The 53,607-nt window shown below is 36.8% G+C and overlaps 1 protein-coding gene across 1 annotated transcript; it reads right to left on the reverse strand.

The window, feature by feature from the left end:
• Window positions 1-23,112: 23,112 nt before the first annotated feature.
• Window positions 23,113-47,978, reverse strand: LOC146002146 (uncharacterized). Its single transcript, XM_083139865.1, has 6 exons — window positions 47,863-47,978; window positions 44,430-44,580; window positions 39,071-39,148; window positions 29,588-29,668; window positions 24,480-24,603; window positions 23,113-23,137 (listed from the first exon to the last, which is right to left on the reverse strand). The coding sequence occupies exons 1-6, from the start codon at window positions 47,881-47,883 to the stop codon at window positions 23,113-23,115; spliced, it is 480 nt and encodes a 159-aa protein (XP_082995991.1). The 5' UTR covers window positions 47,884-47,978.
• Between the last annotated feature and the right edge of the window lie 5,629 nt (window positions 47,979-53,607).

Genomic DNA, 53,607 nt, shown 5'->3' on the forward strand with positions numbered 1-53,607 from the left:
GTTGCTGGCAAGATGATGTCCGATCAAACTGTTCGACGTGCCTTGTGGAAGCATGGCAGAATAGCACGAAAGAGGCCGTATGTAAATAAGGTGAATCGCAGGAATAGACTTTCATTCGCAAGAGAGCACATCCACAAGGACCAGGAATTTTGGGATAGTGTCATATGGTGAGACGAGTCCAAGATTAATATATACGGGTCAGATGGGATAAATATGGTCTGGAGAAAATCAAATAAAGACAATGATCACATTAACACAGTTCTAACAGTTAAACACGGTGGTGGGTCATTAATGATTTGGGGCTGTATGTCATCCAAAGGTGTTGGTACCAACCAGTTTATTGATGGTATCATGGATGCATATATCTATTTGGACATATTGAAAAACAATGTAAAGCAGAGTGCTCAAAAAATGGACATGCCGCCTATTTACAGATTCCAACAAGACAATGATAGTAAGCGTAAGACGCGAGTTAACATGAATTGGCTAATATGGAATATGATCAAACGACTACAAACACTAGCTCGAAGTCCAGACTTAAATCCCATTGAGCATTTATGGGCAATTTTGAAGAGGTGAGTCCATAAAGCAGGGGTCAAGTCCAAACAAGAGTTGAAAACTGTTGTGCAAGCCGAGTGGAATAAAATAAGCTCTGAAACATGTCGGAAACTGGTTAATTCTATGAAGAACAGGTGTCAAGCAGTAATTAAAGCCAAAGGATATGCATCAAAGTATTAGAACTGTCAGTCAATTTGCTCTGAATATACTTTTTCTTTTATATTATTAAGTGTACGAATAGAAAAGTTGTACAAAAATGGCATGTTTCTCTTTCAGTTTCATTTAATTTATTATTGTCATTGGTTATACAGAATTTGGGTAAGATTTTATGTTTCTAATGATATTAGTTATTGAATTGTAAAGAAACAATTTCAAAAGAGTGTATTTCCTTTCAGATATTAAAGCATTTTATTTGAAAATCTGTGTGTACGAATAAGAATGTTACATACTGTATCTGAAAAAAGAGGACATAATTTGAAACCGTAGACCCATCTGTATTGGTCTTTCTGTGCATAACATGACTCAAGGAAAACTCAACAAAACTTGTAATTATTCCAGTTTGTTTAGTAATCGATACATCTGGTGTAATCGATACATAATTATTTACTTCCGTTTACGTGTAGCTAGCTATACATGTTATGAGCGTTTAGATGCGTAGTACAGAAAGATAAAATTGTTAATGGATCGTGGTAACATTTGAGATATTAATCAACTAAGTAAAATTGATCTTCACTTCTCTAAACACATTTTAATTAACTGTTCGGTGCATATGGTTTCTGTTACCATAATGTTTACTCGCAAGAATTTTATGAATATTGTCAAATTGACTTTTAAAACTATTTTCGTTTACACGATTCTAACAATTTTATAGCCTTCAAGGTAAATGCAAGAACAAATTTCGTTCAATTAACTTAATTACCTTCCGTGAAGAAAGATATAAAATTTATTCACTTTACCAGCTCGATTTGCCACTTAACACCGGCGTAACCGCTCGATTAGTCACTCCAACGTTTGATGGAGTAATTAATCGATCTATTGCTCACTTACTAGCCTAACAGTTTAGGAATAAATGGGACAACTTGCCTGTGAACGCATTAAAGACAGTCATTTGTGTATGAGCAAGATAAGAATCGCTCGCTAATGTTCAAGAAACTTACAAACTTGAAAGATTAGCCGAGCCATGAAGAACATACCCAGGCAAATTTATGATCGATTGGAACAGCTGTCAGATATTCTACTCTTCTCACGCTTACATGTTTATCCATTTGCACTAAGGTCTGAGCATAGCTACGTGGGACGTTAGTTTACATTTCATTAAAACTGTATAAACTGCAATGAAATATGACGCTTGTTCCCGAGATGGCAAAATGAAAAATGACACTATTTGTTTCTCCTCCGTTAGCTTGCTTTGTCTGACAAATAAAACACCTACTTCATCAATAATGTTATCTTTGACAGCGTTATATAATAAGAAATCTAAAAATTCCTACAAACTCTGTCACAGTTATCGACCACATTATGCAAACAATACACGGTCTTTACAAATATGTTGTTCTGTATACAATTGGACAATGAAGTTTGCATGCCTTGTTTCCTGGTTTCAATGTACAGTCATGGTAAAAGGTACTTCCCCCATAGAGCTTTAATACCAGTAGTTTTACGGGGGAAGTATTTCTTTCCATGACTGTCCACCTACACTCCCGGAAGCAGCAATGTCTGCGGGGACTCCCCGATGGCGTAGTCGTAAAAATGTCGCCTTGTAATCAAGGTGTCCCCGGGTTCGATACCCGGTGGAGGCACATTGTGGTTCGGATGCCACTTTGAACAATAGGTCCAGGCCCAATACATATCTGCGCATAAACAGCGGGCTTAAAACAAAACTCAAACATAAATATTTCAAGGCTTGTTGTACTATTAAACCCCCAAAATACTAAGAATTGTACGTAGATGTAGGATAGTAGGAAAGCTGGTATAATTAAACCGATTATTACAATAGTTTGAATAATTAATAAATTTTCTATTGATAGTAGGTGATTCAATTGCGTTATCATTAAATGTGTTGTTAATGAGATTATTAGACCGTTTCTGATGTGTGAGTGGCACCATCCCATCTTTGAAAATGTTTAATGATAAAGATATGCATTAGTACGTTTTTATGTCATTCAGGAAAACAATATGAAAGTCAATTTGTAAAATAAAATTATCTATGGTTTGTGCTAAGTATTGGACACTTTAGCCACAATATCTCCACTTCCTGAATTTAACCCCTCTTCGTGATTTTTTGAGACATCTCCTTGTCTTTTTTTTAAATGATTTTTGGCCACTTTTGTCGCTGCTGCCTCTCTATTTTTCTGTAACTCTTGATGAAATTTCTGTTGTTTGCGCAGTAAAATTACTTGATAAATATGGCACACGTTCGCATTCTTTTTCATGTTTGTGAAGACAAAACAGACTGCAGAATACATCACTGTCAGTCCTACAGTTCTTGAAAAGTAGCTTCCGTCAATTTCTCTTCTCTTTCCTAAGAATGCAATGAAAAGACAAGAAAGGAAGTTTACAAAGTGAATAAAGAATAGATAAATATACCTTCTGTAGTACTTGATCAATATTACAGGGTGACCACAAAGTCTCTTAACAACGAGTGAATGATGAACAACTCATTTCCTTAAGGCAAACCATGCTCCACATGTCTGCCACCAGTGAAAACATACTGCTTCGAACGTATCAACATGTTTCCTTGAGGATTCAAAATGGCGGTTGCAGTTATCTTTTTCCACAGATCATACAGATCTCAGATTTTCGCAGCATACGCCTCAGATTTCAAAATTCCTCACATTGGGTTGAGGTCAGGTGAATGTGATGCCCATTTCACAGAGCCCTTTCTCCCAGTTCAGGATCCGGGATACATGTAAAGAGAAATCAATGTTTCCAGGCTTTATCGTGCATCGTGTTGGCCATGAGCGAATCGAGGGTGGCGATAATGTGAGGTAAGAACCTCATTTCCATTTTTGTACTTTTTTCCTGAAGAAACGGGTCAATGTAATATTTCGCTCCATTTATCTATTCTTAATTCTACAGTCACGGACACTTCTGGGTTGTAACAAACTCACTGAATAATTGTAACTCAGAATTGTCCGAGACTGTACTGAAAATGTTTTTCTTTAGTAATTAAACTTCTCCTTAAAATCCGTGGGTTTATCTAGGATAATTATAATAAAAATCTAGCAATCATTCTAGCTTAGTTTTAATATCATCGTTACACAATTGTACACAAGCCATGTTAATATTAGAACACAAACTCATAAGCATAATCGCAATTATTAACAAATTCACTGAATAAACTTGATGGATATATTATTTGAAAATCAGCGAATAACGAATTTATTTTCCGACAATGCCCATGCAACGGCTCTGGGGTTCATTCAGACTGGGGGATTATAAATTGGCGGAGCGTGGTGCTGATCATATTTGCAGTGTAGACGAGATCTGGAATGCTTGGGGCACCCCTTAGGTGCTTTAATACGGTGCAATATACATGGATAGCTTATTGGATTATCACTGGATTACTTAGTGTATAATAACTTGTATGATGTATTAGAATCTACAATTTCAGTGTCCTTACAATAACAATGCTTAGTATCAACTGTCTTGGAATATCATTAGGAACTTCATTCTTCACATTCAGCGTTTCAATAGGGAACCACTGGTGTCCTCACAATCCTCATATTCCTGGTGGTTTTACTGGTTATGTGCTGAAGAAACAAACAACAAGTTAAAAATACATATAGCATGAGTGTGTGCGAGGGGCCTAGGGTTCTAACACTTAAAAATGTTCCACATATCACCTGTGATTACAATATCCAGTAGGTATGCTTAATTTGTTTAGTGATTGATGGTGCAACTGAAAATTATGAAACTTACATTTTGCTGGCCCTATCCGAGATTGGTTCTTTCAGCTATAAGTTTGAAAGTGATACGCTCTGTTTTGTTGTGTTTCTTTCCATAGTTCAATATGTCCCACATGTATTACAGATATTCTACGATCGAATTGTGGGTAATGTGCTGTGCCTGTGTGTTTTTCCATCTATCTTATCAGTTCTTCATCTTTTCTCCTCAACTATACGCTGTATAAACGAGATATTTGGAATTCTAACGTTGCTATAGCAACGAGAATCAATAGTCATTATGTGGTAATGTGTGTGACAAGAAATGGAAATATAGGTAATATTGAACTGCATATTGCTCAGTTATTTCACTAATATATAGACCCATAGAAGTTGTATCTTCACCTTCGCGTTTTTAGTTTCAATTATTTATGAACGAAATGTAATCGTGCTAATGATTGTCTAGTGAACGTCACAGTATAATTGTTGTGACGGTCCTGTGGATCCTCACAATATAATTAATTATATGTTTATTGAATTATTAATTTTATATTAACGGTTCAAAAAAATGTATAATTATTACTTTGTACAACGTTAATTATGTTTTATGTTATTCATTGCACTATACGCTGTATAAACGAGATATTTGGAATTCTAACGTTGCTATAGCAACGAGAATCAATAGCCATTATGTGGTAATGTGTGTGACAAGAAATGGAAATATAGGTAATATTGAACTGCATATTGCTCAGTTATTTCACTAATATATAGACCCATAGAAGTTGTATCTTCACCTTCGCGTTTTTAGTTTCAATTATTTATGAACGAAATGTAATCGTGCTAATGATTGTCTAGTGAACGTCACAGTATAATTGTTGTGACGGTCCTGTGGATCCTCACAATATAATTAATTATATGTTTATTGAATTATTAATTTTATATTAACGGTTCAAAAAAATGTATAATTATTACTTTGTACAACGTTAATTATGTTTTATGTTATTCATTGCACTATACGCTGTATAAACGAGATATTTGGAATTCTAACGTTGCTATAGCAACGAGAATCAATAGCCATTATGTGGTAATGTGTGTGACAAGAAATGGAAACATAGGTAATAGTGAACTGCATATTGCTCAGTTATTTCACTAATATATAGACCCATAGAAGTTGTATCTTCACCTTCGCGTTTTTAGTTTCAAATATTTATGAACGAAATGTAATCGTGCTAATGATTGACTAGTGAACGTCACAGTATAATTGGTGGTCCAGTATTGGGGAACGTTATCAGCACGATCTTGAGTGATGTGTTTTGCGTGTTAACTTACACCATTGTTCTCGTGAATCTAGTTTGTACATAAAGTTATATTATGTACGCATCAAGTAATACTTATAATCTGAGATCCAAAACAAGCCTTACAGCTAGATCTATCAATTGTGGTGATGAACCTGATGAATCACAAAATTAGAATGGTGCCATGAATATGGTGAAGTGCTGCAAAGATCCCGATAAGGAAAGGTTGGTAGCTTGCGAAAATTGTGGCCATTGGTATCATTTACAATGTTTGGGTTTGTCCGATAAGCATTGGAAATTATACCAGTTAAATGAAAATTATTTCTGTTTGATATCATAGTTTGATTCTATGAGGCAAACTCAACAGCTTGAGTTTACAAAAATGAGGCAAACTCAAGATTCTATGAGGCAACCTCAGGAGTCTCAACAGCTTGAGTTTACAAAAATGAGGCAAACTCAAGAGTCTCAACAGCTTGAGTTTACAAAAATGAGGCAAACTCAAGAGTCTCATCAGCTTGAGTTTACAAAAATCAGTGAATCTCAACAGGAAATTCAAAATTCACAGCAACTACTCAAGCTTGACTTCCACGAATTGAGTACATCGTTACGAAAGGAATTAGCTGAAGTTGCCGAGTCCTGCAAATTAGCAACACGTTCATTACATCAGGAAATGGAAAGAGAAGTGCAAGGACTAACAGAGAAAATCGAGGAAGTCAACACTACTTGTACAGAGAATTCTGATAAACTTGCTGGATTGAATGATCAGATTACAGAATGCAGAACAATGTTTCAGGGTTGTCTCGACAAGTTCAAAGACTTGAAGTCGTTGTGAGCAAGGACGAAATAACTAAGCGCGTGGAAGCATGTGAGGAAAATATTACTAAGTTAACATCTAATATATCGACTAATGTTGAATCAAGTAATCCTGTACAAGTTTACAGTTCTCATGTGAATAGTAACTGTCAACATGGTATTCCTGCACGGAACCTAACCTCTCCTAAATCATCTGATTCTTCAGCGTGTGATGTTTCTGATGATGAACACAATCGCATTGCTTCACAAAGACACAAACGTTCTAGAAATAATCGAGTGAGAACTAGTAATACTAACAAGTTATGTCAATCAACCCGTTCTTTATATTCTGATGGTTCTGGTCAGGAAAGAAAGAGGCAAGTAAACCAAAAGTCAACAAATCCGCAGAATCATCGATGTGACTATCCTGACAATTGTATGCGTTCGCTTACTCAAGAACCTCGACGGTTGGTAAGATTGAATGAACTTACTGTTCTTCCTAAATATTCTGGAGATCCTGAAAAATCAAGCCCACGTAAGTTTATTAAAACTTTAACGTCCTACTTAGACTTATTGCAAGTTCCTGACATGCAAAGGCTTGAATGTATTACTAATTGTTTTCAAGGACCTGCAGAAGGTTGGTATAATACTCATGTCGATTCGTTTACATCGTGCAAACAGTTTGTTGACGAATTTCTGAATCACTACACGTCTTATTCGTTAACTCAGGCTCAATTATCTGAACTTAGAAGTCGTAAATATGATCCTAAATCGACGAGTAGTATGGAAGTTTTTGCTATTCGTACGCATTCAGCATATTATAATTTAGTTGATCGTCCGAATGATGCAGACGTTATTGATATTTTAATCAATCAGTTGCCCACATCTATTGCACAAACCGTATTAGCTGCTAGATTAGTTAAAATGGATTATGTAATTGCTTTACTAAAGAGGTTGGATTTAGTGAATTCAAGATCAAACAAGAGTTTTATTGTTTATGATAATGTACGTGGAAAAATTTCCGACATGATGGGAATAATTCTAAAAGTTTTACCGACAATAATAGTGCAAGGGCAAAACTGAGAGTTCAAAGTGTTGCTAAAAGTTCATCGTTTGTGAATGATGATGAACCTAATGGAAATCAAGGTTCAAGACGTAACGTAAGACCTAATGATAGTGTTCATTTTGTTTCTTCTAGCGATGAAAATAAAATAATTAAGATTCCACGTACAGATGTTCCATTTGTTGCTGAAAACCAACAATCAAACTCCAGCCAGAAGACGATGATAATTATTTAGTAGAAATAATAATTTTGGGAAACCTAACCTAACTAACATACCATATAATCGTTACAGACGTAATGGTGCAGGAACTCAAAATTTCCGGCAAAATAGAAGTCCACAAAGCTCACGATACTTCAACAATAATGGTAGATTTATGAGCAACAGTTTCAATGCCAGAAACGATCAAGAACAACAGCAATTTACACTGCGTCCTAACTCTCAGTTCTCTAACAATAATTTCCACTCATTCCAACCATGCAGTGTATGTGCCAATTGCGGATATTCGTCTTCTCAGTTGTCAACGGGAAACAGTTGCAATGCAACTGCAGTGGCGAATACTCCATTAAATGAAACTGCTCCATCTTTCGATCCAAGAGAAACTTCTTGTAAACAGTTCATTTCTTCTGTCCCTGAAGCAACATTAAACGAACGTCGCGGGTGAACGTGGACCAGTTTGCTCGCACTAACATAATGGAGGGTCCGTCTAAATCATATCGTAGTGATAATATAGGCACAACTTGTTAGTATGCTGTATTAAGTAATTCCGTTTTATCTGAAGTTGATCATTGTTATCCACTTTCAATATTTTTTTCAATTAGATTAGTACGAAGATGAACCTACTTGGATTTTAAATGATAATGGTATACCTACTCCTATTACTGATCAACCTTTGATCACAGGAACAGTTTGTGGTATTACCATACAGTGTGTCATCTACAGTGGAAGCCAGTGTAATTTAGTCAGTTATGAATTATGGTGCAGTATAAAATCAATTATTCCGAGTGCCAAACTGGATACAGTGGATCAACTTAAGTTATTGCCGTTTGCAGGATATGAGAAGTTTCGTGTTGCTGGTCGGAAGATTATAAGTATTTCAATTAACTCGGAAGTTTTTTCTTTGGAGATGTTTTTATTGAAGCAACTGCATGCTGAATTAATTCTCGGAATACCATTTTTATGGCAATACAAAGCTGTACTCGATTTTAGAAGAAACGAAATTAGTTTGATGGCGTCTACTGGTTTCGAATTAGTTCAGCTATTTAACTCTAGCAAAATCACAACTGATAGGGATCGCTGCCAGATGCAGGAAGTTACTATAGTCAAAGAAGCAGAAAATTTACTTGTCGTTTCTCTAGATCAGATCACAACGAAGGTGCGGTCGTGTGAATCACTCAACACGAGCAGCAGTCTCAGCTTGAGAATCTAATAATAGAATATCATAGGTTGTTTTCTGATCAACCCCGATCTGCATTCGTAGAACCTTATCAAATTGAACTAGACACAAAGGAACCAATCAAGGCACCTATATATCCGGTACCGTTCGCCAAAAGAGCAGCGTTAGAAAGGGAACTAGAGAAATGGAAGGCCTGGGGAATAATTAAAGAGATGTCTTCGCCTTATTTAAACCCAGTACATATCGTACCAAAATCTAATGGTGAGTGGCGTCCAGTGGTGGATTTTCGTCGCCTAAACCAACATGTAATTTCACCACTTACCCATGTTGAACCTATAAACGAGCTACTTCAATATTTTAAGGGTGCAAGATATTTTTCTTCGATTGTCGAGGACGACAGCACGTGTTTTGTTACTTGCCATTTGGTATAAAATTAGCTGTTTCTGTTTTTGTTGAAAGAATGAATAAGGTGTTTGGACCAGAGACTGATTCATTTCTGATGATATATGTGGATGACATTTTAATATTTAGCCCAACAATAGAGAAACATTTTGAACATCTTGATTATGTTCTACAGACATTGCAGAAGACGAACATGTCCATAAAATTTGCCAAATGCCAATTTTTCCAAACGGAAATTAAGTTTTTGGGTCATGTGGTGTCTGGTTCCGAGATTATGGTCGATCATGACAAAGACTCAGCTATTCTACAGTTTCCTGTTCCTCAAAACAAAAAGTCACTTCGCAATTTTTTAGGACTGGCAAATTGGAGGAATCGTTTTATACAGGGATTTTCAGATATCGCTAATCCATTATATCATCTTTCACGCAAGAATGTGCCATTTTATTCGACACCTCAGTGTCAAGAAGCTTTCTTGTTATTAAAGAATGCTCTAATTTCAGCACCAGCATTGAGTCAACCCGACTTTGAGTTGAGGTTTTGTGTTTCTGTTGATGCAAGCCAGAAAGGATTGGGTTGTGTACTTTGGCAAGTTGATAATGATGAAATTCGTGTCATACAATACGGCAGTCGTGCACTTAGGGGAGCAGAGATTACATATAGTACACACGAATTGGAATGTTTAGCTATATTGTTTGCTCTGGAGAAATTTGCTATATATCTTAAAGAAACTGATTTCAACTTATATTCAGATCATAAGTCGTTGTCTTGGCTTAAAACTGCACAATCACTTAATTCTCGTCTTACGAGATGGGCTCTCAAACTGCAGTGTTTTGATTTCACGTTATATCATGTCCCAGGAGTTTCGAATAATATTGCTGATACGTTGAGCAGATTTCCGCCTTGTACTACTTATTCTGTACTTGATGATAAATTATATATCAATCAAGTAATTGTGGAAGATTCACAAGATGATACTTCTTCTATTTGGTTAAAAGCTCAACGAACAGATGAAAAATGCAATAATATAATTTCTCACCTGGAAGATAGTACAACTGATAAAGACTTTTCAAAGTATCTTCTTCACAACAAAATTATTTTCTATAAACCCAATTCAGATGAAATTTGTAAACTTGTAGTGCCACGTGAGCTTATACCTTTGGTATTGCACAAAGTGCATGATCTAAATGGATATTTTGGTTATCAGAAGGTTTTAGCAGCTTGTAAAAGGTCATATTTTTGGCCGTACATGAGAAAATCAATTAGAAATTACCTGAAAGATTGCTTAGAATGTGCACGAACAAAGATTGTAGGTCGGCCGTTGCGTAGAGATGAATATCACGTCGTTTCTCACCAACCTCACGATTTCCTCTCTATTGATTTAATCGGACAATTACCAAGATCACGTACATATATATATCTCCTCACAATTGTAGACGTTATGTCAAAATTTGTTATGATTTATCCGTTAAGAAAAGCGACTGCCAGGGAAATTATCAATCGTTTTGAAGAACAATATTTTAAACATTTCCCTGTATGTAATGTATTATTATCAGATTGTGGAAGCCAATTTACATCAAATGAGTGCAAAGCCTACATGGATTCAAGGAAAATTAAGCATATTACTACCACTACATACAATCCGAAATCTAATCCTATTGAGAAGTACAGTCATGTTCACAAAATCTGTCGCATGGATTTTTTCTAAGTCCAACGTCTTACGAAATTATGTTGGTAGCTCTGAAACAAGGAAGTGTTGTGAAATATACGATCCTCCAATCAGAGTGCAGTTCGATTCGGAGGAGCAGGAGGCGTGACTCACGGTCTTGTCCACAGGAAGTTCAACCAATGCAGCATTTCCAAATATGAAATAACGTCCCCATTGGTTAAATATTGTTTCAATAATGCGAATCGGCAGAAAGATTGCGCAAAAGTTTACTTTGTCGTTTTAATTGCCTTTAATCGTTTCAAATTAGTATTAAATTGTCCCAATTATAGTTCACGAGCTTAATATAATGTATTCATGTATGTGTTTGACAATCATATATCACTCATTAGAACAATTTTCACATTGTTTTCACTACGTGAGATGACATTTGATTTCCATTTACGATAAAATAGTGGTTTGGGTGTAATAAGAGTTATCATTAATTAATTTAGAGATGCATTTTTATTTGTTGAGTTAATGATTAGGTTAATTCATTATTTCTCTCAAAAAGAGGGAACCACTGCTGAAAGAAAATACACAACTTGTATTATTGAGGTCAAGAGTTCATTTTAACATCACTTTTTGCACACATAGGCTAATCACGACTCGGGATACATTTAAATTGGAATCTGAAACATTATGCGACCTGACTGGAACTCGGAAAAGGACACACTGATTACAAGACGTCGATACATTACCACTTGGTCTGGTGAACGCCAATAGAAATGAGGGGTTGTGGGAGTGGGAGAGGGGTGACGGAAAGTAGAAAATAAGTAGTATTTTTGGGGGTATTTAATGTTATATTTATACACATACAAACCTAATAAAATATTTATTTTGATACATGTGTGTGGGGGGTGGGGAAGGGGGAAAAGAGAGGGACAGAAAGATATTGGGAGAAATGGGACGAAGAGGTGATTGTAAAAAATGTTTTATTTGACGTTCAGTAATAAAAACAATCAAATCAATGATGATTATCTTATAAATACCATCTTTAATGTAAATTTGTTTTTAAAATGGGGGCGGGGAGCTGTTTGTTTTACGTTCAGTGCAGGATAACAAGTGGAGACACATAGTGGTTCGTATCTCACTTTAAACTGTAGGTCCAGGTCCCATTAGCCTATCTGTGTATAACGTGGATTTAGAATTCAGTAGAAAATAACGTCGATCTAGTATTTTGGATTTTAGATGCGTTGAGACCACTAAAATTTCCAATTCTTATAATAAGAAACCTGTCCTCATTTTACCATTTTGAAAGAGAGAGAGTTAATTGTATAATCTTTCGTTGTTAGTTTCAAAGAAGACTAATTCAAATAGTAACAATGGGAACGAATAAAGTTTACGAAAAGTTTTTGCCACCGTGGGGATTTGAACCTACGACCATTAGAGTGACAACCCAGTGCGATAACCACTACCCCACGAGTTCGTTCCTTCTTACAGCATGATTATGAGTTAAGACCAATTCGTTCAATATGGATTAGAAATATAATCCCCACCCGCCTCTTTATAAACAACACACCCAAACGGTCCTTTGTAGCAAATGAAATAAAGGTGGTATGAATGTCACAAACATTTAAGCAAAATCTACTATATTTACGACGCAATCGTTTTACATGGAGAGGCTACAACTTCGAAAATTGAGGTTGTGACGTGGCTTCTTGTAGTGGTAGGGTAGATATTCGTATGGCAAGGTTCCAGCGTGCACTAGCCAGTAATTTCCGAGAAAAAAAACTTATTTTTTTTTTATGATGTTAAATTGGTTCGGTGATAGGCTATCAGTATTACACGCCGAAGATTACAGGTTTGACTTTTGTTCGATTACCCCTATTATTATTATATATAGCAACTAAGTATTGTATTTAATTAATAATGTAAAGAAATAGAAATGTTATATATTTTTTTAAACAAATAACACTCCTTTCTAATGATTTTTCAATGTTATTTTTGAAAATAATTTTTCAGAATATGTTTTTGAATTTCTCATCATTTTACTAGGATTTGCATAAAAATGATCCATGTGTCATATTTGACGAAATGTCATGTACAGCGAAAGTTATACATTTTTATTTTAGGGAAAATTATCAAGAAACAAAACAAATCCTTTTGTGAATAGTATTTATGTTACATTATTTTTTGTTCATCATGCATAGTTGTAATCTTGTAAAAACAATATATTCTCTACATTTCGCAAAGCAAATAATATACGAATTTTCGTAATAAGTAAAATGCAATAAATAATTTTTCGGTTTATTAAGAAATAAAAATCGCAGAGTTAACCGAACGGTGAATCGAACACAGAATTTTACAAGCCATAAAATGCCTTGTATCCTTTGCAATGAAGTGATGTAGATTCAAATAATAACATTTCATGCAAAATCGCACGTTATAAGATTGTTCAAATACATGTATATTAAATCAGTGTGTCCAGAAGTTATTATACTGTCAGCCATTTGGCACATCTGGTTACAAAATCTCAGAATTTCACCATTCACAAGTTAATCGAATTGAATATTGATTCACTTCAGAGTTCAATGTGCAACAATAGTTTCGACTCATAACACGTGAGATGTAAACTCAATTCAATTCTCTCATTGTATGTAACTTGTATGTTGAGCTCATGTAGAAATATCAATTATGAGCTCTAAGCTAAATTTGACGCTACAATCGCTTGATCAACTCTTGCGTCTCGCCGCCAGACATTCTACGTTCCTGTTTGCTCCAGGTCGCTTCTGCATTTCATTATCATTGTTTTTACCTCTTTTTCATTCTCATCGTCGTTATAAACCTACGTAATTTATGCTGTTTACAGTAGACAGAATCTACTGTTATCAATTGTAGTACTCTACTGTGTCTCTCGGAAATCTACTCAAAATCAATGATTTCCTACTGAACGCTTTCAGTAGGCCTAATGTGTAATTACAGTTGAGGCTCTACAAATGAAATATTCTCTTCAGTACTACATGTAATATTGCATGTAGTGTGTTTGAATTTGAATTTGAATTCAAAATTTTGGGTGCGTCAGCACTTAGGTTATTTTGCACCTGTCACTTTATACGGGGTCCAGTCCCTTACCAGAACTAAAATAACATAACTGTAACGTCGTGTTGTAACTAAAATATTAAGATATTCTGAATTCGATTAAAAGCTGAGGCTGTAAAGAGTCACTCAGCACCCACAAGGACCAAACACAGGACAACACAGAAAATTATACTGGCCATGGGGTCAGTCGCCAGAACCTCGTTCGTCTGCAAACTGAAGTCCAGGGTGTACTACGTGGAAGCAACAATTGGGTGTACATACTTCGTGGAAGGTCATTCCTTACACCCTTGTAGTGTGTTTAGCTCAGCATGTTAGCTGTAAATATAACTCTTTATTCCTCCTCACCAACAATTTGTTTTTATATCTATTTAAAATTTAAACCAACCTCACTTCCATATAGTACACCCTGAACTTCATTTTTGCAGACTAACGAAGCTCTGGTGACTGGACCTACTGTTAGCATAATCTTTGTAGGACTGCGTGTGTGTTGTCCTTGTTTATGCTGACTGTCAGTCGCTTTACAGGCTCAGCTTTTAACCCAGGTAAGGATATTTTAGTTTCCAGACACGCTTTTATATTTGTCATGATAAGGGGCTGGACCCCGTATAGCGTGACGCGTGTAAAATACCCTAAGTTTTCAGGCACACAAATTGTAATTCAAATTTAAAAAATCTTAACATAGATGTTTCAAAACACCTATTGATCTACTGAAACCAGTAAAGTAGAGAAACTGCAAGTGAAAATAATTTATTCAGTATAGTGTATAATATGTTAAGTTTAATATTTTGGCTGTAAATATTAATTTCATACCCCCTTCTTATTTTTTTGTATTTATATCTTTTTGAAAATCTGAACACAGTAGATGTTTCAAAACACCTATTGATCTACTGAAAACAGTAGACAAAAGTTTCATTGGAGTAAGTAGAAAAGAGTCATGAAATAATACCCAAAGAAGTCAACCATTATAAATTAATGTTACATACTTTTTTTTATTTCACTTTCCAAAACCTAGGCGCTCGAAATAATACATGGCATGCGATTTACTAGACAGTCTGCTTTTCTGTGATTGATTCGTCGTGCCCAGTCGGGGATTACTTCCGTTCAAGGTAAAAGGGGAAGGGGAAGAAATCCACCACAGTACCATGACGTATGAAGTAACATGTTCACAGACATGCAATACAACTGATAAGGGTTCACATGACCTTGGAAGTGTGGGAAACACGTTTCACGCTGGTTTCCAGAATACTGTGGCTAAATCTGGAACTAACGGTGGAATAAGAAATAGTTTGTAACATTTAACAATGACATTTCGCATTTACAAAATATGAGATATGTAGACTTTGATTTATTTGTTATAGTAGACGGTAGGGAATTACTTACCACGAAAGTAAAGTTCTAAATTGCAGACATCAAAATCTACTCCAGGTTGTAATGTACATTTGTGATAGACAGCAGATAGGTTAATAAGGTTTACAAGTTTGCTAACGACTCTTAAGACAAACGTTCAACGAAGGTTATTGAGAAAATGGGAAATTGTTAAAAATAGCGGCCTAGTTGAGTGAAGATCGAAGGTTCGAATCTCTTATAGAACCGGCTATTTTTTTACACTAATTTTTGGTGCGTAATATATTTAATGTATTGTCGACATTTATAAGAAACGAAATATGAAAACTCTCCTCCTCCGTAACGGTGCGGTCTAAGAGTGTGCGCTATGGACTCCGACTGCAGCGGAACGGCATGGATTCGAGTCGTCCTGGGTTCTCGGCCTGTTATCTGTATAGGACCGGTGGCAACCAACCATCGTGAGGAAATTGGGGAGCTACGAGTGACTGGTGTAACCTGGTTTCAGAAATCTTCTATAACGGCTGAGGGTTCGACGTGCTGACCAACGTCATCTCGTTGCCAGTTGAAGATAACTCTAGGTAGGATTGTGGAAGGGAGACTGACAGTCGGGAGATAGCCCAAGACCCTTCGAGGATTTAAAATATGAAAACTATTCCTTCCGTAAATCTAATTTCTCGTCATCGTCGCGTGAGATTTCTTTTCAGTATGACTCCTGCAATACTAATTAGTTCCTAAGTGAGATAATGAGATGGACAGAGAGATATTAAATTATGAATTCACTGTTTAAAAAATAAGCATTAATACATTTTTATATCCACATACCTCTTTACAAATTCCTGAGCACGTCACTACAAATGAACCAATCTAGTGCACATTAGAGCCTTGGCTTATCGATACCTATGGGGTATCCTACAATTACAGTCAAACCACAACTTCAGTCCTCGAAGCTGTAGCCTCTCCATGTAAAACGATTGCGTCGTAAATATAGTAGATTTTGCTTAAATGTTTGTGACATTCATACCACCTTTATTTCATTTGCTACAAAGGACCGTTTGGGTGTGTTGTTTATAAAGAGGCGGGTGGGGATTATATTTCTAATCCATATTGAACGAATTGGTCTTAACTCATAATCATGCTGTAAGAAGGAACGAACTCGTGGGGTAGTGGTTATCGCACTGGGTTGTCACTCTAATGGTCGTAGGTTCAAATCCCCACGGTGGCAAAAACTTTTCGTAAACTTTATTCGTTCCCATTGTTACTATTTGAATTAGTCTTCTTTGAAACTAACAACGAAAGATTATACAATTAACTCTCTCTCTTTCAAAATGGTAAAATGAGGACAGGTTTCTTATTATAAGAATTGGAAATTTTAGTGGTCTCAACGCATCTAAAATCCAAAATACTAGATCGACGTTATTTTCTACTGAATTCTAAATCCACGTTATACACAGATAGGCTAATGGGACCTGGACCTACAGTTTAAAGTGAGATACGAACCACTATGTGTCTCCACTTGTTATCCTGCACTGAACGTAAAACAAACAGCTCCCCGCCCCCATTTTAAAAACAAATTTACATTAAAGATGGTATTTATAAGATAATCATCATTGATTTGATTGTTTTTATTACTGAACGTCAAATAAAACATTTTCCACAATCACCTCTTCGTCCCATTTCTCCCAATATCTTTCTGTCCCTCTCTTTTCCCCCTTCCCCACCCCCCACATAAATGTATCAAAATAAATATTTTATTAGGTTTGTATGTGTATAAATATAACATTAAATACCCCCAAAAATACTACTTATTTTCTACTTTCCGTCACCCCTCTCCCACTCCCACAACCCCTCATTTCTATTGGCGTTCACCAGACCAAGTGGTAATGTATCGACGTCTTGTAATCAGTGTGTCCTTTTCCGAGTTCCAGTCAGGTCGCATAATGTTTCAGATTCCAATTTAAATGTATCCCGAGTCGTGATTAGCCTATGTGTGCAAAAAGTGATGTTAAAATGAACTCTTGACCTCAATAATACAAGTTGTGTATTTTCTTTCAGCAGTGGTTCCCTCTTTTTGAGAGAAATAACGAATTAACCTAATCATTAACTCAACAAATAAAAATGCATCTCTAAATTAATTAATGAAAACTCTTTTTACACCCAAACCACTATTTTATCGTAAATGGAAATCAAATGTCATCTCACGTAGTGAAAACAATGTAAAAATTGTTCTATTGAGTGATATATGATTGTCAAACACATACATGAATACATTATATTAAGCTCGTGAACTATAATTGGGACAATTTAATACTAATTTGAAACGATTAAAGGCAATTAAAACGACAAAGTAAACTTTTGCGCAATCTTTCTGCCGATTCGCATTATTGAAACAATATTTAACCAATGGGGACGTTATCTCATATTTGGAAATGCTGCATTGGTTGAACTTCCTGTGGACAAGACCGTGAGTCACGCCTCCTGCTCCTCCGAATCGAATTTCACTCTGATTGGAGGATCGTATATTTCACAACACTTCCTTGTTTCAGAGTTACCAACATAATTTCGTAAGACGTTGGACTTAGAAAAAATCCATGCGACAGATTTTTTGAACATGACTGTACAAAAGTTATTTAAATTAACAAAAGGAAAGTGGAATATAGTACTTTAAGCTGTAACTTGAAATACGTGTTTCAAAATGCAATGATAATGAATGAAAAATAAAAAAAATCAGAAGTAGCAGTGGAACAGGATTAGTGAATGAATGCTTATTGTAGTTAATAACGTCCTCTACTCATCGTCAGAACGACAAAGGTTTTGGGGGAGGAGGCACTTTCTGACTCCCCCTACCAAATTCACGTACAAGGACACATTTTATATCTATTTACACATATAAAATATTGTTTATGCCAACCTTGCCTCCCCAAAATTTATCTTAAGTTGGCACCTCCTCCTCCTACTACTACTACTAATAATAATAATACGGTGCATTTATCTTCAACGTTAAGAGCGCGGTTTTATTCACACAGTGGCTACAATTTCAGGGACATAACGTTGAGAAAATAAAACTGTTCGGCAGAAGCAACAACAACAATAATAACAACGCACCCACATACACCTTCAGGCTTTCACAGCATATAGATGAAATGATTCGGACAGTTTTCTTAGTAACGTTTTCTTCGTTGAGGCCTCGCTTCTATATTAAGAGCCCTTGAAAATTACCTTTTCTATCCAGTATGTATGAAACCACGCGGCACAGATTCTTGGATGCCTGCCTTGACGTTTATTCAGAGAGAAATGAAACAACAATACATAAGTATACAGCAACCTTTTTATACACTGTAGTAATTGTATAGGAACAAGGAATACAATGGTTGTACTAACAACCTATTCCTGTTGTTTTATACTAACCTTATCGATTGGACAAAGAGGAAGTGATGAGTAATGTTACTACGTATTAATAACGAAATAACGTTAAATCTATCCTAGAATCTAACGTTCTTTATATATAGGGCTAGCATAAATGATTCATTCGTTTTGAAAATGCTATATTTTCAAAAGTATTACACGTACACACATGAAAGATATATGAAAAGAACCACAAACTCACCAAGTTTATACACCCTCTACTCTACTTGTGGGGGTACGTTAAGAACCTTGTTTACGTACCCCCACTGCCGCAATCCTTAGTCGAGCTCAAAGAACGCATCAGTGCTGCAGTGCAGACCATTGACAGGACTATGCTACAAAATGTATGGAATGAGCTCGAGTATCGTCTGGACGTGTGTCGTGTAACCAAAGGGCCACATATCGAACATTTGTAGAGGGTGTATAAACTTGGTGAGTTTGTGGTTCTTTTTATATATCTTTCATGTGTGTACGTGTAATATTTTTGAAAATATAGCCTTTTCAAAAGGAATGAATCATTTATGCTAGCCCTGTATAACACACATAAATGCGAAAGGGGAAGAGTCAAATGTAAACTTTAAAAGTCCGACAAAATGATAGAACAAACTGTCTGAAGCTGATATTTATATGAGATATCATCTGTTGTTTAGAAAACAAGCTCTTGTGTTCAACCCTACATGCAGGAATCTGCGGCATAGAAACAAATCTAATTAAGGTTTTCATTTGACTCTCCCTCTTCTCATATATATAATATTAGAAATTATATATATATATATATATATAAACTTGCAAATTACAAATAAGTACTCACACAGACATAGCTTTTGACTAGGGACATGATGAATATTATTACTTCGATAAGTGTTATGAGGCTGGCCCCCATGAAGACTCCCATCAAACCTCCAACATCACCTGTAGAAGTTGAAATAATATTATGTAAATGAGAGTTAATATAATATTAACTACAATACTGTGGTTATTTTGAAATTATCTTAATGAAAATTTTAATTTCTAAAGTGTCTATAATTGTAACATTCTTTTTAACCGTAACGAAAGCAGTAATTATTTTTTTTCCGTTATGAAATCATTTCGAGAAGACACTGAAGAAAAGTAACACATTCCTATAGAGTATCATATAGTAGACATTGAAGTGCTTGTACGTACATACATGCCAATTAATATTCATAAAAAGGGTCTCCGCGATGGCGCAGTGGTAGCGTCGTCGCCTTGTAATCAAGGGGTCCCGGGTTCGATACCCGGTGGAGGAACATAGTGGTTCGGATTCCACTTTAACCTGTAGGTCCAGTCCCGATTAGCCTTCCAGTGCATAAAGTGGACTTAAAACACCAAATCAATCAATCATAAAAAGAAAATTAAATAACGAAAGTTAACCCACACAAATATTCGCCTGGATTGTGTAGACACAATTCAAAAGAGATCTAATTATTATGAATTCAGAATGTCACACAAAATGAAATATGTTTTCAAAATGTTCGTTGTTTAGATAGATCCAATAAGCTTTAACTTCGTTTTGTAAACTTCTATACCAGCTAATGTTTTAAGAGAACAATCTTATTATGACTTATAATGACTGTTCATCAACTTCTGAACTCCAACATTAGACTGTGTTTGAGAGCAAGTAATTTCACAAGTTAGTAAGTAAGTAAGTACGCCACATGAAAATTCAGGATATCACACAGACACACACATATTATACTGCTGGCATACTCAAATAAGTTCATCTTGCCGCATAGGGGCATACATTATGAATTAGTAGTAACTAATAATGCCGAAGTAATCGAAATAACTTACTGATCCACTGGCGTATTGTCAAAGGGCGCTGTACGATTACCTTGTAAGGATCTGAGGAGATGTAAAATGTCAAACCAGAAATTGTGCTGAAAGGCAATAGCAAATCTCATGTAATATTATGGACACAACGGTATTATGTTGGTGCTCCTAACAATCAACAAACTCCACTACAGAAAGGATAAAAATAAAGCAAATATTGACACACATTTATCACAAAATTACTATGGTAACACACACAAAAATGTTTCTTGAATGGCAGATGTGAAAGTGTTAAAGACACACAAACAGATCAAAAATTGCAAAAAATTGCATGACATTTTTAAAAATGCAAATATCTATATTGCACAGAGAAGCAGTTTTGTCTGAGTTAGCAAACACGTTTGGTTAAGCCTTAAGCAAGAAGAAACTTGCTTTCTTTACTAAATTGGGTTATTTTTGACAATGTTGTGGTAACTCTAAGCAAATGTGCATGGTCACCAAAATAATTTGATTTTGGCGAAAAATCGTTTGATTGTCGCCCATTTAAATAAATCTTTGGTTACGTAATACTATTTCTTTTAGTTATACACAGTAACAAGTTTATTTTAAATATACTTTCCTCGAAAGTTTCGCTGTTCTGATTTTCCTAAAAAGAATGACTTGAAAATAGAAATACAATATTTGGTACTTCACTTGCTTCTAAAATAACTAACTAACTAACAAATTAACATGATTTGATTGTAGATATTATTATGACAAAATTTAGAGATCACATACGCTATCGTGCTTTCGACACATCTCCTAAACAAGTTGCTAAGTTCGCTACCACATAGTAACAGACATTAACCTCTAGAATTAGTGTGTGTGAAAAAGTCACAACAATTTTAGAATAGCCATTAATTATTTTATTTTACCACGCTTTCTTCACACTTTTGGCTAATCGTGGAGATGAGGATAAATGGTGATCCGATAAAACTGATGAATGGACAATCAGAAACACACGTGAACAGAACACAGGCAATGCAGAGGATTATGCTGGCTGTTGGTCCACACGCCAGAGCGTCGTTATCTGCAAGAATGCAGACCAGGGTGTACTACGTGGATTCGCACATGCGCAGAGCGTTTTGTCGCATCGTGCTCCTCCAAGACCAAATTCCCGGGACCTTCACTGTTTTGTCGCAAGCTGTCGCAACGTGACTCGAGGTGACTCGAGTCAAATGTTTCGTCCGGTGTGCGGCGGCTCATAAGAGCCCCATGTTAAACGTACCTCGAGTCGGTTTGCAACAAAAAATACTCGTCGTGTTGTCGTGCCACGTGAAGAGGGCACCTCTCATACCCCTAATAAAGATATTAGAATAGATAAAGGAAAAGGTGGGAACCCCCCGGAAGATGCCCCCACAACCAACAGCATATATTCGAGAGTATGCGCTTATGTTCTGGTACCTAAAGGGCCAGAACATCTTTTCCACGGAATATTGGTTCTCCCGTTTTCATTTCCTCGTGACTTTATTTGGTTCAAAGAATACATGTAGATACATTCATGCAAGTTACAATGTAATCCACAGGATCTGATACCGGAGTTGTTCGGTAATTGTGACGGTTGATATACTTACATAAATATCATCCCGCCACAGTCACTCTCTTCTCTTTATTTACGAGAGTGAGATATGTCATGCGCCGAAACAATTCATGGATCATTACGTAATGTATCAAGTTGCGCAGTTTTTCGACAGAGGCCGTTTGCTGCCTCGGCTCGTCACTCGCGCATGCGTAATGTAGACTCGTCGTTTGACCAGCGGTGGGAGCTGAGAGAACAACGACACAAAAGAGAGATCTCTTACACGCGTTACCCAGGACAGACCAGGATTACTCGCCAGCCGGAGCGGAGAGACGAACAGGTATATACAGTAGTTCGCGAAACAGGAGGCCGACCTTTTCTTCCCCTTTGTGGCGTATATGGCATGGCATTGTAGCTAACGTTATACGTTTGAGCAGCCCATTTCATCCTAGTCATCAGGACTTTTTGCCATTACGTAACGGGGAAGGAAGAAGGTCGATATGGGGCTTTTGTCAAATTCGTTGTATTAACAGGCATACGCGAATTGTGTAGTAACCGATTAATCCTTCTAAATTGTTGAGCCACTTATTTTTGAATTGGTTATTACAAAGAAATCAAGTAGTATTAAATCATATTTTTTTGTGTGTCTCTCCACTCCGTAACCGGCTGGAACATTGCGAGTACCCCCTTTTATTTGATAACCTGATCGATGACTTGTTTCGGCAACATCTCGAATACTTTTTCCACAATTGTTGAGACGTATTTCATGACAGGGTGTAGGTATTTATATTTAATTGATTTAATATTTGATGAAGATTTGGGAAGGGATTGAATGCATATATATATATATATATAAACTAAATTTTGGGGAGAGATCATGGTTATTTATGGTAAGTTGTTTAAATTGGAACTATAAATAAGAAAGGATAAAGTAGGGAATAAGGGAAGGTGAAAGTAGTACTTGGAGGTTCGTTTAATTCCAATTTGTAAACATTTATAGACTTAGGGAATTTTCATTGAACTGTTACATTTTGCATAATTTAAAATATTAAAAATATTGTTCTGATCAAGTCACTGTTACCCTTTTTACAAAAACTAATCTGTCTATGAATAAAAGTTTGTTTAAATGGAATATTAATTTTGATCAATTCAAAAAATAGACTAAGTGATTATTTTTTTGCAAAAGGACTACACGTAGCGTAATCTAGTGGATTGGAGATAATTTATCTGGGTTGTTTAGGGGCGTACGTAATTTTCTTAGGATGGGGAACTAGACGATTCCCCCACTTCTCAAGAAGTTTACGTTAACCCAGATTGCATGCACTCGGCGATTTAAGTTGTTTTTGTGTCCTGGAGGAAATCAAAAAACGAATCGATCCACGAAGTTCAGGGTCCTACACTGGGCCGGGAGAATTAACAATTTACAGTAGCCGTTTCTACAACGTTGTACGTTTCAATATTGCCTTTTTGAAAATTTTGGGTATCGGGTAGCCACGGTACGTGCAAAATTGAAGCTTAATTAAATAAATAAATAGTATTCGCCACATAATCCAGAACAGACCCGGTTTACAAAGTTTGTTCATATGATAATTGTTTTGTGGTCGTTTTCTTAGGTATGTAGTGTGTTTCAGTACGTCATTGGACTGAGATAGTGCTAGTAGTTCAGTGGGTAGATGTGGCGTTGTGTAGACGTGCTCTCACGCTGTATTGTTGTTTCGTGAGTTTATGTGTGTAGTTTTGTTTATGTGTAAGTGTGTGAAGGGAGAGTGAAGATTATTTGATTAAAGGCAGGGAGAAGAAGTTAATCAAGTGGGAGGGTTAAGAGTTTGGACTTTGGCTTAAGTATGAAGTATTATAGTAGTGTCAGATATAAGAGGGATATATGTTGTGTGAGTGTCCTGAGGTAGGGGGAAGGTACCATATGTTGAGAGAGCGTTAATATTGACTATTCTGGAAGCTCCAGGAGAGCTTAATCCTGGGATTCGTCAGGATAGCAAGGTTATGAAAGATGAAGGTGACAGAAGAAAAACTAGAAGTAAGTAAGTTAAGAGTTCTAGATGTGTGTGTAATTCTGTCTTGATTTTGATGAGATTTGTTTGGCATGTTACTTTTCCTTTCTGGGTTCAAATCCTAAGTGTCCCTGGTTCGAATCCTTTGGATGTAATCTTTATGTGATTCTCCCGGATACTGAATATGTAGAAGAGAAACTGGAAATAATATATATTGTATACACACATATGACTAACACCTACCTGTTGGATTGACTCATATTAAACGTCCTCTTGCATGAGTCTATTGACTCGTGTGTGAACCTCTCGTATGTTATATCTTGTGTGTATATGTGTTCGTGGCAGTTCCCGTGACACTTAGAAAACGCTAAGGAAAAAAATAATTTACCGAGATTAGAATAAGGATCATAGTGTTTGATTGGTAACAACAGCAGGCGAACAGATCGTTTGAACCCTAGGATAGAAAATGGGGAGCTCTTATATACATACGTATAATATACATATTTTCCGGATGCAGTGGCATTTTATACTTTTTTCTCATAACTGTAAACCATTTCACGGTGTCGAACACAAAGAAACATTGAATGTTCGTTCGGAATCCTGGAGAATAAGTGGAGGATTTTTCACCGCCCCTTGAGCGTGAAACTGTCATTATGTAAGTCTATAATAAGAGTGTGTCTTGTTCTACATAATTTTGTTAGGGAAAGAGATGGCTTGTAGATAGAAGATACCAAAATTACGGTTGAGGGTTTATTTGATTTGGATCCAGCATCAGTACCTCACAGCAAAATGGCTTCTAACTTGAGAAACAAATTCGCTGATTACGTTGTCAGTGAAGAAAGGGCTCTCCCTTGGCAAATGAACCGTATTTAACATGGAAATTGTAAACTTGGAGATGTATAGCTGCAAAGTGGTACTACAATTTAAAAGATTTGTGAATTAATAAATTGTGTATTGAAGTAACTGATGGCTATTGCTTTTGAGCACCTGGTATTGGTAGGTCTATTCAATGTGTACAAATAACAAATTTCTTCATGATTTTCTATGTTGGTAGAATATTTATAAAAGATCAAAGCTTTATAAACAAAATGTTTAGAAAAGCATGGAAAAGGAAACAAGAGTTATTGACACAAAGAAGTATAATAACTACATTAAATTAGGAAATCCCCATATATCATATGACAAAAATTAAACATACCTAAAACATTCTTGTCAGCAACATCCTTGTCCTCAAAATCGGGTAAGAAATACACCATAATTTCGTTCCACGCATTTATTTTGGCATTTCTATCACTGCACTCGTCGCTTGTATTGTCCCAGATTACTGGGTATTTTTCAACTTGGGCTATTCACTTATGAATTAAATTAGCAAACTCTCTCATCTTATCCTCGCACTACTCTTCTTCATCACTTTTCCCTCAGCCATCACGAACACAATTGCAAACAACAACCTCTTTTGAGAACTGCACGCATGGAACTGAAAGCGGGTAGGGACCCCAATGGGTCACCACCAGGTGTCGCCACCAGTGAAACAATGCCCTACAGGTGTCCCGAGCTGTTGCCAGGCTCGTCCACCAGCCGGACACTTGTTTCTGGTGGCGCCACCAGTGTCCCGTAATATAATATGCTCCATATAACCCAATGCCCACGTCAACTGGTGTCGCCACCGGTGTCCTAGTATAATAACGGCCTAACATGCCATGAAGGAACAACGTGGGGTGTGGAGGTAGGGGCCCCATACTTCTTGACACTCGGTGTATAGCAGCTGTATCCCGGTGTTAGGCTGATGCAAGGAAATGACGTTCGACCAAATGGACGGATAACTGTGTTCTAGTTCAGAAAATTGAACAAATGCCTGTCTGCTGATTTAAAAGTCCATTTGATTAGTTATCACATACCATGTGATCATACACCACACACTACACTGTTCCAGAACGTAGTGCAAACGGTGCAGACACCAAATCAACGAAGTAGATGAGTCGGTGTTGCACTGTGTAACCAACTAGACACGCGACTGCAGAGAGTCAAAAAGTGCAGGGAACTAGATGGGGTTACAGTGGCAATCTCGGTTAATTCGGAGGTGACGTGATCATCACTACGCTCCACCCGCTTTTACTCCCTCGGATTGCCCCCTAGGTACCAATTTGTTAAGAGGCTGGGCGAACCCCTGAACCGCTTTATATAGGGACATCATTGATAGAAATTCCCGCCTTAAATCTCCAATACCGAAAATGGAACCCAAGTGGCTGGCGTTGTAGACAGACACCCTACCGATTAGACCATCAGCCCTCTATATGCAAAATATTATGAAAAAGCTACAGAAAGAAAAATATAACTCATCATTTATGTTAATCTGACTTAAAATACAGTATACAATACTGCATTTTTCGCTGAAACTTTCTACGTAGTACATCTCCTGTGTGTGCCTAATCTTCAATTAAAATACAGTGTTTTAACCTTTGTCTCCACTATTGGTACATCCTGTATTTTAAGTGCTTAAAAAGTAGTGACCTGTACTTAGGGAACAAATATCCGAATTTTCTAATTTCACCCACTATACTCTGTCCCGGCTATCTCGAGAGCAAGGCAGCGCATAGCGACAGAAAAAGGGGGAATTGAGTGGGCAGAGCGAAGCAATACACGCTGCTACAAAGGCTGGGAACTTCAGTGCCCCTCCAAGCAATCCCGTTCCCTCTCACGTGTTCATTGGTGGAGCCGTCTCGCGTCACTACTTGCGCAGACACGCTGGACAGAGTATAGAGCTAATAATAATAGACGATAAGAAACGTTACAAATATCCTTGGCACCTTGTGTAGGAATACGAAGAGGAGCAATTCTTTATTCAGTGAAGAGACCTCTTCCAGGTCACTGACACTGAACAACACGCAACAATAGCTAAAGTCAATATCGCACGGAACAAAAGACAAATACTTTCCTTTAAGCAGGACCGTACTGGCGTATGTAGATGCGCAGGCGTGCGCAGACACTCTGATTAGGGGGAACAAGGGCCTTGATGAAAGTTCAACTGTCGAAAGAAAAACCCTCATTCCATCTCACTGTTTTATTGTATTGTTGGGTACACATCAGGGGCGTATATAGAGTATGTCCAGACTCACCGAAAATCACTGTACAGTAAAACCTCGTTAATCCGAACCCCGATAAGCCGGACTTCGCTTAATCCGGACAGTCATAAGGAAAAAAAGAGCAGAATGCAAGGTTTTAAATGTGGCTAGAAGTCAACAAGAGAACTTCCCAAAGAAAAGGCAGTCAACCACTGATGACATTCTGTTTCCCGCAGACTGTATAGTGTATTTAGGCCTATGTCCTTTAAATACACCATAATGAACGTGTTTTGTTGCTACAAACTGAGTTTTAATACTGTTCTTTTAGGTTATTTCAGTTAATCCGGACTTTCGTTAAACCGAATCAACTTATCCCCCATTATTCCGGATTAACGAGGTTTTACTGTATTAGAAGAATTCCAAATTCAGTGGCACCATTGTTTTCTGCTCCCTCTTTAATACCCCTCTCTGTGGTTCAGACACTAATTTACGTATAAACATGGTTTCGTACAGCAGATTCAAAATAACTACACATAATTTCCAATGTATGGGCAATTTATTCTGCAGACACATAAAGGTAACAAAACTAACAAATAAAGAATTTGAGAGTGTTAATAACAAGACATTTGTTAGAGAACGAAGTGGGATAGTCATGGACGTCCGCAGGAATTTTTCCAGGGAGGGGCAAGGAAGGTATTTTTTTCCAGGGAGGGGGGGGGGGAAATAAGTCACATTTTCCTCCACATTAGTGTTGTTCCCTAAAAAAACATAGTTTAAATTTGAATTTATGGTGTTCATGCAATAATTAACACACATATTATTGTGACTAAAATGAAATTATGTGTGTGAAATACATAATTCTTGGTTGACTTCCATTTTCCAGGGGTGGCATGGCCCCACCTTGCCCCCCCTTCCGGATCCCCATGCGGATAGTCATACATAGGAAATAATGCACCACCCTCCCCCTCCGTGGGGCTTTTGTCGGCTTGAAAATATTTTTTTTTTCCTTTAAGAGCATGGTAATGTTTCAGAAAGGCTATAAGATTCCTCTACTTTAAATTGTTCTATCTTCCGCACGCCTATCGATAGGTGGGCTCCTCATAGAGTAACAATTGGGGCCAAGCACAAAATACGAAAGCGGTTTTTAACAACATATACACTAGTAAATATTTATGCTCTTTAAAGTTAGTTACAAAAATGCATTTGAATTAGTTTGAATAAAATAACACAGTTACATTACAAGCGACAGCAATTTTAACTACATACAAGGCTGAGTGAAGATGCTGCTCAAAAACTTTACTGTTTATGGTTCTGCTTCGAGAATTTTGAAACATAAATTCCATTATGACGAATTTTATTTTGTAAGTAAGCACATGTACTATATTTATTTATAAATTCTTCTACTAATATTAGAAATGTACACCCTGTATATTGCAACAGACCGTGAACACATACGAAAGGGGAGGGGGTGGGATTAAGGCCCTACAAATTTACAATCTCCATCATTTTCTTTAAACATTTCCACCCGAAATTACCCACTCCGACCTTACCGACTGAATCAGCACGGCACTGCTATTACCATTAGGACATCCAAAACTCAAATTCAACTACAATTATACTTTTTACAGCTTTTATTCTTGTATTTCATTGGAATATTACTAATAATAATAATCCTTAGTACTGAAGTGGTTATCATAACTTTCGGCAGAGTCTGATTCTGGGTTCCATTCTTGTGAGAGGCAATTTTTAGTGTGAATGCAAGCAATAAATAGGCCTATCTATAAATGACTATGTATTTTGCTAGCTCAGTTATTATTCTTCAATAATAATAATAATAATAATAATAACCCGTGTCATAACAGCCCGTAAGGGTCAGTGCCTACCTATCGACTGTCGGCCTCACTCTCACCAGAGTTGGGAGATCATACAACCAAATATGGGGTGATGTGTGGTCAGCACGACGAACCCCCAGTCGTTGTAGGTTTTCTATGACAGGGTTACGCTACTCATTCGTATCTCCCCAATTGTTCACTTTGAAGTGTATTCCTGTGCAGTAACGTTTGTTTGAAATTTCGATGAAGGAATAATATGTCTTTATCCATACAAGCATTTCCAAGATGAGAGAACTATACATATCAAGTCTGTAGCTGCTGTAGTTCCTGAGATTTAAGTGTTACATAAATACAAACATTCATAATTTGTTTACCTAAATGTTTAAACTAATTCGACCTCATTTGAATGTACATTCACAAAATTAAAATATGCATTAATTACAGATTTTCACCTTACCTTCAATTCCTGAGACTTTTTCCAGTTTTTTATTCAGATCTAATATGCATCTTTCATCCCAAGGACCACACTGCCTTATGGCTGAAAGAGAATTTGATAATTATGCACTTTGATGGGTTTACAGGTTACGGATTATGTACAGGGTGAGTGAGAAGTAACTAGGAATTGAAAATTTGTTGTAGTTTTTGTAATGTTTAACCCATTAGTGCATAGTGTGCAATATATTGTACATTCATTAATATTCTTCTATTCTTCTATCAAATTCTTAAAATGATTCTGTATTTGTATAAGACGGTTTTCGGAACATCAAGAATCACATTTTTAATAACGTCCTGTCACGTGCCAGTTTCGATGACACAATGAAAGTTGAAAGGAGTAATGGTTTCTCGGAAGCGACGATAGATGGCAGCACGCCATATAAAGAAGAGCAGAGCCCATTGTACAAACTAGGTGCGGAGAAGAGGAATTATATATATTATAGAAAATTGAGAAATATATATAAGAAGAGTTCAAATACTATAAAAGAAGTAAATAGAATGATGTATATAGTAAATTAAAAGAATTAAGAATATGGCCGCAGATGAAACGTTTACGAAAGTCATTAAGTGAGCAAATGAATTCAGAAATGTATCTCATCTCAATCTCTCTTTTTACTTTTCTGACGAGGAGAACATCGTCAGCTTTTGCATTTGTCCGTTCCCCGGTGGCGCTGTATCAAATTAGACGCCCCAAAGCACTTTTCGGTTGCGCTTTTTATTAGTCGCACTGGGCCATTGGCAGCGCTCGTTATTAGCGATCCTGGTTATTCCCCTCTGGTCGTCAAATAGGAGGTGGCGCTATTGTCAGTTTAGTCGACCCTACTCTTTCTACAAGTATAGCTTGTATTGTTTGACAAAGAAGCGGGGGAAAGCGAGCACATAAATAAGATTACGCTTTAATAAAAGAAGAAGAAATTCAAAGAAAAAGAAGAAGAAGCCATTTCCATATTAAAAGAAGAAGAAGCCGTTTTCATAATAAAAGAAGAAGAAGCTTTTTCCATATTAAAAGAAGAAGAAGCCTTTTAGAAGAAGAAGAAGCCTTTTAAAAGAAGAAGAAGCCTTTTAAAAGAAGAAGAAGCCGTTTCCATAAGAAAAGAAGAAGCTTTTTCCATATTAAAAGAAGAAGAAGCCATTTAAAAGAAGAAGAAGCCATTTAAAAGAAGAAGAAACCTTTTCGATTATACATATACATATATTTTCTCTGTATTTTGTCAAGTTCTCAGAATATAGATCCGCATTTTACTATATCCTCTTGGCTATAAAACGCTTTCTTATTTGGAATTCTCAAACAAAGAACCTATCCCCCTGAGATTAAGATATCTGTAGCCGTGGTAAATAACATTTAAGTACGTACCCACAAGGGGCGTAGCATTAGTGGCGACCAACGTTGCGGCTCGAGATTTGTGAATAAGAAAGCAAAGAGAGAAAGCCAAAATGGAGGAAGAAAATAAAGTCGAGGACGAGAACGGAGAAAATACAGTGAAGGAAAAACAAGAGAAAATAGAAGAAATGACCGTGATGGAGACGTGCCGGAAGTTATATAGAAGGATGATGGAGATGCTTGACGGCAAGATAGAAGAAGAAGACGTTTCCAGAATAGGAGAAAACGAAGACAAGATAAAAGTAGCTGTTTCAAGAACAGAAGAAAATGACAGCAAGACAGAAGTAGATGTTTCCAGAATAGAAGAAAACGAAAACAAAATAGAAGTATCGGTTTCAAGAACAGAAGAAAATGAAAACAAGATAGAATTAGCCGTTTCAAGAACAGAAGAAGATGACAGCAAGACAGAAGTAGATGTTTCCAGAATAGAAGAAAACGAAAACAAGATAGAAGTATCGGTTTCAAGAACAGAAGAAGATGACAGCAAGACAGAAGTAGATGTTTCCAGAATAACAGAAAACAAAGACAAGATAGAAGAAGCGAAGGTCTATATAGAAGATAGAAGTTGGAAGACGAAAGAGGAAAATTCCAATGACAAGCATGACAGCAAGATAGAAGAAGAAGCTATAAAGTTAGGCAAAGTAAACAAAGAAGAGACAGATAAGAAAATAGAAGAAGAAAAAGAGGAAAGTTCCAATGACGAACATGACGGCAAGATAGCAGAAGTAGCTATAAAGTTAAGAGAAGAAACCACTCAGGAACTTAAAGAGGTCAAAGAAGAGGAAGATAAGAAAATAGAAGAAGAAGAAAGAGAAATAGAAAGTGAGGAAAAATGTAGTTGTCAATGTAACGGTGAAGAAATCCATGTCGAAGTGAAGATGATAGAAGAAAGTTCCAGTGACGAGTCTCTGAAGGAAGAAGAAAAGAAGTATAACCCTAGCAGAAGATGTAAACAAAGAAGAAAGAAAAGTAAAATGAGATTTAGATATATTCACGTAAAGACATGGAAGAAAAGGAAGACAAAGAAATTAAAAATAGAAAGGAACCTGAAGAAAGTTAAGAATATGCTAAAAAGAGTCGACATAGATCAAATGGATTCTGATGCTACTTCGCCAAAGAGAAGGAAGAAGAAGACGAGACGGAAAAGACAAGGAGAGCATGCATTTGATGAAGATGTAGAACATAAGAAGAAGACTTGGCAGAAACCAGATTGGAAGAAGAGAGAAATGAAAGTAATTTCTTTACTGGAAGAAAGTTGGAAGAGGAGGAAGAAGAATCTTGAAAAGAATAGAAAAGAAAATAGAAGAAAGAGAAGAAAAGAAGAGGAAGGAAAAAAGAAACAAGATAATAACAAGCAACGAGTATCTGAAAGAATCGGAAGAAACAAATATGACCGAATAGTGCAAAGGAAGGAGATGTTATGACTTATTTAGACTGGCAAGCAGACGTTTCTAGAATTAATAAAGTTCTCTGAAAAAGTTCCAGCTTACCAGAAGAAAAATTCGTGGAATTATTAGTGATCTATTTGAAAGAAGAAAATTTTAGTTCTTTAATGTTAGTTCCTGTAAAAAGATATATAATACCCATCGTTGGAGGAAAATCTATTCTGCAAGTAATATGTTAAGAAATAATAATAACTGCTAATTTATGTCACCACTCCAGTGAACAATGAGACCGATAGTGGAAGATGAAACCTGTAAAAGGAAAGAAGCCAAAGAAAGTAATATGGAAAATGGAAGTAAACTTTTCAATTGTACGAACAGAAGAGAAAGAAGAAAACAGTTAGGCACAGAATGAAGTAATTTATGAAGAAAACTCTCAGGAAAAAGGAGAAAACAATATGAAAGAAGATCGAATAGTATCAGTAAAATGAATTCTTTGTAAGCTTAGACGACGAAAAGTCATCGTGTATTTAGAAAAGTGCAAATGAAATGGGTTGTAGTCCCAGAAGCTAAAGAAGAATCGGTTGTATTCCGAGAATGGGTTGTAGTCCCAGAAGTTAAAGAAGAATCGGTTGTATTCCGAGAATGGGTTGTAATCTCAGAAGTTAAAGAAGAATCGGTTGTATTCCGAGAATGGGTTGTAATCCCAGAAAATAAATATATCTAGATACATGCTGATATGAAATTAAGGCTTATGTGAAGAATTATTGTAGCTGATGGAAACACTTAGATAGATAGAGAAGAGAGAGAGTTCTTTGAAACTGAAAAATCTGAGCTAACTGATAATCTGTAGAGAGATTGCTGAGAGAAGAAAAGGGTGAAACGAAAATTACTATTTTGGCGGGACATCGTCAGGTAAAGACTATCTCGGAGAGATTAGACTAGCAGATTTGCAGGAGGGGAACTATTAAAGAATTATATCTTGTATCTAAAAATAACTTAAGAGGTCACGAATATTTCCGGAACGTGGTGATAAGATATCTAGAAACGAAAATAGAAAGAAGAAAGAAATAGAGAGATGAGGAAAAATGCTGCATGCCAGGAGATATAATTTCACAGTGAAAGTGAAAAGCAATGTAAGCTGTAGAAATGTGAACCAATGAGAAAAGTCAAACGAGATGTAGAGAAAGTGGAAAAATTTATCTATTTTCAAAAGATTTTTCCAATAGAGAATTTTTTTATCCTCAAGGAGGGGAATATTGTGTCACGTGCCAGTTTCGATGACACAATGAAAGTTGAAAGGAGTAATGGTTTCTCGGAAGCGACGATAGATGGCAGCACGCCATATAAAGAAGAGCAGAGCCCATTGTACAAACTAGGTGCGGAGAAGAGGAATTATATATATTATAGAAAATTGAGAAATATATATAAGAAGAGTTCAAATACTATAAAAGAAGTAAATAGAATGATGTATATAGTAAATTAAAAGAATTAAGAATATGGCCGCAGATGAAACGTTTACGAAAGTCATTAAGTGAGCAAATGAATTCAGAAATGTATCTCATCTCAATCTCTCTTTTTACTTTTCTGACGAGGAGAACATCGTCAGCTTTTGCATTTGTCCGTTCCCCGGTGGCGCTGTGTCAAATTAGACGCCCCGAAGCACTTTTCGGTTGCGCTTTTTATTAGTCGCACTGGGCCATTGGCAGCGCTCGTTATTAGCGATCCTGGTTATTCCCCTCTGGTCGTCAAATAGGAGGTGGCGCTATTGTCAGTTTAGTCGACCCTACTCTTTCTACAAGTATAGCTTGTATTGTTTGACAAAGAAGCGGGGGGAAAGCGAGCACATAAATAAGATTACGCTTTAATAAAAGAAGAAGAAATTCAAAGAAAAAGAAGAAGAAGCCATTTCCATATTAAAAGAAGAAGAAGCCGTTTTCATAATAAAAGAAGAAGAAGCTTTTTCCATATTAAAAGAAGAAGAAGCCTTTTAGAAGAAGAAGAAGAAGCCTTTTAAAGAAGAAGAAGCCTTTTAAAAGAAGAAGAAGCCGTTTCCATAAGAAAAGAAGAAGCTTTTTTCATATTAAAAGAAGAAGAAGCCTTTTAAAAGAAGAAGAAGCCATTTAAAAGAAGAAGAAGCCTTTTCGATTATACATATACATATATTTTCTCTGTATTTTGTCAAGTTCTCAGAATATAGATCCGCATTTTACTATATCCTCTTGGCTATAAAACGCTTTCTTATTTGGAATTCTCAAACAAAGAACCTATCCCCCTGAGATTAAGATATCTGTAGCCGTGGTAAATAACATTTAAGTACGTACCCACAAGGGGCGTAGCAGTCCTGGCAATTGTGATTGTTGAAGCTGAAGAAGAAGAAGTTTTAAAAATGGCTCAAAGAGATTTTCAAGTAACACGCACTGGGTAAGGAAATTTCAAATTATAAATTTTATTTTACATTTCATGTAAATATTTTTTGTTTACCACGAAGCTGTGTATTGCATGTTTGTGTACAGTCAATATTTGCACAAAGAATCAGTTTACATAGATATCTTGAAACAATAAAAGTTAGGTGTACAATATATTGTACGCTATGCATAGCAAGCTCTTTGAAAGCCATTGTTTCATTATTGTGGCTTGCATTCTGCTTGAACGGTTGGACTAGCTTTTCCTTCATGATTTCTTTATGTAATTGTTGAGCCTTGTTATACAACAATGTATGTAGTTTGTTATTGTTTTTGTTAGAAAATAATGAAATTTATTCATAAAGAGGGCATATACTGTTCTCGTTTTTTACTTCAAACACTAATTTATCAATACGTGCATATGTTCTTTTCTCTCAATAAAATTGTTCCTTCTTTCAGGTTGAATGTGCACGAAATTCTACCGAGTGATCAAAAAGTCACGCAACCCATGTAACATTTGTTTGAATCTGTGTTACCTGGGCGCATCATTACGAAGCCACTATGGCCGCCCAGGTCTCCCGATCTCAATCCGCCGGACTATTTCCTCTGGGGATTTCTGAAGTCTGCGGCCTATACTTATTGTGTTATCTTTTATAAAATCAGCTGATATTCCTCCAAATGCAGGGCATAAAGTTTTTTTAATATAATTATTTCACCTCTGTAGCTCTTATGAAAGAGCTATCTGCATATGGCATATGCGCTACAGGGACAATACAAAATCGAAGAACAATGAAATGCACTCTAGTGGAAAAGAAGGACATGAGAAAGAAGGATAGAGGAGAGCATGATTATTGTTTGTGTGATGATGTACTTCTTGTACGGTGGAACGACAATAGCGTCGTTACCCTAGCTACAAACTTTGAGGAACTCTCAATTGGCCAAGCCAATCGTTGGTCTTAGGCAAAAAGAGCAAAAAGAGCAAAAATTACAGTCACGCAACCGATTCTTATATCTTGCTACAATAAAGGGATGGGAGGAGTGGACCAAATGGACCGAAATGTTGATGCCTACCGCACACGAATTAGGCAGAAAAAGTGGTGGTGGCCCATATTTGCATATTTTTTGGATGTTTCTGCTTCCAACGCTTGGATTTTGGCTAAAAAGGTGAATTCAAGAAACTGTACAGAATCCCTTTTCTCTTTTCGAAGATACATAGCTCTTGCTTTGTTACAATTTTTGGAACAGCTACACACCAGGGAAAGCAAGCAGCAACTCCATTAGTCGATGAGCGGTATGACAGGATGAATCACTGGCCAGTGAAAATACCTAAAGGCAGATGTGCAAATGAAAAGTGTTCAGGGAGAGCTAAATACGTATGTAACAAATGTAACGTGGGACTCCATCCTGAGTGTTTCCTACAATACCACGTGAAAACTGATAACCAGTTATAATATATGATTATAATTATTGTTATTATTCAAAAAATGTTAAAGTGTGCAAATGGTTAAAGCTTGTAACAATTTGTAGTATTAAGTAAAGTCATAGGCTTCAGTGAAAAAATGTTCTGAGTTGAAACCAAGTTCTTAATTGTGATGTGAATAAACAATACACATGTTTATTATGCATAGCGTGCAATATATTGCACACCCCGTAGTTCGATTGTTACCAACAATAAAACTGAAATTATGGTATTTGTTTCATATTTGCACCCCATGAGAACCAAAATTATGAAAAAGTACAAAAAACATTATTAGTAAAATTTATGCACTAATGGGTTAAACAATCTCAATGAAACTTCCTGTACATATACATTATGGAATACGAATTTCACAATGTGATAACCGATAGGGTCGTAAGTCCATATTTTCTGCATGACACCATAAATGGCGAACGCTACCTGACAATGTTGCAAGGGTATGTTTGGCACATCGTATCTCGCTGGGGAAACATTGGTTTGCTTTCATGCACCGCCAACTTACACTTACCGCGACAACGAGGACTTCACGAACGGCCTGCCAGACGTTCGGACCTCACCCCCTGTGATATTTTCATGTTGGGCTAGGCAAAGGAGGAAGTGTACAAGACAAAAACCCGCACATTGGAATAATTGGATGTACGGATTCAGGATGTTATGAGAAACGTTCCGAGGAAATTCCTGCAGAAGAATTCCATCCCCGTTCGTTGGAGAAAGCTGGTGGATGCCGCCGGTGCCTACATTGAATTCTGGGCTGGTACATTATGTAATTCTATTCCGTAATGTATATGTGCATAAAATGTCATTGAGATTGCTCAAATATTACAAGAACTACAGCAAATTCCAATACCTAGATCATTAAACGCGACAATTGTGGTCTGCGGTATTTCAGTTTTGAACACTGAGGGATCGAAAGAAAAGAGAAATGCTCGTGTTTTTTTTACGTAAGTTTTTTCCAAGATTTTATCTTTTACAAACATTTATACAAACTGACAATGCACAAAAACAATATCAAGAAGAAAATGAAACACAATAACATGCTTAACTGTAGCCTACAAAATGCTACTGTAGCCCGTATGTTTAAATGCAATCATTAAAATACGCATTGGTATTTATTTATTTTAAAAATGCCTTTTCTATTTCAATATGGCTCTTTTATGCCAATTATGGGTTATCGTCATCAATATTCTACAATTAATACACTTTTTGTAGAAGTTAATTGACTTCATCGATATATTTAATGGACACCTAAATAAGCACAACCTCAGACAGACTGATAAATGCCTGAAATGTAAAACCGAGATGGACACACCGGAACATAAAGCCTTCTTTTGCCAGACATCAAACAAACAAATCGAAGATTTAAGACAAAAGCTACCAAACTTCAACACGTACCAGTTAATAAGAAATCCCGAGCACTTTACGTCACTAAACGACTTAACAAACCTGGTGTCGAAAGAGGAACATTCCCTCTTCAAATCCGGCATCACTCACCTCCCCATTCAACCCCTACCTCCGGAATGTAATGTATCCCCCAGAAGATCACAAAGAATCCACCTTCGACAAACTCAACAACAGGACATCCCTCCTTAGGACTAAGATCACCAAGAGGATAATGAAGCAGAACCTCCCACAGGAACATCAAGAAGGAGACACTAATACACAAGACAGTGATACGCCAAAACGAAAAAAGGTTACGCCTCCCCGGAGAAAGGCAAAGGATAACACTGCAAGGACTCGACCTAGGAACCAACCGAATTTAACCCAGATTTTTCTTTTTCGTTTCTTTCTTAAATTGTAATCTTACACCCCCTTCTTTATTCTCGTTACTAAACACACTGCAAACTTCTCTCACTGATTCTTGACAATTCTCTATATTTCCACTACCGAACGTACTAATGTACCCGATACTTCCCAGGAAATCCCTCTCTACTTCTTCCCTTCCTGATGATGTCCCGGGTACCAACCGTCGTACCGATGTTCATCCCAGTCCGACCAACTCTTGCTGGTCTCCCGCAAGTCTCCTTGCATCAGGTACCACTCGTTCTTTCATATCTCTTCCTACTATTAATACGTACATCTCAAAGCCAATAATACTCTCACTATCTCAAACATAACATACTAGAACATAGACCCTGCTTAACATTCATAGAATCGTGTTAATGTCCATTCCTCATCTCATCCATCAACACTAATGCACACGACACACAATAAAACTTATCCTAAGAAAACATTACCCACCCAATTACACATTTATGTAATTTCGTATCTGTGATCATAAATAATATTAATGTTAAACACTAACACTTATTTACTTCCTACTATTTCTAACCTTTATCTTAATCTTCTTACCTTGTAGAATGATGTGAAACCAACTTTGTTCAGGAAAACCGAACAAATTTGGTTCTTCACACTGGGACATTCTTGCCAATGTCACAGTGAATTATTGTAATTAAAAAAATAATGGAAATCAAGGATGAATCAAAGAAAAGCGGGGGAATCCGTAAAAAATTCACGGAACTGACGCCCTGGGTTAATTTTCAGGTACCAGGGCATAAGCACATACCTCCGAAAGTAGCTTGACTACTTTTATCCGTATACATAAAATAATAATCGTTCTATGTTACCATATCTTGTATACTGTTTAGGAAATAAAATTCTTTGTCTCATTTAATGGACACATATTTCAAAAGTAATGGAAACATGGCCTGCACTTAAGGTTTCACGAAACTGCGCATACCCTGTGAAAATTTAACACTTCAGCACTGCGTACTACCCTTTCACTGTATAACGCAGAACTTACGTTTTGTCTTTTCTCCTTCTTCACAGGTATCAGTGTTCAAGCTCTTTCGGTGCTCTGGAAATAGAGACCTCCCGCAACCTAAAATAGGGATAGGAATAATATTACAATAACACCACGTAAACATTTCAGACAATTTGGAAGCAGTAAGCATTCACTGTAAAGTCTAATGCTATCGGATTAAAATTATAGATACTTGAGTTTGGACTCCAATTAAATATTAACCAGTAGACCTACATTGAAACGAGTTACATCAAAATTTAGCTTAACACTGCACACAGCGATAGATGTCCGTTGAACAGCGCAAACTACTGGTTGGTGCTACGAGTCATTGCTTCCGGTGTTGCTATACGTTCCACGCACAGCTTCACTCCGTTGAATAAAAATCTATATAAAATCTGTTTCGCAATGTAAATTGACAGTGATAATGCATTTTTAAAACAGACGCAAAAAGCTTCAAAACAAGATCAATATTGTATTTGTAGGACTACCCAATACTAAGAAAACGTTGTTTGGCAAAATTGCAAAAAACTGTTTTTTGACAAATTTTGAAAAACTGAAAATTAATAATTGTGGTTAAAACCTTTCTGCCTGCACCCTACTAAAATTTCATAACGATCGGACAAGCAGTTTTTGATTTACAGAATTTCAATTAGATCGATTGTTTGCAAAATTAAAGAAAACGGCACATTTTTTTTGTTCTCACGACTATAAAAAACAGAAGGCATACTCGAAAAACATTGCTTAGCATAGATTAACGCAGAAATAAATAAGCTAAATCTTAATGTAACTAGTTTTAATATAGGTCTACTGGTTAATTTTTAATTTGAGTCCAAACTCGAGTATCTATAATTTTTAATCCGACTGTAATGATTTCATTGAAATTACAAGGCCTTGTTTCATAAATAAAACCTAATTAGAGTTTGAAAAATTATGAAATTTTAACGCATTGTAAGTAGCAAGAGTATTCGGTGTGATAATGAAAAAAGTGCTAATTTTTTGTTATAAATTCTTCTCTTATATTTCTTCCCTCCTTTCCATCTGTCTCCCTCTGTCTTTCTTTCTTATTTCTCGCCTATATTTTTTCTAAATTTCTAATTTTTATAATTGTAAGTTAAATGTTGTTAAAAATTTTGATTAATATTAGTGGGTGAGCATTTCACTTCAATTGTAAGTATTAATTTACCAGAGTTTTGCTTTGAAATATTAAAAAAATTACATCAGAGTATAAACATTAGTACAGTAAAACCTCGTTAATCCGGACCCCGATAAGCCGAACTACGCTTACTCCGGACAGGTAAAACGCCCCCCCCCCCCCAAAAGCAGAATGCAAGGTTTTAAATGTGGCTAGAAGTCAACAAGAGAACTTCCCAAAGAAAAGGCAGTCAACCACTGATGAAATTCTGTTTCCCTCAGACTTTGTACTGTACTGTATAGTGTATTTAGGCCTATTCCCTTTAAATACACCATAATAAACGTGTTTTGTTGCTATAAACGGAGTTTTAATGCACTTTCTACTGTGCTTTTAAGTTATTTAAGTTAATTCGGACTTTCGTTAAACCGGTCAACAACTACCACACCCGCGAAATACATGTTAAGTTATCACAAAATACAATTTTCTTCTGATAATATTGTGAATCAACGGCAACTTCGAATTTTGCATAACTTCCAGGATAATTGGACTCTGCGAAAGTGTCGTGTGACAAATTTGCGGACACGGCGAACGACCAAAACACCGGAAAAGTATATCGGCCGGTCTATCTATCCCATTCTCTGTATCTATTTTTAGCTCTCCGCTCCACCAATTTCTCTCCCTCTCTCTCTATTTTACTTTTCTGTGTTTCCTAACACTAATATGCAAGGTTTTGTTGTTTTGAAATTAAGAGGTGTATCGGAATGGACTCTTTCCGCAGATTCCGAAAATGACCTTCAAAAGTCCATAGCACGTCAGGTTTTCTCACAAATCACGAAAATGTGAAAATCTAAAAGAAAAACATATTTTTTTAATGACATTGAAGACAACGTTTGTAACGTGTGAAAATGTGCTCTGGAGGGACGGAATGAATGTGTAAGGAATAAACATAAATACATGGCTGATTACGAAAATTAAACTTACTCATACCACACCCCATCGTCACATGACGGTCACATGTGGCGCCATCCCGGCTAGAACGCCCACCAGTCGGTGCTAAGCAGGGACTGCTCCCAGGTGCATTGTATTGAGTACGTGACCGTTCGGTTGTTTCTTTGTGGCGTGTGCAATGGCTTCACGTGGATGTGTCAATCATCAGACATATTTTGCTACATATGTGACTGTTATACGACAGGAAAACAGAGGCAAAATATTGCGCCTTTCATGAAAATGCTTATTTTCAATATTTCGGGATGCACCTAGAGTCGTTTTCACGTTCAGAAGAGACAACGGGGCTTATGGAGAAACCGCACAGTGTTGCCAATACAGCGCTAGCTCATGTCGCCGGGAAATGATGACCTTCCTTCACAAAGAAGGTGTTACATATTTTGTATATATAATGATAATTATATGTAATTATTAACATTAATATTATACTGTGAACGTTACAGTTACCCTTTTTACTATGATCCATTGCGATCACTACACACGCGAGTGTAATGCAGGAATATGACACTTAAAAAAGTAAAAATCACTGAGAGCTCACACAACTGAAAACACTTTTTCGGGAGAGGGAAAAAGTCTAAACAGACCAAAGCAGATCTCTCACTCAAGTAAGGGGACCCTGGCACATGGGTTAGATTCAAGTTGCAACCCAAACAAACAAATGAGTTATGGCCCACGTGAACTGATAAGACTTGAATGACTCAAGCAAGGCATGTCATATTTCTATCTTGAAGCCCCATATTTTGTCACGTGTTGGAAAGCCTTTCAAAGGTTAATATGGTGTCTATGAATTTATGTGTACGTTGGAAACTGAAAGGTGATCTTCATTTCAGCATTAATGTCGACAGTAATGTAAACGAAAACAACGTTTATTGTGTATTTGCGACAGCACTAATGTTGCTCACAACAGCAGCATTGGAAATAATTGTCAATTATTAAATTTAAGTAATTTCAATTCTATTATAACAAACTGCATGTAGTTCATATTTTTACTGAATGGAAATAAAATAACAACTGGAAAACTTGGTGGTGATTAGCCGGAATGCTGAGGTGAGTCAGCTCAAGATGGCCAGACAACGTCTCCTTACTTCGCGCGCGGTTCGGGTTAAAAAGAAACTCCAAATGCATGGAAGTAATATTTCTGGGAACCTTTGAGTGGTTATAAAAAATAATTTCATTATTTTCTCCACAACTTTGTCGCTGGAAGTTTTTACTTGGATTTACAGAACAAAAAATGGCCAGCAACGACATTTTTTACTGCACGAATATAAAAAATCTCCACATACTTTATTTGAATATTTTTTAATGCAAATATGCTTTAAAGTATTGATAAATTCTGAGTACCACCGTCACCTATGACAATTAAAAAACAGTGTCAATTTTTTTCATAATGAAAGCTTCAATTTTACGGCATGTTTCAACGTTAGGAATGAAAACAATGTAAAAATTGTGTTTTCACAGAAAATTTGCGTTTTTAATTTATCTAAAATTATGTAAGCAAGTTACCAGTTTTTTGTGTTCACCATCGTATTCTCTACAAAATTTCCTGCAAAACTGCAGGTACCGATTTTACTTAAGCTAAATTTGTAAATCCAGAAATTTCACAACAGCGCGCTCGTATTTCCCATAAGAAAAGCATTGCCCATAAGAGCCCATTGTGTCTTCTGAACGTGAAAACGACTCTAGGAGATCAGGACAAAGCGTGGGCTCCTCACAAAGTGTGCCGTGGATGTGTGGAGTGGTTGAGAAACTGGAACAGTGGAAAAAGGGAACAGTATGGGGGCTGAAACCTAAGTGCCATTTACCCAACATGAACTGAATGATTCGGTTTGAGATCTGAATTTACCTAAAGATGCAGCAGAGTTGTTAGGATCACGACTTCATGCAAAGAATTTACTGTGTCCTCGAGATTCTACTGATAGAGACACCCAGAAGCAGAATTGGTTCCATTTTTTGCATAGGAAAGCGGTTTGGTATATTGTCTAGACATTCTGGCAGTCATGAAATTTTTCAACATTAATTGCAATTCAGGAGTGTGGAGGTTGTTCATAGATGTCAGCAAATGCAGTTTAAAGGTGTTTTATTACACAATACAAACATCCATCCATCCATTCCAGTAGCACATTCAGTTACTTTGAAAGAGACGTACGAAAACCCTAAATTGCTGCTGGAAAAGGTGCAGTACAAGCGTTATGAATGGTCTGTGTGCGGGGATTTCAAGGTGATTGGAATATTGCTCGGCCAACAAGCAGGCTACACCGAATTTCCTTGCTTTTTGTGTGAATGGGACTCCAGAGCAAGGACGGAACATTGGGTTCGGAAGCAGTGGCCAGTCAGAAATACAATCCCCCCCACAAGCGAAAAAAAACATTGTTTCAGTTCCACTGGTTGATCCCTCGAAAATACTGCTGCCACCGTTACATATACAATTAGGGTTAATGAAGCAATCCGTGGCAGCTTTAGGCATGGACAGTGAATGCTTTCCTACCTTGCTGTTAAGTTTTCATCAATCACGTTTGAAAAAATCAAAGCTGGCATTTTTACAGGCCCACTAATACGACAATTAATGGCGGACAACATATTCGAGGAAACTATGAGTGGTGAGTGTGAATTGTAAGCATGGACTGCATTCAGAAATGCCATACAAAACTTTTTAGGGAACACGAAGGCTGCAAATTACACCATTTTAGTCGACGAGATGTTGGAATCCTATAAACTGCTTTGTTGCAACATGAGCGTCAAAGTTCACTTTCTTCATGCTCATCTGAATTACTTTCCTAACAATCTTGATATTAATCAGGATATTATAGTGATGGAAAAGAGATACCAAGGAAAGTGGACTGTGCATATGATGGCCGACTATTGTTTGATGTTGAAGAGAGACTGTACGGAACAACACCGAAGAAATGCCAAAAATCCTCAAAAGGAGCCCAATGGTGAATATTAGTTATGTTTATTCCTTAGACATTCATTCTGTCCCTCCAGAGAACGTTTTCACACGTTACAAACATTGTCATATATCAATGTCATTAAAAATTACGTTTTTTAGATTTTCACATTTTCGTGATTTGTGAAAAAACCTGACGTGCTATTGAATTTTGAAGGTCATTTTCGGAATCTGTGGAAAAATCCATTCCGATACATCTCTTCATTTCAAAACAACAAAAAAATGTTGAAAAATGCAGATCAGTGCGCCTTCCCTCTTCCCTCTTTCGGTACACTTACCGTCATATGGCACGAATATGTATGAACAGTTGCATCCTGTCTCTGTATATTGTTGCGAAAACAATACCAAGCACACGTCATTTGATTCTTCCAGCTTTGTTGTGCACTTTTTAGGTGTTATCAACCCTTCTGACAACTGTGTATTGTCAATCTGCGAGAAAGTAATAATATCAGAATGGTGGATATAAATATTGTTGTAGCAGCATGTTACAAACTAATTCTATTTGTGCTGACACTAAAAATTCATTTCTAAAATATTTTTCTTGCACAAATCTAAGATTAATTCAGTTATTATACCTTACTTTATCAGAATTTAATTAATATTCTTTGAAATATCATGAAAATGATTATCTAAAACATGATTTATAACAGACAATTGAACACGTGATCAAATCCACATTCTGTGACGGGGTGAATAGTGCAACGTTCTACATCGCGGGAAGTTCAAGGTTTGAATCCTGGCCATAGCGTCAAACTGGCCTGTTTCCCTGTTCACTTGAGTTCCAAAATCACTTTTCATTATTTTTTTTAAAAATAAGCATAATAATTTTATTACCAAAAGAAAACAGTTGTCAAGCACAGTAAAAAAGCAACTTCAAAATAATAAAATTACTTATGTTAATAATTTATCTTATTTGAAAAAGCATTGGAACCATACAATAAAATAAATCATCTAGATGACCGAGAACACTGGCATTTTTTGTTTGTTGTTCTAAATCCACTTCATGCACAGATAGGCTAATCGGGACTGGACCTACAGTTTAAAGTGGGATGCAAACCACTGTGCAATGTGCACATTGAGTACAGCTCAACCAAGGCGAGAAGAGCCCCAACAAAAAATTGTTTTCTACTCTCGCTTAGAGATCGACAGAAAATGAATATGTGCTTAAAATAATAAAAAATTAAGAATGCAAATTCCCCACGTCAAAGCATGGGGAATCGAGTGCACGTATTTTGGCTGTTCTATTTTTTACAGGAAAAAAGCGAAATTTTTTAAATCAAGTGCAATAACGACTTTGGCGCAGAATGAAGGAATTGGTGAAACCACCCTGGCAAGAAACGTGTGACTTATTGAAGATTTACAGATTATTCTGTGTACATGGTGAATACATAGTAACATGTTTTGTATGTTGTGTTATTGAGGCAATACTTGCAAGTAATAATGCAAATTACATTGACTTAATAATAAACTCATAAAAAATTAATGAAGTCAGTTTTATGCACACAAAGGTTAACTGGGACTTGACATGCAATTTAGAGTGAGATCCGAACGACCGTGCAATGTGCCTCCGTCTGGTATCGAACCCCGGACAAGGCAACGACCTTGCCACTACGCCATCGGGGAGGCTCAGAAATCAAATTAAATTGATGACTATGAGTAGAGCTATGATTGGTATGTAGTTACATATTCTATTCATTTCTAGATACATACCCTGAACACGAAAATGTCAACGAATTATATAACTGACATCATTTTGCATAAGTTTTATGTTACATATGTTTACATATTTGTCAGGCTATTACATGTTTTACATATTTGCTAATTTACTTTACATAAAACAACATATTTCGGTAATTTTTTCCTATGTGGATCCTTTTCCCTATATTTTCGATGAAACGTGATCAAGAAAATTTGATTCTCATGCGGTCACCTAAAATTGACTGCCAAGTCGAAAGACAGGCTGAAGACAAAAAAGAAATAAAATACTGGAACTGTTATTATTTATCGATAGATGTTGGAATTTCTCCCCCTCCCCTTTCTGGTTACATATTTTCGTTTCGCTTTTAGGTGTAGGCAAGGCACCTAGAAACTTGGCATCGGTGGATAAGAAAGTTACTTTCCTGTACGTAGCGAGTTACACAATATGTTCGCTTGTACAATAAGTACAAAAGTAGCTATATATTTTCATTCGATTGTTCTTTCTGTAGACACTTTATTTACAAATTGTATCGAACGGTAGGAAGAGCTCTCTTACATATTTACATATTCTACAATAATTTGCGATGTGAAAAGTAATTAATAGTTGACAAAATTGGTTTCTTAAATATGTTCACGATGCTGTGCTTTATTGAGTTTATAAATTTGATACACATTTTAATATGAACAACTTATGACTTTAAAATTACGTTGAATATGTTTAAATAAAATAAATATCTAGCAGAATTCTTGAAATTTCTTGAATACTCGATTATTATTAATATTACATATTCTATGATTGACACTAAATATTTAGCTACATATCCTTTTGATAATACATATATAGGTACATATTTTATCAATTATTGTTTCATATTTATGTACATATTTTGTACTTTGATATCATATAAAAATCCGGGCTCTACTTATGAGCATGGAATGTTGAGCAGAATATGTGTATTTAAAGAAGGCAAGGTGTATACTTGAAATCATATCACATACCACTTCCGTTGATATCTTTGAGGTGACCTTTTTCGATGGACCAACTGCGTGAGGCTTTGTCCTGTGCATTTTGACTTCTGGCAGAGACTGATTGGGTGACAAGTAGTAGATGAACCCTTGGGTTGATCCTACGATGGGTAGGATGGTGCGGTTGTATTCTGGAAGAGGGAGTCAATTAAATAGATGTGTTTCTTTTTATAAGAAGTTGCTTCAAATTTCTCGGAGCACACACACACATACGCACATATACTTTTGGAGAAATTATTCGAATAAGAAAAAAAAGGAAAGTGCCAGACATAGGGAAGAAAAATTCGAGACACAAGAGAAAAGAAAGGAACAGAAAAGTGGTAGAGGTAGATAGATGGAGAGAAAGAGAGGGAGAGACAGGCAAAATGAAAATTAAAGGGATTGATAGACAGAGAAAGAATGAGAATGGTACCAAGAAAGAGATAGAGAGAGACAGGCAGGAAGAAAATGGAAGGGACTGATAGAGAAAGAATAAGAATGGTACTAAGAAAGAGAGAGAGATAAGGAAAGAAAGAAATTAAGAGAGAGAAACATAGAACAATCTGGAGGCACTAATTGCGAGATAAAGTAGGAGATAAATAGAGAAAATGAATAAAAGAGACAGGCAGGGTGATGAAGAAAATAGCAGTGACTGATAAAGAGGAACGAAATGATGACAAGTGATAGAGAAAAAGATACACGTAAAAAAGAAGAAAGTTCAGATAAAGAGAAAGTAGGAGAGTAAAAACGGAGAATGAGAAAATAGATGTAAGGAATAACTAGTGGAGTAGGCTAGTTGAATTTGCACCTGGAAAAGATTCCAGAGTTTCGATGTCCTTTCCTGCTAAGCATCATTCTTATGGACCCTTCAGTTTTTGTTTCTCCATTTTAGAAATACTGATTCCAACTCTAACCCTGTTAAAATAAATCGGGTAATAATATAATTGCTTACTTTCCCCCAGTATTAGCTCATTGGTATTTCATATACTTAATGGTGACTCAACTTACCAACTTCCTCCTCGGGGTCATATTTGAGCATTATGGAGAATTCTAGGTCGAACATATTCTCTCTTCTCAAAGGTTCTTTCGTGGAGTAACAAAGGCCCCGTTTTCCGAACACAGGTTTCATGAGATTGCAGCAAGTCTTGGCATCCAGCAAAACCTGATGGAGAGCGCAGCCGAGAATAATATCCTCGCATCTGGAATTGAATTGTAAATTTATTTTAGCATTTAATGTTGATTAACCTGAAGTGATGAGAAAACTTTGGCAAAATCGAGAGAATTGTCAAAATACATAGCGAGAAATAATGGATTTGCGAAAATCAATGCCATCAATAAGGGTGACTGTCAAAATCTATGGCAAAAATAATGGAAATTGTCAAAAATCTATGCCAACAATAAGGGAGACTGTCAAAATTATGCCAACAATAACATAAATTATCTGCATCTATGGCAAAAATAAGGACAATTGCCAAAGCACATGTCAACAATGACAGAAATTGTCAAATCTGTGGAAAGAATAAAATATATTGTAAGAATCCGTGACAGAAATAAAGAGAATTGTGAAAGTCTATGGCAGGAATACGGGTGACTGTCAAAATTATGGTAACATAAACGGAAATTGTCAAACTCTATGGCAACAATAAGGGAGCTTGTCAAAAGTATGCCAACAATACATCTGTGGCAAAAATAAGGACAATTGCCAAAGCACATATCAACAATGACGGAAATTGTCAAAATGTGTCAAAATGTGTGGAAACAATAAGAGAGATTGTAAGAATCCATGACAGAAATAAAGATAATTCTCAAAGTCTATGGCGAGAAATATTGTTAAAACAACAAGGAAAATTGACAAAATCTATGGCAACAATTAGAGATTGTGAAAATCTTAGGCATGAACAACGGGAATTTTTAAAATCTATGGCAACAATAGAATAAGGTAAACAACATGAAATTTGAAAGAGTTGAAAAGTTCAAATATCTAGGGACAATCTTAACAGATACGAATAATATAAGTGCAGAGATAAACAAAAGAATAGTTGAAGGCAACAGATGTTTTTTCCCTCTTGAAGTTATTCAGATCAAAGAGCATATCGAAACATCTCAAAATAACGCTATACAAGACTGTAATAAGACCCACAGTTACATATGGAGCGGAAGCATGGTGTCTAACAACACAAGATGAGAAAAACATACTTGTATGGGAACAGAAAATCCTAAGGGAAATATATGGACCAGTGAATGAAAGAGGAGTCTGGCATATAAGAACAAACAAAGAACTCGAGGACCTATATCAGCAACCAGTTATTGTGAATGAAATCAAGAGGATGGGCATAAGATGGTTAGGACATGTGGAAAGGATGGAGGGAAGGAGGTGTGTGAGAAATTAATGTATGAAAGACCAGAGGGAAGAAGAAGGGCAGGAAGGCAAAGGAAGAGGAGGAGGCTGAGGAAGATCTAAGGAAGCTGGGAGTGAGAGGAAAGAGGAAGACAGCAAGAGGTAGACCCGTCTGGCAGTACATTGTGGAGGAGGCCAAGGCCATACAGAGGCTGTAAAGCCACAGGGTAAGTAAGGTAAGTATGGCAACAATAGGGTGACTGTCATAACTACGGCAAAAATAACGGAATTCATCTACATCTATGGCAACAATAAGGAAAATTCTCAAACCATAATTGATAGAAATTGTCAATATCTGTCGCAGCAATAAAATCAATTCTAAGAATTCATGACAAAAATAAAGAGACTTGTCAAAATCTATGTCAGCGATAAAGATAGCGTAGCGACTACTCTCATCCTACATCAAGGAGTCCCGGGTTCAATGGACATCGCACCGGGAGCAAACCTGGCTAGCTGTGCCGACGTTTTCACTTTCTGGGAACTCCTCGCTGCAGACATCGCAAATCACCCTTACGTCACTCATGTTTAAGTTCTCGATGCGGCGGTTGCGCAATCTCATGAAATCAAATATTCAACCCTCGGTCGACTCTCAATGCTCGCTGACAAGCGTAAACGTGAGCGCTCACAATATATACCAATATATATATTTAAACAATTCACAAACGAAAAAAGATAAGGGCGGTCGATTCCCCTTTTGCCAGAACTCAACTTAACGCCTAATGCCATATGCCAAACAAAAATTTTAAAATGCCTAACGCCTTAAGTAGCTGCCCTACTACCTTGACAAAAATAAACGCCTAATGTCTCAATTACCACCTCACGTCAAAATAAAACAATAAAATCTCACAATGAAACACAGTTACATGACACCAAAATACGCCTGACGTAGCCCTTACAAAAACGACATATGCACCTGTACTGAGGGTGCTTTCGATTTAAAATATACCGGTCCCTGTTCGGGCGCCAAAAATGTATGTTACGCCCTCCCTTGCCCGGGAAAACAAATGCTACCACTACCTAGATAGAGGCGGCAAAATCTCCCTCGGGCAAGCGAAATAGCGTTACGGTCCAGGTTAAGTTCGTGTGTAGGAACCAATAATGGGGGAACCCCCGAATGTATCCTAACCTCCACCCGCATACATTCGAGGGTATGCGCATGTCCCAGTGCCTCTGATATAAACTGGGACGGCAGTTGCTCGTATTACGGTTCACCCATTATTGTTGCACACACTACCTTTATTTAAATTATCCTTTACTACAGTACACATATATATATATATATATATAAAACAAATATAAGAAGAGAAAGAAAAAAAATATATATATAAGACACATACATATACATGGTTCCCAATACAGTGATTTGATTATTATATGTAAATTACAAGTCACAAATTACACATTACAGTATTGTTAGTGGTCTTCACAGATACCAGCACATAGTTATATTTTAGTATAATTGTGTCATTTTTATTTAGTTATGTTTATTTTATTTCTTTTCACATTCTTTTTCTTGTTTTATGTATGCACTGTGATCCGGATTCCGGACTCCCGGAATCTATAGTATGTTTAATCCATGCCGCAAGACGAACCGCCAAGGACAGATCGCAATAGGTTGAGGACCTTTAGTTATTTGAATTTATTGTTTGGGAGATTGCTCACCCCAGAGGCTAGGTGTTCTTATCCCTGTCGGTTCGTCCTACTCCTCCTATTTCAGTCCATGACTTATGTAGCTTGAGTTGCGTTTGAAATATTTTAAAGTTAATATTAATTGTAAAAAAGAGTAAATAAGGTATGACAACAATAAAATAAAATAAAAAATAAAATAAAACAATATTGAAATGCTAAGTTGTCGATCAAAATGGGTACACTCTGATCTTCATTATATGACATACAGTTAATTAAGTTGGGTTTTTTTTTTTTTAATTTGTTAGAATTTGAATAAAAATAATTTAAATGAATAATAATATAATGCTTGTTTAATTTGATGTTAATTAGTTTGGGGTTTAGATTAGACATTGGAATGCCAATGTCACCGGGTGCTGGAATACCAGCATACCATATTTCTTTAAATTTTTATTTTTATTTTATTTAATTTACTATATATTTTAACCTGGCTTCCGCCACTCTCAACAAATAATCTTTGTGCTTTTCCCCTAGCATCCGAACAGGACGAATTCTTCTTCTTTCTGCGGCTTCCCGTCTTCCAGTTGATACCACGTAGTGCCTTCTTCTTGATACAGTTGGTGGTGCCTCATTGTTCTTCATCATTCTCTTCCTCCTGCTCGAGGGCCGGGGTGATCCTTTGCCTTTGTATTCTCGCACTTCTCCTAGGTTCTTCCGGTGTTTGTTGGCTGTTTGTGGGGGCCGTGTTACGGTGTCGTGTGTTAAATTTCTTCTTTTCTTCTTTTGAGACTTCGTCAGCCAAGATCTTCAGATTTTGAATTTGCTGCTCGCATAGAAGTGTTCTAATATCAAACGTAGGAAGTTCTCTTCGCAAAGTTTTGATCCTGTCAGTTGTTTCCGGGCAGAAGAAGACTCTATGCTCGGGAGAATCCTCCGTAGCTCCGCAGTAGGTACATTTCGGTTCCAGGGCACTGCCAATTCGGTGAAGATATTTGCCATACGGTCCATGTCCTGTTAGAAGATGCAACAGGCCCCCTGTATGAAATATTTTTGTCTGTGTACTGCTTCGGACATCCGGGATAAAGGTATATGTCCGTCTCCCATTTTCGGCATTGTTCCATTCCTCTTGCCATCTGTCCAACAGGGATTTTCTCATTTCATGCAGGGTTGGGGTGAAGTTTCCTATACAGGAGATCATTTTGTCTTCATTTCCTTTCTTAAAAAAGTATCTACCCGCCCTCCATTTTACTTCTAAATCTAAAGGGAGATGTCCAGTCAGGGTTAGCAATGCTTCTGTGGAAGTTGTTCCAAACGCGCCTGTTGTTCTTAGCAATATTCTTCGTTGAGAAGCCCTGAGAACTCTGACGTTCTTTTTCAAAGCTAGACTCTCAAACCAGGTAGAGGCTGCGTAAGTCACAATGGAGTAGTATATTGCTCGGATATATGCTTCGATTGTGCTTGGTTTCAGGCCAAACTGTTGGGATGCCACTCTGGTGAGTTTACCCATCGCCATTTCCGCCTTTGCTGTAATGTTTTTGATATGTTCTCCGAATTTTATACCCTCTCCCATGGTCACGCCGAGGTATTTAAAGTTGACCGATCTCTGTATAGCTGATCCCAGTATCCTAATGGATGGATTCCTGCTGGTGCTAAGATGGCCTTTAGCGATAAGATATTTAGTCTTCTCTGCCGACAGTTCTAGTTTAGCGTCTCTGCACCAGTCTCCCAAGGTTTTTAAAGCATTGTTTGCCTTGCGTTCCACCTTAGCTCTAGAGTCGTCAGCGCAGACCAGGACGATATCATCCGCGTAGGCTATAATTCTGACCACGTCCGGATTCTCACCCAGGGTACGAAGACAAGGTTCTAAGTTGATATTCCACAGGTGAGGACCCAACACTGAGCCCTGTGGGCATCCCTTCGTCGTGGTTTTTGTTAGTTTGTTATCGCCTATCCTCAGGGAGACCCTGCGATTTCTAAAATAGTCCTCCAAAATTTGAAACAGTGTGCCTGGACAATTTATTTTCTTTAAAGTCTGAAACAGGTTAGGCCACCAGAGGTTGTCAAAGGCGCCGCTGATATCAGCGAAGATAGCTACAACTATTTTCTTGTTTGATCTTGTAACTTCCTCCTTCAGGGCGTTTATTGCATCTTCCGTCGATCGGCCCTTTGTGAAACCGAACTGGCTACCTGTGTTGCCACACATGGTTAGAAAGTCTTGCAATCTTTTGTTTAACATTTTCTCGAATAATTTCCCTATAGTATTGAGGAGGCAGATGGGCCTATACGACTTCAAACTTTTCTCGTCGTTCTTGGTTTCCTTTTTAATTACGGCAAGTTTTCCCTCTTTCCATGATGCAGGGAATTCCTTGCGAATCAAACACAAATTAAACAGGGCCGTTATGAAGTTAATTGTTTCGGGGGCGGATAGTTTAAGAATTTCTGCAGGAATTCCGTCTGGCCCTGGTGCTTTACCATTTTTCATAGTTGCCAGTTCTCCAATGACCTCCTCCGGCTCGAACGGTACAATGGGTATGGAATTTGGACATTGTCTGCAGCTTGTTCTAACCTCCTTGTTCTTTTCGTTGTCGGTTTCCTCCTCGTCATCCGGCAGCAATCCATGTAGTAGCAATTCTCCTGTCTCCTTCATGTCTCTTGTAAAAGAGCCATCCGGTTTTCTTAGTGTTGTAATACTTTCTTCTACTTTTATTTTATTTGTCATTATTTTATAG

This window comes from Lepisma saccharinum, chromosome 18, assembly GCF_977018435.1.
Source record: "Lepisma saccharinum chromosome 18, izLepSacc3.1, whole genome shotgun sequence".
Taxonomy (NCBI): Eukaryota; Metazoa; Arthropoda; class Insecta; order Zygentoma; family Lepismatidae; genus Lepisma; species Lepisma saccharinum.

Excerpts from the sequence above, each read along its gene's own strand:
- LOC146002146 (XM_083139865.1), bottom strand. The coding sequence starts at position 47,883 with ATGACCCCGAGGAGGAAGTTG. Across the intron at positions 44,581-47,862 it reads TGACCCCGAGGAGGAAGTTG|ATTGACAATACACAGTTGTC; the intron begins GTAAGTTGAGTC and ends ACTTTCTCGCAG. Across the intron at positions 24,604-29,587 it reads AAAAGTCTCAGGAATTGAAG|CGTTTTCTAAGTGTCACGGG; the intron begins GTAAGGTGAAAA and ends TTTTTTCCTTAG.